We start from the raw sequence: 72,089 nt of genomic DNA, 5'->3' as shown, positions 1-72,089 counted from the left end.
TCAATGCAAGGTAACTGTTGCAAGAATAATACATTTGTTTTAGCAGGGGTAAGACACATTGGGCATTTTGAATGCAAAACTGTGAGGGCGGCTACTAACCACGTGTGTTCTGGATGCAAAGGCGAATGAGGAGAACTGAAAATCATCTACAGTCTCTGTGTCTTGGTGGAAGTTGCAAGTTGCAAACAGCATTTAGTGATTTTAGTGATCAATCAAATGAAATGACTAAAAGCTATGTTTGCAATAGGACAAATATTGCATTTGTTGGCAAATCAGTTGAATGCGCAAGGTGAATGAAAGCGGACCTGTCTTTGTCACTCAGTGACTGGTCCTGTCTGAGTCACAGGATGCTGGAACAGGATATTAGAAAAGCCAACTGTGGAAAAAACATACACTGGAAATAAAAGGCAGAGGTAGATTATGAGCTGAAATGACACATATTGTTTGACGCAGAGTAAGGGTGTTGCTGCAGTTTTCCAGCTTGTCCTGAAACAGTGCCTTCCATGAAAATACGCTGCTTTCAGATCAATGATGGTACGATGGTATGATAGTTAAATGACGGCGATTGGTGGCGATTGTCTTATTTCAAATCCAATGCACATGAGTGGCATGTTGTTTTGCCTCCAACTCTACGGATAGGAGCCAAATGTCTCTCCATCTGGGGCTCCCAAAGTTTTGTTTTTTTTAATGGAAGACTCCCTTTAAAAAGCAAGCTGTGGTCCCCCACTTAATTAGTTAATTTTGTCACATTTATGCAATCTCACTAGAAATTGCAGTACAGTAGCTACAATACAAAGAAAAATGTCCAAATCACATAATAACAATAGAATGTCACTATGTAAGACATGCAGCTATTTAGTAAGGCAATATAGAAAGCAACAGTGGCTGCAATATTATGCATCACGTGTAAAAGCTTACTTCATTTGGACCTCTGAAATATGTCAGAACCAAGACAGTGCCAAGCAATATCACTAATTGTGGTGCTCTCAGCCAAAAAACTGATAGGGGCAATTATGTCAATCTTTTCCCCAGTTTTATATCTGCCGGTCATCTTTTTTGATTACCAAAATAGAGTATCATTAGACATCGGGAAGCCTCATTGCATTCTGCTGGACTTTGTTATTTTGGTTTTAGACACATTTCAACTGCTGATGTTCTCAAGCGGGAAGAAATAGCATGCCTTGAAAAGCAGTCTAAATCCCTCACATACAATTTTATGGTGGCTCAGAATCCACCTGCGATGCAGGGGATGCCATTAAATTGATGTAGGAAAAGGACACTGCCACGGTGTTGCCGTCAAAATCAAACACCTGGCCACTCACGCCTGTTCTTACCGAAGTGACGGACAGTCGATGACAGTTGGAGCTTGTCGCGCACGGAGAGGCGCCCTCTTTTAAAGAGAGGGGGAGGGAAAGTTAGAGCCACAGAAGAGAACAAGAGAGAGAGTTGCTTGACTTCAATCGACATTTAAAGAACAAAGATAGAGAGATAGACATACAGAGGACGAGAGAGCGCGAGAGAGTGGGTCACGGCGAATGAGGAAAAAGGATGTAGCGGACGTAGACCTTGACCCATTTGCTGAGACTGGCTCGCGAGTTCACGGATCTTCTGCGCAGCTGTCGGTGAAGAATAATCAGCGCGGCACCAGAAGGAACAATTAAGATCAATGTCCTTAATAACCGTTCCCCGCCTTCCCAGCTCCGGCGCTTCGGATGAGATTATGAGTGGAGGGGTCAGAGGTCACATCAGATTGTGCTGCTGCTTGTTTTCCTCTGCCTGCCAGAGCCACTGTCTTGGGTGCGGGTTCAAAACAAGACAGGCTAAAAATTTTTTATTTTATTCACTGATCTTCCGGGGAACTATTATTATCTCCACCATTTTTGTTTTTAATGTAAGTGAGTCTCTTTGTGTAATGCTGATAATGTAATTTTATTACTAAAATTGTCAAAATGGTGTGGTATGTCTCTGCTTTGTCCGTGTGGCTACACCTCTGCTGTCGGCGGTTTTTTCTCATCTGCAAGTGAAGGCTGGAAAGTCTACAATCGAGCCTCCTGGCACTCCAGTAGTATCTGTTCTCTCTGAAGAGTGGAGAACAAGAGTCATGTGCAAGGAGAGCTGTGAACAAGGAGCTGCAATACTTGTTGTTGTATTTATCTCTGCTTTTTGGTGTTCTCTAAAAGAAAAAAAAAAACATACAGGTAAACTTTTCAACCAACCCACTCCCCTCCCCCCCTAGCCTAGTTAATATCCTCTCCAATGAAATCATGTGTTTTATGAATATGTTTTCATGTAACAATAAAAGCATCAATAAAAATGCAGTTTTGACCCATATTTCCTAAGCGGTGAATGGAGGCTGACTGAATGGATCTCTTCAAATAGGTCTGTGTAGCAATACCCATTAAGTGCTGGCCTGAGATCAGTTGAAGCAGTGCTCCTCATAATTTTTCAGGTAAGGAATGGGGGTGGGACAACTGATCTTCGACCGGACACTTCCACCCTTGAACTCTCTAATCTCAGTGAGATTTCAATTTTAGGATCCCTGAGAAACAAACAACGACAACCTTGACTTGACTGAATCTCCTGAGGAAAATATCAACATAAGGGCAGGGACTTTAATCATTTCTTCACAAAAAAAAGTGTTGTTGGGTTAGTCAGGCTAGCCAGTGCGGTCCGAGGGTTGCCATAACAACCGAGGGAAACTTAAAGAGAATTTTCGATGTGGCGTGAAGAGCAGTTTTCTGCGTGTTGAGCACCCTTCTCACAAACGCCTCCGCCGTCAGGACAGTGAAAGAAAAGGACTCGAGGTTTTGAATTTGAAAGTGGAAGTCAGGTCCACCTTCTTTTCAGTACAACAAAAAAGCTTATAGCCATGGAAGCCCAGACCACATGAAGATGGTAAACATATAGAAACACAGAAACCATTTAACTTGTTCCGTTACACTTCACTCCAAGTGGTTCTTAATAACCCATTTATTATCCATAAACAATGGCTGTAATACTTTATCACTGACATAAAGTTACGAAGGATGTAAGACATTGCAACATTAGATTCCATGTGTCCCATAGTGTTTCAGGGTATGATTGAATTGCTATATATAGGTGAAATAGGTGTAATAGGCTAATATGATTACGTTAGTTTTTATTTGGCAGGATTGTTTTTGTCTGATTAGGCAAATGTGATTCCAGTGCTAGTTTGTACTTGGTAGGATTGTTTGCTGAACAGGTTACTCTACAGGGTTGGAGTCCTGATCTATGTGGTCACTTCTGGCACTACGATCTTTACTTCACTCTAGTGTGTTTCTTTTGGACCTCTGCACCTTGAACTAATGCACTTGTTGTACGTCGCTCTGGATAAGAGCGTCTGCTAAATGCCTGTAATGTAATGTAATATAATACTGTATGGTTAATACGTGGTTAATACATAATACATTATCTAATGCTTTTTTTCTTTCTGTAATGCTTTTTTGCAAAAAAACATTTTCTGAAATTATTTATTCTTTGTTTTAGCAAGCCAGATGAATGGGAGGGAAAAACATGTTTACTGAAGGTCCTCTGAAGAGCTCACAGGATCTGTGGTGAATGATGCTTCACAAATTCAAAATGAAGCAAAGAACCAAAGAACTCCTGAAGGAAAGCACCGGAAGCAGCCGTGTCAATGTAAAAGACGGATGTCAAATTATAGGAAGTGCTGGGTTGTAGTTATTGCTGCTAAAGGTGGTGCAAGGGGCAATTACTTTTACACCTGGGTGAAATGGGTGTTTTTCATTAAATAAATGAAATAATAATTTAAAAACTGTATTTTGTGTTTAGTGTGCTCCGGTTCCCTTTGTCTAATACTACATTTTGTCTGAAGATCTGAAACCATGCACTGTGACAAATACGCAATAACAGAGGAAATCAGGAAGGGGGCCAATACTTTTCCACAGCGCTGTAATGTCTTGCATGTTTTCGATGGAATAAGCAGCCATTTGCTGACATAGATGAGATGGCGGCCGATGTAAGCGCAATTAGCCACAATCGGTGAGGATCCAAAAAATGGGAAGGAGAAAAAGAGCATCTCTTCGCCCGCCACAGCCCCGCCCCCTTTTTAACCCTCCTTGTGCGGCAGCCGTTCCCATTGGCTGTTCAGACTCCTGCCGCCGCTCGCCCCGGAATGTCTCATGTGGTCCGATTCTTTGCCAGCGCGCAACTGAGCACAAAAAAAAAAAAAAAAAAAAAAAAAAAATTCCCTGGTTTGGGAATTAGGAGAAAAGCACAACACCAGTTGGGTTAAGCGCGATGGGTCTCCGTCGCGGGGTTTAAGTGGGGGGTGCCGGCCAGGTCGGGTCCCGGGCGAGGCGGTGCGCGCAGCACAGTGCCATCCTGCGGGGCTCGGCTTGGCAAGGGCGCGGCTACGTCAGCTGCTGCTCCGAGCGCCACAGAGCCCCTGCGCTGACTGCAGAGGGAAGGAGAAAGTGCCATCCTCTCCTCCTGCGGTAACTGTGCATTCCTCTCCTCCTGCGGTAACTGTGCATTCCTCTCCTCCTGCTGTAACTGTGCCATCCTCTCCTCCTGCGGTAACTGTGCATTCCTCTCCTCCTGCTGTAACTGTGCATTCCTCTCCTCCTGCTGTAACTGTGCATTCCTCTCCTCCTGCTGTAACTGTGCATTCCTCTCCTCCTGCAGTAACTGTGCATTCCTCTCCTCCTGCTGTAACTGTGCATTCCTCTCCTCCTGCTGTAACTGTGCCATCCTCTCCTCCTGCAGTAACTGTGCCATCCTCTCCTCCTGCTGTAACTGTGCCATCCTCTCCTCCTGCGGTAACTGTGCATTCCTCTCCTCCTACTGAAACTGTGCATTCCTCTCCTCCTGCTGTAACTGTGCATTCCTCTCCTCCTGCTGTAACTGTGCATTCCTCTCCTCCTACTGTAACTGTGCATTCCTCTCCTCCTGCTGTAACTGTGCATTCCTCTCCTCCTGCAGTAACTGTGCATTCCTCTCCTCCTGCTGTAACTGTGCATTCCACTCCTCCTGCTGTAACTGTGCATTCCTCTCCTCCTGCTGTAACTGTGCCATCCTCTCCTCCTGCTGTAACTGTGCATTCCTCTCCTCCTACTGTAACTGTGCATTCCTCTCCTCCTACTGTAACTGTGCATTCCTCTCCTCCTGCTGTAACTGTGCATTCCTCTCCTCCTGCTGTAACTGTGCATTCCTCCAAAAAATTGTATTGTACTACAACTGCTACTACTACTAGCATTGATACTACCACTCCTACTACTACTACCACCACCATTGCCACTACTACCTACTACTACTACTACTACTGCCTACTACTGATTAGTACTACTGCTCTGACTGCTATTAATAAGAACGCACTGAAGTCTGAAATCCCAGCAGGGATACGTTATCTTAGCATTTCAGTTTAGAGCGATGCTTAATTAGATCCACGGTTGCTATCAGCCCTCCAGTCAGCAGAAACTAATTGGAGTTTGTCTTTAGCTCAATAGCAACATCACGGCTTAATGGTGTTTTCCGAAGCCAAACAACAAGCAGACTCAACCAGTGTCTCAACCTCATACCATCTGTGGTTAAATGTCCACTTCTGTAAATGAAGGATTAGTTTCCATGGCAACCCAGAGGGGGTTGTGAAGAGATGGTGTGTGTGTGTGTGTGTGTGTGTGTGTGTGTGTGTGTGTGTGTGCGTACATTTGTGTGAGTGTGGGTTGAATAGATAGGGTTTTCACCGACAGCAGTTTTGGATGATTGGCATCCCAATCTGTTGTGACTGATATGTTAAGAATGAGGAAGTTGCAAAAAGCCTTGGGCCCATCTGACGAACCGTTTCCCAGATCACAGGTCACCTTTGCCACCGCTCTCTGTGACTCCACCCAACTCCCACTTGATTGGCTGAACCTTGTGTCACCCCACCCTTGGCTATGGGCTTGGCTAGCGCTAGCTTAAATACTGGAACGTTGGACGACCCAGTACAGAAAAACCACAACCAGAAACCAGAACCCAAGGTTCTGCCTGAGTCTGGTGTTAAAAAGAAAAGGAAAAAACATTCTTATAGGTTCTGTCAGAGCCAGTTTTCAGCTGAACTACACGGGCTCCCACATAAAGTCTCTGAACATTCCCTATGAAATTAACAGATGGCAATAAGAACATGTGCACCTGCTCTTGTTGGATAAATCTTTATTTGCAAAACTTTATTTATTTTTGAGATTTATATTATTTCATGTTTATTCCTTCATGTATTGGCTGTTGTTTTTCCATTCATACTAATTGCAATGTCCTTTATCCTTACATTTGAATGATGGGATTGCACAGGCATTCCTTTTTAAGCAAACAACATATTTTTAAACCTTACCTAAGAATTTTTTGTTGTTGTTGTTGTTAATTACAGGATTATGCTTGAATGATATGGGTGAATTGTGATGGATTTCTTTTCTCTGTTAGTTTATCGAACAGGAGGTTAGGTTGTGATTGATACAATACTGCTATTCCTTGCATGTTTCCTGTTATATAATGTGATCTTTTTCTAGAAATACAGAATGGCTTTATTCCCCAAATGCAGGTTAATAACTGGCAGGTCCAGAACCGGCACTAAACAATATTAAAAAGGTAAAGAATTTGCTCTATGTGTTGGCTGATGGAATTTTCCCAGAACCCATTGTGCACGTCTGGCTTGTGAAACCACGGAGGTTAAATCCTTTGAGCGGACCAACTGCAGGCCTTATACTCAGACACGCTGAAGGTCTGACGAGGAGCAACGATGGGCTGCTACAACTATTACTACAACACTACGCGATCCTGCTATTATTACTACCGTTACTACTACTGGGACTACCATTACCATTACCTCTACTACCGCTGCTGATACTGCTACTGCTGCTGGTATTATTAACGACTTGCAGTGATAGTGATAACTGCAAAACTACTGGGTATAATACCTTTAATTGTTAAGAGAAAAATACCACAACCGCATTGATAAATGAAGCTCAGTTTAGGAACAGTGAGACACAGAGGAATAATTATACTGATAACAGCTTTTCATAAGGCAATTTAATTTGTGAACTAGGAAAGCACACAGCCAATGAGACCAGTGCGGGAGATTATTGGATCTACATCTTGCCCGGAGAGAAACGCAAGGTTTTGTAATGAAGAAAAACTACAGAAGCATGTTCTTATCTTTGACTGTAGAGGGCGGTAGAGTCTCATGATAAACTGTGTTGGAATCATAAATAAAATACAGTGGTACAACACAGAACACATTGGCTGTATATACAATCATATTGACATTTGCTTCTTTATGAAGCACGATACTTTCAAAGAAATCTTATTTGGTGAATTATTCATATTTTAGTGGGGGAAGGGCAGTAATATGATTGATTTCATCTGATATAGATGTAATATAGGGTTTTAAATTCTGAAATTAAAACCACGTTGAACAGGTTTAAGGACTTTTTGTGAGGTACATGTTCTTTCTTAAGTCTTCTAATACTTACATTAAACAGAAAGCAAAAAATGGAGAGAGAGAGAGAGAGAGAGAGAGAGAGAGAGAGATCTCAAGAAGCTTATAATCTGCTAAGCCAAAGCGGCAAATCTTTCAATCAGGTGTCCTGCAGGCCTCGCTGAATCCACACAATCTGTGACGCCGTCACAGCGGCCTGATGAAGAGCACGGGACCGCGCTACTCTGCCGGACAGAAGGTCCGCTCGCCAAATCCCCCCCCACCCCCCCCAACCCCCACGCCGGCTTACGGCTCCTCGTTCGCTACCCTCGCTAGGAAGCGCCGTGCGCGGGATTAGAAGCCAGGCCTTAATGAGACATGAAGCTAACCGCTTCCTGTAAACCGAGCCGATTGGGTCCGCCGTGCTGTGCTTTACTGTACGGGGCAGAGAGAGAGAGAGAGAGAGGGGGAACGGAGTTTTAGCAGAACGGTTCAGGATCCAAAGTTTGGCTCCTCCTGGCCCGCGGACCGACAGGTGTGCGGGTCAACGGGCAGCGCCCAGTCATTCAGAGGGACCCCGGTTTCACACCAGAGCCAAAATCCAATCCCAGCTCAGTACATTTTGTCTTTATCTTTAACCACAATTTTCTCTAAAGTCACAGCGTAAGCAGAACTCACTCATTTTTTTTCTTCCCAGCACTTCCACAAACCCACCGTCACACATTGATATGAATACAAAAAAATGAAAGTACAGCCAGGAAAGGAAGACTCGACAAATCCATCAGTCGGCGCGCATTGTGGTTAGATCGGGGCAAAGGAGCGCGGCGCGAATAAAGGCGCTTTGTCGCCTGCTGAAATTTTCGCCGGCGTTAAAAAACTGGCCTTGGACTGAACCGGGACGATTCAAGTTCTGTTTGGAAAGGTTCTCTGAATGGTGCGATTGTTCGAGCCGGCGTATGAAGCCGGAGCTCGCTAACCGCTTCGCTCCGCGCCGCGTGCGTGCGACCCCGCTTTCTGAAGCCCGCCCTCGCCCGGGGAGAGGGGGCGGAGCCCCCCCGGTACGCCGCACCGCACCCCGCCCGCCCGCCCGCCCGGCTATTGTTCTGTTTAATGAGACCCACTTTGACAGCACTCGTGAGTTTGCGGGGGGGTGGGTGGGGTGGGGTGGTGGGGCGTTGAGGCTCTTCCCTATTCTTCTCCACACAATAGGAGCCGTCTCAGCAGTTCCAAATATATTAACCCGGCGTTAAGCGCACCGGGGCCGCGCGGCGTATAACGAGCAGCGGAGAGCGCGGAGATGGCGGGCGGGTCCGGGTCGCCATGGCGATCCACCCATAACATCGCACCGCGGGCGGAGCTGACGTAGTGGATGGTAAGAATGGTCTCTGCCTCGCACTGTACGCGCATTCTCCAAACGAGGCCTGTTTCAGGCGTGATTATCATTACATTACATTACAGGCATTTAGCAGACGCTCCTATCCAGAGCGACTTACACATCATCACATAGCATTTACATTAGCGTCCGTTTATACAGCTGGATATATACTGAAGCAATGCAGGTTAAGTACCTTGCTCAAGGGTACAACGGCAGTGTCCTACCAGGGAATCGAACCTGTGACCTTTAGGTTACAAGACCGGTTCCGTACTCATTATACCACACTGTCGTTTCTTACTCGAAAAGTCCATTGAAGACACGTTCCCTCGGTGCCTCTCTAATGTACGCCCATACCTTGCGAGTCAGAGATAATGTGTTGGTGGAGGAGCTCAATTATACATGCCCCCCCTCCGCCCCAACCCCTTTGTGTTTTGGTTTACATCATATTGTGTCAGCAGTTATTGATGTGCAAAGTAAATGGCTATACTGTACAGAACATGCATTTTTTAACACCGGTCCATTTTTCTGTTTGAGATTTGACCCAGAAATATTTTTTTATGAAATTAACAGCTAAAATGTTTTATAAAAATGTATTCATCAACACATTTTTATGAGCTCTATGCATGTTAAAATTCTGGGACAGACAGAGCTTCATGTTTCCTTATGTTGAAAGCATATATGGACAGCGTGAAATCTTCACAACTGGCAGATAAACTGGCATGGGTAACTAATAAAAAATTAAATGGAACTGGAGCACCAGAAATGAGCCATTTGGAAGAAATAGTTTGTTCACACAGAATATCAGGATGATTTACATGAGTATTATTCACAGAAGGTGTATCAGCAATTGGCACACAGAAATGTATAAGAGCCATCACGAATTGTCCCCCCTATAGAGTAAGCAGATGTTTGCATCTTATTTAGTATTTTTGCCACGCTAATATGGAATGTCCAATTATCTGCAACTGCAGCCGCATTCATGCGTGAACCCCACTGGCGATTTGGGAGAGTGTAGATTACCACAGTTCTCCTCTGAAGCATGTGGTGTCACCAGCCTGCTCACAGAGTGGAGTCGGAGGAAGACCTTTCTTTGAATGCAGTCCATGGGCAGCCAACAACAGGGAAACATAGACCCATAATTGACTGAACCACATCCCGCATCCTGGGCGAAGCAGTCGCCAATCGCCAATTGCCCCATGAAGCTAACAGAAACAGTCAGCACTGGCACGGTCTGGATTCAATCGGACACCATGGGGCTCGTCCTCGCATGCTCGCTGTACGAAATGTGGTAATGCATGAAGACTGCAAAACTACGCTGCTCCTCTTGTAAAAGAGAAAGATGACTCATTTGATCAGAATAGCCAATGGCAGAGCAGCAGTTTCTCCAGAGAGGTAACATAGGGGATGAGTAACAGCATTTTAGCATTTTAAGTCGCAAAACTTCCAACGTGCTGTTCAAGGGAAGCTTCCTGCAGAAATGCTGTAAATTAAATAGGGTAGTAATAGGTGCAGAAATAATTATTTCTTTTGGCCGGTATAATTTGTGTTCTGGAGTTAAATGACCCCCTTATCTTGCCCATTACCCCTTATCTTGCCACCCTCAATGCCACTAACATGATTAAAGATCCATGAAATGAATGAGTCCTTTATGATGATGTATTATTATTATTATTATTATTATTATTATTTTTTTTTTTGCTGTTGTTACCTGGTTCCTCTCTGCATTACAATACGCCATAGTGTCCCATACAGTCTGTCACTGGTGGTTTTCTCAAAGACATAGTGAGAGGGTGCAGGCGGAGCAGATGGGTAGGCCTGGTGTGACTAATTATTGTGTGTTTGCCTTTAATTATTATCATTTATAACCACAGGGAAAAAAAATAAATAGAGAAAAGTATAAACACTGGGGCCTAGACTCAACAGCAGCCTGCTCCATCCTTTAACTTGCAGTCATTTAAGCAAGGGTCACATTTTGTGTGATCTTTACACAACGCATCAATTTTACCAGAGCAAATGTTGCTTTGTGATGCTTTAAATAAATAAAAATAAATAAATCCCATTTTCTCTTTTAGGCCTTTTTTTTGTCTGCACCCAGAGTTCCATGTCCAATGTATCTATTACACAAATTTGTCTATGCCTGAGTGTGTGTGTGTGTGTGTGTGTGCGTGTATGTGTGCATAAGAAAGCTAGCAAAAGGTCTAGAGTGGATTCCAGGTGTGCCATTTGCATTTGGAGTCTGTTGCTGTTGTCAGTCAGCATGAGGACCAAATAATTGTCAATGCCAGTAATGCAGGCCAATATGAGGCTGAAAATTCAGAATAAGTCGATCCGAGATATAGAAAAAACATTGGGTATGTCAAAATCAATGGTAGTGAATGACCAAAAAATACTTTCAAATGTGAAGGAAAACACATTTCTGAACTGTCAAATAGATCAAGAACGCTCTCCAGGATGTAGGCATAGATGTGTCAAAGACTACCTAAAAACAAAACTACATCAGCAGAACCTCAGAGGATTCAGCACATGAGGCAAACCACCAGTAAGTCTTAAACCAGGTTAGAGTTTGCTAAAAAAAAGTACATTAAAAACATAGATAGAACATAGAGCTCTGGACAGCGTGGGCATGTATGGCTGCCATGGGAACTTCACACTTGTCTTTATTGATGATGTGACTGCTAGCGACAGCAGGAGGATGAGTTCTGAAGTGTACAGAAACATTAGCTCAGATCCAACCACATAATTCATTGGACTGTGCCTTACCTTGCAGCAGGACAATGACACCAAGCTTACTGCTAAAGCAACAAAGGAGTTTTTCAGGACCAAAAAGTGACATGTTCTTGACTGGATAAGTGAATCACCTGACCTGAATCTAACTGAGCATGCATTTCATTGCTGAAGACAAGACTGAAGGCGAAACACCACAGAAACAAACTGGAACTGAAGATAGCTGCAGTACAGGCCTGGCAGAGCATTCGCAAGGAAGATACCCAACATGTAGCAATGGGACGCAAACTTCAGGCGGTCATTAAATGCAAATGATTTCCAACCAATGTGTCCAATTACTTTTGGTAAGTAAAATTGGGAACTATGTATAAAAAGGGTTGTGATTCCTGCATGGAACACCTGATATGGATTTAAATACCCACAAATGAAAACCTCATATTCATATTAACCTCATATTTATTCTTTCATTTCAAATCCAATATGTTGGAGTTCTGTCCGAATACTTACTGTTTGCACTGTGTGTATATATATATATACATATATATATATGTGTGTGTGTGCGCGCGCGTGTGTGTGTGTGTGTGTATACACGTATATACACACTGAATTTTTTTCTCCGTGTAGCCTTTCTTTTTCCTCTCACGAACGGAGGGGATGAAAACATGACCTGTTCCTGATGTCAGATGACAGAAGCGAAGAGGCAGCACTGACAGGGGCTCACGGCAGTGTGAAATTCACTCTATTCAAAGCTCCTTCCTCTGTCCAGCGCACACATTTGCAGCTCCATTCTGTCTGTTAACAATTTTCCCCCATCTCTCCCTCTCTCTCTCTCTCTCTGTCTCTCTCTTAATGTCTGATACATGTATTTTTCCACAGTGAGATTCGAAAGACCTGTTTGTAAAAATTAACAACTGTTCAACTTGTAAGTCTGTTATACAGAAACGCCACATCACTGTAATACGCTGTTTCTTTAATTGGAACATGCGGACCTTTCCAGCTCCAACACCGGTTAACACCAGCCTGTCCACATCTTTACACAATGTTCTGAAGCACTAACTCTAGGGCTACTGTACCTATGTAACACCTCCTTAAGTATGTGCAAAGCATACCATTATCACTGGAAAAGGATCAGAACCATAGGCTTCCTTTTGCTCACACGCACCTGCCATATGAGTCGACTCAAGCACGCCGGTGTTCTCTTATATGAATCTGAATTTGGCTTGTGTTTGTCTATCCAACTTAATATTAAATAAATAACACCCACGCACACACGCACACACACACGCACACGCACGTAATCTTATAATCTCCTGCTCTTCTGATACTTTCACACTCACACTCAATACCGCTGATTGTCGCGGCTGAACGCGGTGAGTAATTTTTAATAACGCCGCGTTTCCCCAGCTGACTCGCGCGGTGACATGAATGCGCTAACGACGGAGCGCGGAGTTGTCATCCCATGAAAACCAATATCCACATGTTCACATTTAAAGCCATCATAAATCTCCAGACGGACAGATAAACACGTCCGGCTAAATGTTTATATATATATATTTTTTTGTAACAGCGTAAAATTTTTATTTATTTATTTATTTATTTATTTATTTATCTTTTACATTTTTTGTTTTTGTCCCCCACCCTTCTTTATTTATTTATTTTTCTTTTTTTGAGGACTGAGCCTCTCTTTAATAAATACGAGATGCTGTCTGTGATGGGCGCCCGGTGGAGATGGAGCCGTCTTCAGCGGTGAACCCACGGCTCCGCAGTCTGGGACATGACACATGTCAGGCTATGATAAATGGTGCAGAGGCTCAGTAATTTCACCAGCAATGCCCTTGAGATGCCCAAGGCCCTGATAGCAAATGTTATTGTTGAATTAAACTATAAAAAGAAATCTCTTTTTTTTTTCTCTCCCTTGACATGATAGGAAACACACAGGAAAAAAAAAAAAAGATAAAAAAGTTTGTGTGTGCGGGAGCACACGTGTGCATGCGTGCGTGTGTGTGTGTGTGTGTGTGCGCGTGTATTTTTGTATGCATTATGAGCGTTTGGGTGTGTATGTGCATGTTCATTATTGCACCTGTTTATATGCATGCCAGCACAGGTTCGTACTTCTGCTTGTGCAAATGCATTTTTCTATAAGCAGGTGCTTTCCTATAAAAGCCTACATTATAAACCTTTATGTATTTACTTATGTAATAAAATCTTCTAACTGCATTTTCCGTAAGGTATTCGTGTGCTCTCGGTTCCCGGGAAGCCATTTTGTGTCAGCGATGTGGCCACCAGGCCAGACTGCGCTCTCTCGACAGGATCTCGGCCCCCACCACCGCAGTTCGTGAGGTGGGCCCTTGTGCACACGAGAGACGCGAAACTGCGATTTGTCGAAACGTTGGTCGGGAAGGGAGCCGCAGAGAGGCCGGGACATTTTCCACTGGCTGAAGATCACGCCGTGCTCCTGACCCCGTCACCTCAGATGCCTCTGCAGTGGGGGGGGGGGGGGCGGGCACGTTGTTCTCTCTCGGCAGTCTCGCCATGGTAACTGCTGTGCTATTGGAGGGACAACCCAGCCTGATTGTGGTGGGGAAAATGCAGAACAAGGCTGTAGGGTGAGGCGAGTGATAGCGGGGATATGCTAAGGTAGGGATGCTCAAAATCTGGCCCTCAAGGCCAGTAGTACCGCTGGTTTTCTTTTCTACCTGATAGCTCATTGCAATTCATGCCACTGATTGGCCAGAGATTTAGCTCACCTGGTGACCCTGGTTTAAATTAGTCCTGATTAGAGGGGAGGAATAAAAACTAGCAGTACTGCTGACCTCGAGGGCCAGGTTTCAGTATCCTTGCACAAAAGCCTGAATGCCTGTTTGCCTGAATGTAGTAGTGTAATGTGTCTGACTCGAATCTGTAAAATGGACGCATTGTATTTACTCCTTTTTTTATTAAGAGCTTATGACACTGTGTTCCACTGCATTCCGTTGTATTCATCGCAAGTAGACATGAGACTGAGATAAAGGCTCAGTGCGGGGAGGGGGTCATTGCAGAGACTGAAAGTGTCTGATCTCGCTGTGCTTGTGACGCCATTCCACGAGAAGCTCTTGCATGTGACGTGGGGATCAAGGGAAGCTTGCGAGTTCACTCGTGCGCGTCCGTCTCCGGCCCTCATCTCACCAGCACCATCCCTCCATCTCCATCCCTCCGTTTCTCCACCCCCTCGCCCTCCTTCAGCAGATTCCCCTGCTTCCGCCTGTGAAGACTTGCAAACCGACCCGTCACCTCCTCATTCTCCACCGCCCAGCTCTTCGACGACTGGACGGCGTCTCTTAACCGAAGGGGAAGAAGGCGGAGGTTCGTCCCGGACCGAGTGGGATGGGGGATGGGGCCTGTCTGCGTGACACCCATCACGCCCCTCCTGTCAGTCACACAGACCCACCGGGGGTGGGGGGGGGGGGGGGTAGATCCCATCCACCACTGCACAGGGGGAGGGGGGTGGCGCGGTAGGGGCGAACGGCTTTATCGTGCCACTGCTTGACCCTTCGTCAGACAGAAGCGTCCCATCCCCAACGGCTCGAGGCCTTTTTCGACAGTGAAGGTTTCTCCCGAGTCAGCGAGTCAGGAGACAGGCACTGTCCACCCACCCAAATTCACCACATGCTCATTTATCCAGGATAGCCAGTTATGTGCCGTACAGTTACACAGTTTAAGCCAGGGCTCGACAATACTGACTCAAACAGTATTCAAAACCGAACGTGCTGGCGATCAGTGCCATTCTCTAAATGCTGTGCCTCTCGTAACTGAGCAGAGCCACAAACCTACAGTACACACGGACATGGAATACATCAGCAGTTTGGGGATTCCGGGCAGGGAGGTTGCCGGTTTGAATCCTGAATATCGCTCGGTTGCTGTAAAAGGTACTTTATTCAGACTTTTAGGTTGCGCTGAATATGAGCATCTGTTGAGCAGGAAGATAATGAGGACTGTAAAGCCACTGACAGATATTCCAGAGTTAGGTTAGTCTGGTGTGACTGGGGCTATTGACTCACGTCTGTCTCAGAGCCTGCTGCACTGCCTGCCTAGGAAATACTCTCCTTCTCAAAACCAAATTCTGATCTGGCAAATACTGGCAAAGATAGCAGAACAAAGAATAGGGTGGTGATGGTGGTGGTTCGGAGGAGGGGTCATTAAATTTCCTTAATGTTAATTTGTTAATTGTGATTTAATAAATACAGATAAAAATAAATGATAATGATAATAACAATAAAAATTAAAATGTCAAATGGCTTGCTTTAGGTGCAGTGCAATGCTATCTCTCTCGGAGCGGAGAGTCTGGGAACTTGCTGCAGTCATCATCATGAATATTTGATCAAGGACCATTATTTCTTAAATAAATGCCATCATGTATTCGACGGCAATTGAATTCAACCTGCTGCTGAAATATGCAGTATAATTCTGGGAGGTTATTATTTAAATTAATCCTCTATCCTCCAATAAAACTAGAAACAAGACATAGGAGGTCAGCAGAGTTCTTTCAGGATATGATTAAAAGCGTTACATATATGTATACCCCCAAACAACACATTCAATCACACGCATTATTGGGCAACAGGAATAAATAAAATCTTTTCTCAAACTAGGAAAATAAAATATGTCTGTGTTTGCAGGTCAACATTATCTTGCCGAATGGTGTGGTGTGTGGTGGTAATGAGCTTCACTTCGCTGCCTACGACCGCCTGACACATGCCTGCAGCTGTACAGCATCACGTGCCCAATACACACCCTGACACACGAGGGTCATCGAGCGGCTCACCGGAAAAATCTATCACTGACGGAACTCTGACGCGCTCATGCTACACTTCGGCTCATCTCTACGCAGCTGGGTTGCTTTAAGCAACTCATGCATTTTTGGACATAGAGATTACTTGCTGTTCGATGTGTATTTTTTCAATGTGCTGGTGCACAGCATAGAGGTGGACAGTTGTGATGCCATCACTCATCGCCTCAATCAGTGTTTTGCTGGAATTCATCCCCATGTCCCCATGTCAGAGTGACAACTTTCCAAACTTTTTTTAAAAAATCAGGGAATGCTAATAAAGAAGGGATAGAATTGGGGGGTTGTTTGGTTAGGTAGGTGTGGGTGGGTGGGTGTGGTAGTGTAGCGACTGCTCAGAGTCAGTGATTGCCCAGCCGGCAGTGATTGCCCCCCCCCCCACTGTGATGGAGTGGGGGTTTTGGGAGACCAACCGCAACTGAACAGGGGGTTTTTTAAGCTATTCACCAGAGGTAAAATAGCCACAAAGTCACAAGAGACAAGGACAGTGGAAAAATAAGGGAAAGGAAAACAATACTCCTTAGGGAGAGTATCCCAAAGAAAAGCTCTACACAACCCACGTACTGGGTAAAATAAAACTAAAGCTTAAGGAGTATGAACTCTGAAAATAAAAACAAAACTGCCGGAGCAGAAAACGGGGCAACTCAAAGAAAACAGACCTCAAACCGAAGCTGAAAAAGTAACACCCTAAAGAAAGAATTCTGAGTTTAGATTGTGGCACTAACTTGTTGCCAACAACCTAATAAGCTAAAGACTGTTGTGCTAATTTTATAGCCACAACAATCCAATATCGCTACCTTTACCTTTACCTTTACCTTTACCTTTACCTTTACCTTTACCTTTACCTTTACCTTTACCTTTACCTTTACCTTTACCTTTACCTTTACCTTTACCTTTACCTTTACCTTTACCTTTACCTTTACCTTTACCTTTACCTTTACCTTTACCTTTACCTTTACCTCGCTTGACAGAATACCGGCTCTCGTGCAACATAAGTGACACTGAAGCAAAGCTTCACAGCTTGCTCTGGGTTTAAATAGAACGCCAACAGGTGCAAATTGTAAAAAGAAATTTGCACGTGTATAATTCAATCAACTCAAAGGCCGTAATCACTGAAGAAAAGGCGCATGAAAAAACCAATGGCCGTAATAACTGAAGAAAAGGCGCAGGAAGGAAAGGAAATGGTGGTATCAGCCAAAACCATGACACCCCCACCCCCCCCCCCCCCAGCCCACCATACCCAGGGCTCAATCTTAGAGAACACTCTTGTGTTGTTCTGTTCAGCCCTGGTGGACTGAGGCTTTGGTTTGTGTTCTGGAAAGAAATCAAAGAGAGAGAAAAAAAGCTGCAATTTTCTGCCTGAATATCCCTCTGACTAAATCCATTGATCATCCTCTGGGGTTCCTGAAGAGAGAAAAACAAGCAGGAGAAGTAGGAAGGAAGAGGGGAAGGGGAAGAGAAATGGATAAAGTGAAAAACAGAGAGGAGAGAGGAAGTAAGGAAGAGGGAAGAGGGTGGTAGAAAGAGAACGTGAGTGAGAGAAAGGTGTGTATACGTGCGTGTGTGTGTGTGTCCGTGTATGTGTTTATGCCTGCGTGCGTGCGTGTGAGTGTGTGTGTCCGTGTATGTGTGTATGCCTGCGTGCGTGCGTGCGTTTTATCCTCTAATAACTCCTACCTCCACTCCTGCTCCTGCTCCGTTGTTGTGCTGTTGTTGGTCAGGCCCCGGCCCTATTCCTGGGAGAGCAGGCGAGATTGAAGTTATTTTATGCTTGGGCTCCCCTGGCCCCAATTTGAGAACTCTGCGTGTCACTTTGCACACGCCGCTGCCGTGTGGCGGGAAGCGGCGGAAAATTTGTTTCCTCTCCGAAGGCGCCTGGCGGAGGCTCTTTCCCTTCTTTTCCCTTCTGATACTCTGGGCCAGGAGCACGGAAAGCGTGGCTCACATCTGAGGCTAGCCCGAGCAGCCATTAGCGTAGCGCTGTACTGCCGTACTCTGCACAGGCTAGCCCGAGCAGCCATTACCGTAGCACTGTACTGCAGTGCACTGCACAGGCTAGCCCGAGCAGCCATTAGCGTAGCGCTGTACTGCAGTGCACTGCACAGGCTAGCCCGGGCAGCCATTAGCGCAGTGCTATACTGCTGTACACTGCACAGGCTAGCCCAAGCAGCCATTAGCACAGCGCTGTACTGCAGTGCACTGCACAGGCTAGCCCAAGCAGCCATTAGCACAGCGCTGTACTGCAGTGCACTGCACAGGCTAGCCCGGGCAGCCATTAGCACAGCGCTGTACTGCAGTGCACTGCACAGGCTAGCCCAAGCAGCCATTAGCGCAGTGCTATACTGCTGTACACTGCACAGGCTAGCCTGCGCCTGGCGGTATTCTCATTTCAGCAGTAGGCTTTTTATTTTTCATTCCAGTGTCGAGAGGTGGGATGTCTTCACCTGAGTGCTGCCACACCTGGTGATTTATAGCCTCTTCTGGCAAGGCACTTTGGTACAGAATGCAAAACAAAATGGATTCTATTATTATTATTATTATTATTATTATTATTATTATTATTATTATTATTATTATTATGATCATTAATCTGTGGTAATACACTGTGAACACTATGTATAGATCCTTATGTATAGAAAAAAAGAAAAAAGTATTAATTTGAAAAAACCAAGACAAAGATAACGCATACATAAATTAATACATATTTTTGGATGTAATACAAACACATATCAATGTTTTGATCAAGTGATCAAGAAATCTGGTGCCGATTATCTGTCTTCTGAATTAAAAAAATCCTCCTTGAGACATCCCTCCCTGTACTGAAACTACCTCCCCCCAACCCCCCAATCCATAACCCCTGTAACCCCTCTGTCTGCACCCCCAACTCTGGAATGGGACACACCTCTGTCCCTCTTCCCGTCCATCTCCTCCCAACCACCCCCCCCCCCAAACCGCAGCTATCATAAATAATTGAGATTGCAAGATTAGTTATTCTTTTCCATTGAGCTATGAAAATGCTACCCAGCATCAAAACACAGCAGCTCTTGAGCATTTTCAAGGTTATTCATCTCTCTATCTCCCTCTCCCTCTCTCTCTCTATCTCTTTGTGTGTGTCTCTCTCTCACTATCCCTCTCTTTCTCTTGCTCTCTCTCTCTATCTCTCTCCCCCCTCTCTCTCTCTCTGTCTCTCTCTCTCTCTCTCTCTCTCTCTCTCTCTCTCTCTCTCTCTCTCTCTCTCTCTCTATCCCCACCCTCCTCTCTCCCTCTCCCTCTTTCTCTGCCTCTCTCTCAGGCTGTAGGGGCCGGTGGGGGGCGGGCAGGTTGGCGCTGGCACCTCTCACGCAGCTCTGCTCACCTGTGGGCGCGCGCCGTCTCCCGCAGACTCAATAATCTGCGGCTGATTTGCAGGCGATGACAGACGAGCCCGGCTCAATTTGCAGATGTGTTTTTTTCCCCCCCTACCTGCCCGCTCTCCGTGGCTCAGGTAGGGCCCATCGCTCGGCCCACGGGTCTGCGCAGGCTCCTGGCTAACCTCCAAACGCGACCCCGCCGCCGCCTCGACCGCGACGTGACCCGACGGGGAGGCACGCCGCCAGGAATGCAAGGTCCGTTGCTTAAGTTGGGAAGTTCATTTTCTGAGTATTACTTCAATTTAAGCTACAATGGTTAAAACGGTTAGCAGTACAAAACGTTTTTTTCTGGCAGGAGTTCATAGACTTCATAGACCGGTAAAAACTCTTTTTCGTTAGCAAGGCTTCTCACTTTTGGTGCCGTACTGACATATGGCATACAAAGCCCACTATATTCAGATACGGCACCCGTAAGGCGTGTTTTCGTTTTTGCAGGCAGACGTTCCTTTGATTGAACTGATTAGCCAAAGCACATTACGGTAAATGGAAAAAGCTGGCTGCATACAAAACATTCAGTATGAATGATTGAATGACTCACCATTGATTACATCTTGTAAGAATATCAGAAGTCATGTGATACCTTTTTCCTCAAAAAAGCCATTTTTTTGTTGCTGTTTTTCACACAAATAAAAAACAATCATTTGTGACAGTTCTTTCACAGCAACGGTCCACAAATAAGTTTTGTAACTGAGTCCAAGTGGTGGATCCTAAGCTTAAAAAAGAGTCTTTAACTTGTTTGACTAACATGGGAGTTCAGTTTAATACTATCAGCGTGCTCATTACAAACACACAACAGGTCAGAAGTGCTTATAATACAAACAGATAATTTGCATGTTGTCCAAAATGCATGGCAAGCAAACTCCACTGAAAACCTCAGTGCACTTCGATGCTTACACCTCGCTGTCTGCAGAATAAATGGATCTTTCCACACCCGGGTTGTAGAAAAATTCATCAAGTGTATCTAATTTGAGCAAATCCATGCACGCTTGAGCAACCTGTGGATCTGAGCAAACGCTGCACAATTTGCAGAGACCGCTATCACAAGATACAATTAAGAGCCAACTGCTGAAGGTTTTTTTTCCATTTACTTATTTTCTGGATTGTTAATCAAGCATGTTTATTGAGCAAATAAATGAAAGCAGGCTTACAGAATCGAAGAGTTCAAAGATAAGAAAGAAGCCTTTCCTATTTCAAAAGCACCACACAGGTGAGATGTCTATCCATCATCTCAAAATGAATTGGATAGCATAGGCTGTTGGGCCTAGACTATGCTTATACTGTGAGAGCATTTACCAACAGAAACACATGATAGACTTTTAAGTGACACCACCCTTGTCATGTAATTTCCCATGTAAATACTGTATAGCTGCTGTGTAAATGCATAACACCACCGTAGCTGCATTAAGAGGTGAGGGACGTGCCTCACAATAGCAAGGCACCCTTCAGTCACGCAATTAACCACCGTAATTCCACCAATTACCTGACTGAAGCAATCGCCGTAAAACGTAAAAAAAAACCTCACAATCTTTGTCCAACGATATAATATTTTTAAAAAACAAAAAAATAAAAAATAAATAGCTGGGAGCCATAGGGAAATCACATTCCACACACTCGGCATATCTTAATGTTTCTCAGCCCGCAACATGGAAAAGGGCTGTGGTCCTTACCCGCCTCCCCTCTTTCACCCGCCACCGACGGAGATGCGTCTGCTCGTAAAAGGAGCCGGAGAGCGCCGGTGCCGCGGTAATAACTTTATCTTTCAGCCGCATGATTGCCGGAGCCTGAGAACTGACACTTGTGATGCGCTCTGCCAAGAACATTAAGTACCCCAAAAGTGATAAAGCTTCAATTTGCTAGACCATTAGACTAATTACTGCAATAATTAAGTAACTACTTGATTAGAACTAATGGGTACCTAATTATCCGGGAAAAAAGGATCAGGTGGTAATTAATAGAGCCGAGCGGATGTCTTGTGACTCGCACACCCCGGTGCCAGCCAACGGGGACCCCAACCAGCGAAAACAAACAATGGCTTTTGAGTGTTTATCTAGACCCCCACAGCTCGGGGAAAGTGCCGCTTTTGCACGCTCCGAGCGGGTGGAAAAGGGGCCAGTGGCAAATTGAGAAAAATGGTAATCCGCCAGTCACCCGATTCTGTTTCCTCCCCCTGCGGTGCTTTCCAGGTATCGCCGGTTCTTGTTTTGCGTCACGCTTCAAAATCGACATGCGTGGACCGCAGCAGTCCACACCGGGATGTTTCTCACCACGGAGGTGACCCGCGTTGCATTCCTTCCTGATTCCATCGTGGAGTTCCTGGACCCTGGTTGGATGGTTCAGCCTAATGGGGTTCTAAGTGATCAAAGTGGGTTGACAGAATATAATGGTGGACTAACGTCTGACTGCCGTCGTTTTCTGTATCTCTGAGGGCCTAATTTAAGCAAATGTTGTTGCTTTTTTGGTTCCTTACACAACATTTTTCGTTAATTGCCATGAGCCTCAATCTCTACATACTGTACAAGAAGCTTCAAACTCAAATAATGCCTTAATTAAATTTCATTATTATTTTACCTTGAGTTACCAGCAATGTACATGTCATTTAATCACTGCTGAATCATTTTCTCTATTTTTTTTTATTTCTAAGCAATATGACATTTTTTGTGACATTTTCTTTCTCTAATGTATTTCCTCTGAAAACTTGTGTGCGTTTGCACACATTAACCAGCATCAGCAAAAAAGAAAACAAATAAATAAATAAATAATTTGACTTTTAATTACATCGCACAACTGCGCTGTTTAGGTCACATCAAAGCGGGGGGGGGGAAAACACATTCCGACAGAGGTATTGAGACAAATCTAAAATTTATAGAGTATGAGCATTTGCATGAACATTATTATCTAAACATATACGGCTTAAAGAAAGGCCATTGGGAAGGTAATTAAATTTTAACCATGTTTAATACAAAAAATGAAAGAAAAAAAAAACTTTGTATTCATAGCCTGGTCTGTCAATGCATCAATTTGTTTCTTATTTAATATAGAATCATTACAAGATGGGCAGACATCAAGACTGGCCCCGTGTATATAATATGCATGAGTGTGAAAGCAAGGCAATGCGGAACCCGCTAGGCCTGTGATGTATAGGCCATTTATTAATGTTTGAATAATACGCGCCTGGAGGGGCCAGCCATAAATTAGAAGCTATAAATTGAAATATAAATTTTTATGAGGGAGTCCTCGTGTGTTTCTGCTCTGTAATGGAGGGGCCGCTGTGATTTTGAGCGAGCGCGCAATTGTTCAAAATTCCTGAATTTGTTTAAGTGGATTCGGATGGCAGATTGTAGGGGGCGGGGGTGGGGGGGTTGAAAGAGTCAATTTCCAGAAGGGCAGAGGGAGCCGCGGTGCGCTGACGGTCCTTAATGTATGGGGTGCGGCTTTCGACGCGCGGTCCGAACGACGGCGTTTGCGCAGCGCAAACAGTGATTTACGGCCGTGGCCTTCAGCAGCCTTTCTCTGTGTGTTTATGGGATCCCCATACAGCACCGTCGGTATTTAATGGATTCATTCGCTTTTTAAAAAAAATGCATTTTGATTGAGGTAGTGCACACGACCAAGGCCATGGGCACAAAGTCTCAGTAAAGGTGCTAATAAGGCCTACAGAAACAGGGCACAGACAGGTGGCATTATTATTATTATTATTATGACTATTATTATTATTTTATATTATCATTATCTACAGGAGAAATTTCACTGCCATAGACTGGCCTGTGAGCGGTGATTTTGAGTCCTTGCTGTCGTTGGTGCATGGTTGAAGTTCACTTTATGCTTGGGCCTCAGTGCCTGCATCCAAAATGGCCGCCCCGCGCTGGTCTGTAATCAAAGGCGAGCAGGTATTACCTGATAATCTGCCCCACTGTGATCCTCCTCTCAGGACGGGGCCCTAATCAGGGGGCGCGGGATTAGCGGGCGCCTCCCTCACCCTCCGAACGTTAAAAGACAGCCGCGGTTTTTCGGTCAACGGGGGACGCGCGGCGCGCGGCGCAGCGTGACACGGGCGACCTCTCCGAGCGGAGTCACCGGGGCCCGGCGGTTCTGAAAGGCCCGGGGAGAGACGGAGATCACGGTTCAGAGGAGCGGAGGGCCGGGTTCGGGGACGGCGGGGCCCACTGCGGGCTTGACGGGGAGGTTTTAACAAGATAAAAATGAAGGGCAAGGTTACGCAGTCTCCCGCTCCCAGGCCCGGCTCTGGAGAACAGACACCTTTGATGTCAAGCTGGGATAAAAATAGGGACTGCCTTGTGGGGGTTTTCTTTCCCCCAACGATGAAAAAGATTCAAAGCCGGGTCTCGTACACCTGGCAGCGGCGATGTCAATTAGCCGAGCGTGTTTACCTGCCCTCCCGCGGAAGACCGCTAATGAACAATCAAGGTGCCTTTCTGAGACGAGGAACCTGTAGCGCTGGAGCCCTGACCTGCTCCTGCCCCCGTTGCCACCGGCTCAGGCAGGGCTGATTACCCGAGTCAGGCGGCGCGGAGCCGAGTCTGTGAACACCGGCGCTCACACAGAATTACAGTCAGAGCGGAGCAACCAAAGGGCGACGGAATTAACTGAGCGCGGAAAGTTCCGGAACACGGCTATGTTGCGGGTGTGTGTGCGCGTGTGTGTGAGGGTGTATGCGGTGCTTGTTTGTATGTGCGTGTACATACAATAAATGTGCGTTCTGTGTCCAGGCCTGCAGTGGGGTTTCCAGCCACCTGTTAATGTGAATTTTGAGTTTTTTTGCGTAAGTAAATCTGAGTGGAAACACCTGAAATATCAAAAAAAAAAAAAACTTTTTACATGTGGCCGAGATGGAGAAGTTAACGTACCGAGAAAAAGATGTGATAAAGGGTGATGGAAACAGATTTTTTGAATAAATAATGAAGTGACAGGGACCTGCAGAAAGCCCAACAATGGTGGTGTGAGTTTGGCTTTCACTCTTTTGACTACATAATCTCTTCAGAATATTTGCATAGCAGTAGTTGATGAAAACACACGCATTTTCTTTCGCAGATGTTTTGGAACATTTGCTTAACATTAGCAAAGCATTTGGATGGCAACCTTTTTTTGTGTTTGTGCATTTGTGTGAGTGTTGCCTGTATGAACAATATGGAAATGTGGATGTGGTTCTCTCTCTCTTGCTGTGTGTGTGTGTGTGTGTGTTTCTCCATCCTTAGACCCTTAATTAGTTTTATTCATTTCCAAGGAAGGGAGACGATGTCTGTGCTGTGCTAAGCAGAGGATTTAGTGACAAGACGAGACTCACGACTCATTAGAAGACTGGAAGGAACTCTATATTTGTGTTAAAATGTATAGCTTACCAATCGCATAAATAAGGTATACCTATCAAGCTATAAATAATGGCATTCCCAAATTTCAAACAGTCTTCCTGCCGAGATTCGAAATGATTTCCCGATTTGTTTGTGTTTGGCCTTTATTCTTCGCCTTACTGGTCTGAGGCAGCCTCTTTCACTGTGACGGTTTGCTTTATGCCACAGCAAGAATTTACACACTGGCACAGTTCTGATAGCATTACAGACAATTTCTGTATCTATACCGCTGTTCACCTGCATGTTTTTTTCATTTGTATGCGCCGGGTTTCTCTGGTTAAGCGCTTCTCACGAATTAATGTTTGGAATGCAAATGCCGTGTACTCGCTGTGTGCAGGAACTTAGCAATACTTCCGGAACTGAGGAAGAGGGTTAAGGGATAAATCAAGAATTCCACGTAGAATATCTCTTAATCTGTCGCGTTTCTCGGGGATGTGGACTTGGCACAGATACAGCTTTCGCACCCAGACAGGGTCTTAAGCAGCGCTCACAGGGACATGAGCCCGTGATTCGCCGCTAATCCCCATTAAGACAATCAGAGGCAGCCGTAGCTTCCACACAGCCCGGGACACACCCTGGCTTAGCACGGCAAACCCAGCCCGCCACGCGCTGGGAATTTCAAAATCCCGCCGCCGAGTCTTCGGACCGCTTCAGGACCGGTAATTATGTCGGCGACGGTCTTGGCGGCGTCATGGGTCACTGGGGGGTGGGGGGGTAGGTGGGGGACGGGGGGGGGGGGGGGGGGGTTTGATCTGAGAAACTCTGAGAAATCAAAAGAAAGAAATCAAAGCGATGCAAGTGAGTCATGAGGACATAGGGGCTTCCCGAACTGTAGCCTCACTTGTCAGTCTTGTAACCTTATACTCTTGAGCCTGACTAACTTACCCTTACACTCTTAACCTTGTAACCTTGCACTCCTATAAGCCTGACCAGGTTACCCTTACACTCATAACCTTGTAACCATGCACTCCTATGAGCCTGACCAGGTTACCCTTACACTCATAACCTCATAACCATGCACTCCTATAAGCCTGACCTGGTTACTCTTACACTCATAACCTTGTAACCATGCACTCCTATGAGCCTGACCAGGTTACTCTTACACTCATAACCTCATAACCATGCACTCCTATAAGCCTGACCTGGTTACTCTTACACTCATAACCTTGTAACCATGCACTCCTATGAGCCTGACCAGGTTACCCTCACACTCATAACCTTGTAACCATGCACTCCTATGAGCCTGACCAGGTTACCCTTACACTCATAACCTCATAACCATGCACTCCTATAAGCCTGACCTGGTTACTCTTACACTCATAACCTTGTAACCATGCACTCCTATGAGCCTGACCAGGTTACCCTTACACTCATAACCTCATAACCATGCACTCCTATAAGCCTGACCTGGTTACTCTTACACTCATAACCTTGTAACCATGCACTCCTATGAGCCTGACCAGGTTACCCTTACACTCATAACCTCATAACCATGCACTCCTATAAGCCTGACCTGGTTACTCTTACACTCATAACCTTGTAACCATGCACTCCTATGAGCTTGACCAGGTTACCCTCACACTCTTAACCTCATAACCATGCACTCCTATGAGCCTGACCAGGTTACTCTTACACTCTTAACCTTGTAACCATGCACTCCTATGAGCATGACCAGGTTACCCTTACACTCATAACCTCATAACCATGCACTCCTATGAGCCTGACCAGGTTACTCTTACACTCTTAACCTCATAACCGTGCACTCCTATGAGCCTGACCTGGTTACTCTTACACTCATAACCTCATAACCATGCACTCCTATGAGCCTGACCTGGTTACCCTTACACTCATAACCATGCACTCCTATGAGCCTGACCAGGTTACCCTTACACTCATAACCTCATAACCATGCACTCCTATGAGCCTGACCTGGTTACCCTTACACTCATAACCATGCACTCCTATGAGCCTGACCAGGTTACTCTTACACTCTTAACCTCATAACCATGCACTCCTATGAGCCTGACCTGGTTACTCTTACACTCATAACCTCATAACCATGCACTCCTATGAGCCTAACCAGGTTACCCTTACACTCATAACCTCATAACCATGCACTCCTATGAGCCTGACCAGGTTAACTCACTGTTGCGGAAAAGGTATGCAGATTTGCTTTGCTAATATATAACAATCTTCAGTTATTCATTCAATTCATGACCTTGTGCAGTTGAGCCTGCAATTTGACGTGACAATTCAAATCACAGATGGCAAATTCAAAGCACAGATCATTCAAAAGCAAAAGCAAGTAAATTTCACCTAACCTGACGTTTTTTTTTTTTTTTTTTGCAAAGCACTGTACTGAAAGAGTCAAGGATTCATGACAATTAAGCCACCAGTATTGCCATAGCATTTCAGGAAACAGGCATGTTAGAATGGAGCCGTCTATTCCCTATGAAAAGATACAGAAAGATGGAAAAAAAAAAGTCAAGTATCTCTGCCTGCGGGAGTTTGGAGAAGTTTTTGGTTCCGCTTGACGTTTTCAGAAGATGGAAACTCTCTGGTGCTGCCCTCATGCTGAGATTCCCCAGGTGAAAAAAAGCACCTGTGTGGAAAAGGTCGTCTTCGTCTTCCAGCGGCGTTTAACTGGAACAGCCCGTCACGAGGCGCTCCATCCACCTCCGAAGTTTAGATATTGTCCTATTTAGAAAACAAAACTCCATTTGTGGGACTCATTATACGGTACAGAATAATAGGCTGTGCCTCGGTCTGGCCCGTTGGCTTCCCTGGGGAAGGGCTTTTGTGTCGCGCCGCGCAGCTCGGTGGATCTGAAGCGCGAGCGCTGATCCAGACCTGGGCCAAATACGCATCCGAAACGCTTAACTCTTCACATGCCGGTAAAATTCGAACAGGCTGCTGACAGATCCCTGAGAATTCTTCGACGAGCCAAACCAAAATGCGAAGTCGTATGAAGAGATTGTTTTATTCTGAATACTGAAGAAAATAAATGCCCCTTTTGGAATGACTACAGATCTGCAGTTATCATACTGATACCAAAAAGGTCAAAATATCATTGAAGTGTATCCATTTTATTGTATCTTAAGTCTGTTTTTATAAGTTATATTCCTGCATTATAGTAATATATGAATAACAAAGAAGGCCACAGCCAATTACACTAATTTCAGCCAATTCAACTGAAGCTGCCAGTTTGAGTCCAGTACGGGATGACACTGCACTCTGGAGCATGCTGTAGGAAAGGATACTATGTAAACCAGGAATGATGGTCACCTGGCTCCTTCAAGGCTACTAAACAGTGTAATGTAATGTAATGCAGAATAATAAAATTGTTTTGTCAAAAGAATAATCAACCAAGGTCTAAAAGATTTCAATGGTCTGTCAGTAGCTGGAGTCGCCTTGTCCTTGTGAACTGTACTGTTTCTTTCTCAGCACGTACCCTTTTGTGCACGATTTTGAAAGGCCTCGTGCTTTTCCACCTCTCCTGAAGGATTTTGGGTGAAGGCGCTTTGAGTGAAACGCTCGCCTGGCGGAGGGGCCTGCTCGATGCAAATGAAACCAATTAGGGAAATGTCAAACATAATTAATAAAACAGGTTTAAGTTGCGAAAACACTGTCAGCGGAATGAATGAAGACGCCGCCACGCTTATCCGGCCGCTTCTCCTCGCTGTTCAATTAGGTCACGGATCGCTCTCTCTCTCCCGCTCCCTCTCTCTCTCTCTCTCTCTCCCGCTCCCTCTCTCTCTCTCTCCCGCTCGCTCTCTCTCTCTCTCCCTCTCCTCCCTTTCTCTCTCTCTCTCCCACTCCCTCTCTCTCTCTCCCACTCCCTCTCTCCCGCTCGCTCTCTCTCTCTCCCGCTCCCCCTCTCTCTCTCTCTCCCGCTCGCTTGCTCGCTCTCTCTCTCTCTCCCACTCGCTCGCTCTCTCTCTCCCGCTCCCCCTCTCTCTCTCTCTCTCCCGCTCGCTTGCTCGCTAGCTCTCTCTCTCTCTCCCGCTTGCTCGCTCGCTCTCTCTCTCTCTCTCTCTCTCTCGCTCTCTCTCTCTTTCCCGCTTGCTTGCTGTCTCCTCTCCTCTCTCGCCCCTTCCCTTCTCCCTCTCTCTTTCACTCCCTCTCTCGCCTTTTGTCTCCCTCCCTCTCACTTGCGCTTCCCGGCCGTATTAATTCCTGCTTTTCTTTCCCTCCTTACTTTTTTATTTTCACTCCTTCTCTCTCTCTCTCTCTCTCCATGTTAAATTCAGAGAGTAGGAGGGTGTAGCCTCCGGTTCGCGGTTTAAATTTGCCTGTGCGTCCGTTGAAAGGAACAAGAAAAATTAGCTGCCGGCCTCATCCTGTCCAAGACCAACAGGACATTAACATAAGCAATCTGTGGCCCGCCTCTCCGCGCCGCGGCCCCGGCCGATAAGGCTAGCGCCGCTGCCGCCGCTGACGCATTAGCATTCTCATAATATCAAAATATGGTAGCGCCCCTGTTATCCCCAGTCACATTCATTATTGATAAAGAACAAAAGGTTTTTATAAATTACAAAGGGAGACCACAACCTATAATTGTGGCAAGCAAATTAGTGTGGGCGGTGAAGTCTGTTACGTTTCTGAGGGGAACTAATGCTTCCAGAGACCTTTCTGCCATCCCGTGGGATCAGCACAAAAATAATAGATTTGGCCGATTTGGGCGGGAGGGAGCACTCGCATCACAGTACAGGCTGTACTTAGTAAGCGGCGTACAGTACTTAGTGAAGTAAGGGCCATATACACGTGAGTAAGGTCCGTACACAGTGTGGGCCGCATTCAGTAAACCGATACTTGTGTTATTGGCCAAGGTCCATTCATGTAGTAATTTCAGTAAGTACAGGAATGCCCAGCTGCGGAAATCAATTCATGCAAAATGGCGGCAATGAACGTGCGCATCAGTGCTCATACGAACAAACACACACACACACACACACACACACACACGCTGTTCTGCGTGCGAGTGCGCTCCTTGGGCCTCAGTATTCAGGCTCGTTCTCAGGTGAGCGCTCTCGTCAGGTGACCCAGATGCCTGCGGTGTGTAGAGGGGGGTGTAAACGGAGATAATTAGGGTAGGGCCTCCGGAGACAGCTCCCTCTCATCAGAGACTGACTGCCGGCGTCCGCGTTTTCGACGTCCGTCCAGGACGCCTCCAGGCCCCTCTGAAGCACTCTCTCCTGAATCTCCATTACACAGATACTGTTGCATCACGGGACGCCTCGTTTCTCGCGATAACCCCTCGCCGTTTGAAGGCTTTCATTGTCATGGCGATGAAAGGTGTGACAGATACACCTGGGGCACTCGCACACGAGATTCTTAAAGACGGTTCTTCGCCCGCGTCTCTTTTGGCTTGAATGAGAAGACGTCTCAGGCCTTGATGGAGCTTGAATGGGCAATGCGGTTCACTTCTGAGATGGCTGACCTGGGGATCACTGCCGACTTGAGTTTTAAATAGACGGCCTTCTACAGATGTCCGAGTGGAACCTTGGGCCCCCTCCACCTCGCGGCTGCGTGGTTTCCAAAGCAGAAAGTAAAAACAAAAAAGTTGAAAGGAGAACTGGACTCATCAGGATAAAAAAAAAAGATGTCTTTACAGGGAACAGAGACAGACCTTGAGTGAGTACTGAAGCACTTTCCCCTGAGAGCAATTGTCCCACAAGGTTCTCACTGGTTCCGTGTGGATATACGCCTATCAAGGTTAGCGTTGAAGATTAGAGCATTATGACACTGATTTTTTTGTTTCAGAAAGGTTCCTCTTTTGATTTTTGGATTTTCTGATGAAATTACCATTTTAGAGAGATATATATGTCTGTCTGACAGTCTTTTTTGTTTTCATCTTGGAGTGCACGTTGAGATGAGCTCTTCAAATTGTGCTATTCAATGTCAAGATGATTATTATTTTGATTATTATTCTTTTCATTCATAATATTTATTATTATTATTATTATTATTATTATTATTGTCAGAGTGTACCGTCCCTACAATTCAAAACTTTTCAATTATTCATTCTCAAGGACAAACTGGACCCAGAACTCAGATACATAAATCAGAGCATGGAACACGAGCCAAAAAGTGCATATCCAAAATTTACAACAGCCCACAGATGTTGATATTGTTACCGTTAGCATTGGGGTTGCGCCGCCCTAGTCCCTGTCCCTCCACTTGAAGTTGTTATGAAGGCGGTTTCCCACCGCCCTTCCCCTGGTTGCCATTCATTAACCTCCAGCTGTATCTTCTTCCTGTCCGTTGCTCTGTCATCCCCCCCCCCCACCCCCCTGCGGTCAGCGCTGCAGAACACGTCTCCTTGCGAATCCCCTGTTTTTTCCTGACGGCGGGTAATGTATTGGGAGTCTGACGGCCGGGCAGCAAAGATCACATCGTTTATTATTCCACCCATTTATCTAATTGCTCCGTCCTGATAAGAATTAATTAGCCAGCTTATTTTTCTTGGGTTGTGGACAGCTGTCCCATCTGGAGGGAAGACAGTCCTCTGTGTCTCTGATTAATTTGTTGGGGAGCCGGTTGCCAGATTGTCGGAGGAGCGGTTGCCAGTTTGCGCTCGTCTCCCCCGTGATGGCTCCTGTGTCTGTCTGGGTCAGAACCCTTCCCAAGCTGGTCTGTGCGGACACGTGGACTCATTTCGATGCCCAAGAGCCCAGGAAAAAAAGGCACACCATTTATTTGTGTTCTTTCAGTATTCTGCAAGTCCACGTACAGTGGACAAGTACACACATATCTGCGGCTATCAATCACCAAATGTGCTCAGGTAAGTCTGCTTCCTTAGACTGGAATATCGGACTACCACATGACTACTACTACTACTACAACTACAATAATAATAATAATAATAATAATACATTAAAATGAAGACAAATAGTAGTGAAGCAAGCAAAGAGTATTGTCTCTGCATGCATGCACAAATATTGAGTATAATTTGGTAGTATAGATAATTTAAGGTACACGTCAAGGACAGTCAGGTGGCTCCACACTGTACCTGTCAAATCCAGAAATTAATCATTTTAACAAATGATCATTCTGAATACATACAGATTATATATTCAAAATTCATTTTTATATATGTAAATTATTTATATAATAGGAAGTTATATTGAAAAAAAAAAAAAAACTGCGATGGCTGATGTCTGGTCATGGACTTTAATCTGCCACAGAAGAGTCTGAATGAATGACTGATCACAACCTCATATTAAGGCTCCTTACAGTACAGCTCATCCTGCTGTAAACCCAAGCAGCCCCATTCGCTGTCTCCCCTGCTGCAGAGACAGAGGGTTCGCTGCTTCTACACCCACTCGTCAAAGATGAGCCAGCTTTTCACTGAAGGAAATAGCCTCAAATCTGCATCCTTTTGTGGCTCTGTGCCAATACAGCCCCCCCCACAACCACCCATGGTGATACATGTATATCCATGTGACAAAAGAAAACGGCTGTGACCGGCACAAACGTGTTTCTGGCCTTGTGCTGAGACTACCCACAATCCACTGGGCACATTGTGTTTGCTCTGGAGAGAGCACACTGAGCCTGTCATTTTACTGAGCATGGGTTTCAGCTCCTGCACCCACACATACACAAACACAAACACACGCACACACACACACACACAGAAATACACACACACACAAACACACGCACACACACACACAATAGGGACAAAGTAAAGCCAAAATACAGCACGTCCGCCAATTTAAATTTGAAACTATACTCGCAAAGGTAAAACGTTTTCTATTTTCCTCTTCTTCTTTTCTGCTTTTCTTTTTTGCCCATTCGCGGCGGAGGCATTATCTGTTCGAATAAAATACATTCCTGACCGAGATTCACAAAGGCTTTACGATGAAAAGGAGGAATGTAATGACTCCAGGCAGAAAGGCATGGAAAGTATATTCAAAAGCGAATTGATCGCGGTTAGCGCTCGTGTCTCTACCTTAAACATTTATGGCACAAATTTGTCTTGCCCTGAAGGTAGCACTTTCCCAGAAAAAAAAGAGGATATCGTTTCTGTTAATGCATTGTTTTACCAAGCATTTTATCAGGAGCTGGCATCAAACAGGAGAGCGAGACGCTCCCCCCTCCCTTCCCCGTGGGAGAAGGGAACCCAAATGCACGTGCATTCCGTCGTTGGTATAACGCGGCCCGCGAAAAGAGCTGTGTCCCTGGAGCTTAATTCTGAGCGGCCAGCCCTTGAAGAATCACAACCGAATGTTGTGAATCCACCAATGGCCGAACGCACCTTAGTATTTAGCCAGATAAGAGGCCCCCCATAGAGGCTCTCGGGTGGAGCGTGGGCCGGCACCTTCCACAGACAGCGGCGGTCCCCGATCGGACCCGAGGGGGACGCCGCGCCTGGGAACACCTGCCGCGAAGCCGCGCGGGTCACCGGGGTGGAGGTGCCTCTCGCTCTGTGGTGAAGAGCTGGGAGGGGGGGGGGGGGGCTGATCCGTCAGCTCGTCCTTGGGCGGTCAGGACTCAAAGAACCCAGACGGAGAGCATTTATTTCCCCTTCCCGCCCAAATAACAAACAGAACGATACGGTTTCACGACGAATCTTGTTACAAAAAAATATCAACATTCTGACTCTACGGGGGGTTTTTCTGTTGCGCCTGCTTTGTGTGTGCATGTGCGTATGCGCGTGTGTGTGTGCGTATGCATGTGTGTGTGTGCGTATGCGTGTGTGTGTGCGTGTGTGCATGTGCGTATGCGTGTGTGCGTATGCGTGTGTGTGTCTGTGTGTGGGTATATGGGTGGGGGGGCTCTGTGTGTGTGTGCGCGTGTATGAATATATGCATAAGTGTGTGACCGTTTACACTCCTCTGTGTGTGCACATGTCTGTGCGTCGTGTTTGTGAGTGGGATGGGTGTGTATTCATGACCTGGTGACCTTGGCCTTGTGGGGGTTATCACTGAGTGCCTCTGAGTCCTGCAGGGATGTGTGTGTTGAGAGAAGGAGAGAGAGATTTAGGATGCAGGCCACTATCTGCCCATCCCAGGACTTCCCCTCCAGCCTGTCATGCTCTGGCCTGCTTACAAGCCACGCCTCCAACCAGCTGACCAGATAATTCAATTATCGGCCTCACTGTGGCCATCTCCCAAACCTCAGGGGTGGGGACAACCACAGGGCTCCCAATCTTCCCACTGTGGACAGCGACAAACATGCACTACCCTGCCCTTTGTATAAAAAAATCCATCATCCTTATACTGTAAAACAGTTAAATTCATTACATTACATTTATTTAGCAGACGCTTTTATCCAAAGCGACGTACAGAAGTGCATATCATGGTCATTGGAACAACTACAAAACACAGGTTCGATACGGTACAATACCCATTTTGTACAATTATTTATAGCCAAGAACACAGTTCAGTTCACACAGTCAACATTATTCTGACAATAAAATTCAGCTTGTTTGGCTAATTGATGGGTCATCCTGTTAAGGCTCTGTCCTAGTTTATGGGTGAATCCCAGGATTGAATCCCAAATGTAACAATGCCGGCTGTGGTAGGCAGTCCTATTGGGATGTGCATAATTGATGGTATGCCCAGGGTTAGGGAGATCAGTCTCACCACGCTAGTGACCGCCTGCTTGTCGTTCAGGTGTCCACAGTCTACTTTTTAAAGATACACACACAAAGTATCTTCTACTGACTCATGTCTGTATAAGCTTGACTCACAGGCTGGGGTGTGAAAAGAAGCAGCTGGCATCATCACATGCGTACAGAGCGCATGCTTGTCTACATTCTGATGAATATGGCTTTATATGATTGGTCTTTTTATATTGGATATTTCACTATATGAGTATAAAGCAAAAAAAAAAAAAGTAAATGATTATCTTTCATATGCAAATGAATGCAAATGTTAATGTAATTGTTAATAAAGTTTTTTTTAATGCAAACAGTTTTCCCATTTATTCAACTAATAGCCATTTGCTTGATTTAGCAATAAAATAATGAATTTCATTTGGTTAGGGTGATATTTTAAATATATTATATATTAATTCTACTTTAATTTAACTGTTCTACTAATGTTCGTTTTGCTAACTTTTCAGCTCCATATGTCTACTTAGCCTTTTGTAACAAAGAAAACAAAACAAAAAAAAAACAAAAAAACATCTGGGGTTATATTTTCACTCATTACAATAGTTCTGTTTTCTTTAATATATTCATATTGTTCCATTGCCCCATACTGCTTGGACCCCGTTAATTGCCGCTTGCGGCTATATTATATTATTGCTTTTGGATTTCATGCATTGAGCACCTTTGATTCTATGGAGACTGATATTATTATTTATCAGAATGGACCACTCTTGATAAAGATTATGATGAGTTCTTCAACAAAATCTTTTTTTCTGAGTAACTGAGTATTATAGAAAATATTTTTTCTATTTTTTGAACATACAATACAGCTCATTACCTGCATTTTTTTAAAAAAATCAGCCTTCTTTGCTCACCGTAACACGTGTGTGTGTGTATGTGTGTGTGTGTGTGTCTGTGTGTACATTCAAATCATACACATGACGTTCTTATTTACTCCTGCATCTATACAGAAATATAATGTCCTCTCGATCTTCTTTTACAGAAACTTTTCCAAAGAGATATTCAAGCGCTTTGGCCCACACAGGCCGGATTAATCAGATCTGCTTTCCAGGCAGCGGCTGAAATTGGATAGCACTCTTTGGATGACTGAGATTAGAACATGTTTTCTTTCTCGCGCCCGAACCGAAGAGCGCTCTCTGTCGAGGCTGCCGACCCCCGAGGTCACCCACCTGGCGCTGCTCCGAATCGTCCTGTCACCTGAAGTGTGAAATCCTCTCAGGGAAGAGGGGGTTTGTCTGCAGGTTTGGCATTGCAATATCTGCACCCCAGGGGCTCAGTACCAGACGTCTGCACTGATTCACAGTACCTCTAACCCATGCAGATAGACGCGGGGTAGGCTTTCAGAGAGGTGCAGACCAGCCCTGTTTTGATACATTTTTTTTTAATGGATGATTTGTATATCTAAAATGGCGCATATGCCTCTGGCATGCTAAGTGTGATTTCCCTGGCCGCTGGCTGTGCGCTCTTCATTTGGAGTCTCCTCATGCAGAGTGAGGTAAAGATCTGGCAGCGTTCGACCCCAAGCCCCGCAGTTCCATCTCTCCGTGGCTGAAGGCAGGGCTAATGAAAGGTAGATTAAAAAAAGAGGAGTAAGGACCGATGAGCGCACGCATTCCAGCCTGGCATGCGTGGTCATCGCGCTCCGTGACACAGGACGCAGACACTTCTAATATTCACCTGGTGCTCCCATAGCGCTTTAACAGGATGCAGGCCCTTTGTGAATCACACGCAGTTCAAGGGGGCGACCCTCTTTACTGTAAAAAGGCTTTCGGGATCAATGCGAATGAATCCATTGCCAGTTTGGAAGAGAGACGCTTTTGTTTCCGGGCCTGGGATCTGACTCCGGTGGCGTAAGGCTTGGCGTCGGGTCAGAACTTTGTGAAACCGCGGCCGTTTCCTTTTCTCCCGAAAGGTGGGCTCACATGACGCACGGGGTGGGCGAGAAAGGACGGATTAGCACAGACGGTCGTCAGGAACCCGCTGCCCTTCGCTGGAGGTCCATAGAGAACTCAATGAGGCCAGTGATGTCCAGACAAGAATGCTACGCAAAAGGCAGGAATGAGCGACAGAGCGAGAAAGACACAGAGAGAGTGAGAAAGCAAGAGAGAGAGAGTAAGAGAGAGAACGAGAGAGGTGTCTTTCAGAGACATCTAAATGCGGACTATTTTAATGGAACACACGGTTAAAGAATAGAAGGAAATTCTTTCCTGTGTGAGGAAGTCACTGACCTGGATTTAACCCCTGGGCCGTGCAGTCTGAATGCCGGCCTGTTCCCTTTGATTTGACTTTAAGCCTTCGCTGCTAGCAACACCTCGTAGCTATGTCGCTATTCACTCTGCTGCTTCCAGTTCTATTTAAAAAATCCATAGAATTTGTATCCAAACACCTAACCTCCCCTTTAAAATTCAACACACATGGGAACTGGTCTAATCCTTGTGTTTGTGTGTTGTTCTTTTTGTTATTTACTCCACCAAGAATACAGCTTTGAAAGTGGCAAAATAAAAAGATATGTAAATGAGTAAGTGCCTTACAATCATGAAAAAGATCTTTTGCTGAGGCTTTGTTGGAGACTCGATTCTGATTGGTCAAAAAGCCATTGTTTCACACATGAACAGATCCACTCCTCCTACTTTTAAGTGGAGGCTTAGTTTCCCCCGTCATGGTTAAAGAAACAAAACAAAACTAAAATGAAATGAAATGAAACTCAAAGAAACACCCTCTCGGTATGAGCTCCCAGTCTCTGCCCCAAACTGTGGAGAGCAGCACACCTTTAAGCACCTGGGCTGATTAGCTAACGCAGCACAGGTGTGTGTGCTCTCTCCACCAGCCGGCGCAGCTGAGACCAATCCGGTTCACTGCCGGACCGAATGCCACAGCCTCATTTAAATATTAATACTTTTAACTGTGCTGTGAGTAACTGGTAACAATAGGATGAGACATTCAAAACCGGTTCAAGTGAGCCTCCAAGTTGTAATTACCAGGAGGAAACTCTTTTTACATTTTCTACCCTGATTTACCCAATTTGGTGAACTTCGACCTTTGGGTGATGTTCTTCTGGGGAAAATGGATGGAAACAGCAGTGGTTAATGTGATTAATGGTAAAAAATAAATGCTAGCTTCTTCTTTGTTACCAACGTCTGTTTTGTAATATTTGTGTAGCCTAATCTTTAATAATTTAGGAAAATCGATGGAATCGATGATAATTTTGGAAAATCTTATAATATCAACCGAAAAATGAGTTTGGTAGGCTAACGTTGTGACTAATAATGCTGAAGGTAATTCCATGTTAGCTAACTAATGTTATCTTATTGATTAGTAAACTTTTTTTCAGTGTCATATAAGGCCATGAATTTGTGTTGGAACACATGCACGTCCCAAGCGTTCTCTGGCACACTATATCAGTCAATGAGTGGGAATGAGATTATATTTATTCAGAATGAACAGACTGTACGTAAAAATAACCCCAAGAAAATCTTCTTGTGGAGCTCCATTTTGTTTGTTTTGTTCCGAGTTCAAATGGTTCAAATGCACCCAAATGTTTCTAAGATGACATCTCGAAAGTACTAGTTTCCAATGACCGTGCAAACGTAGCATTATTGAGTGGATGTGTTGTTGTTGTTGTTGTTGTTGTTGTATCTGAACTCAATCTGTTTACACAAGTTCAGAATGTATTGAAGTTAATGTTCTTAAGGGCTGAGAGTCTGTGGTCAGAATCTGAGAGATTACTGTACTCTCACTTTAATTTAAAAGGACATTACCTTTCAGCATTTAGCAGACGCGGGGAAACCTACACCACGTATACTTCAACATGCATTCCATTTATACAGGTGGATATTTTACAAGTGAGGTTATATATCTTGCTTAAGGGTACAACAGCATTACCCCATCTAGGAATAACCCCATAACCTGAGTTACAGGTTGTCAAACCATTATGCTGTACTCCAGTCATTGAATGATAAAATTGGAAAACGCGAAGTATTTATTAACCTTCATCTTGGGATTGCGGAACACAGTACCTTTGAATCCTAACCTTTAGTTCATAAGATACAAACTCAGATAGGAAACAATTTGAAGGTTGTATATGAATAATCTACCATGTCTTCGGTCTGAATAATATGTTGATATGAAATTCAGTGAATGCTTTTGCACGATTGATATTACACTCATGTACGCCCAGAATCCAGTATAATAATGTGCTTAATAGTTACTTTAATTGACTTTCTCCATGCCCTTGCAGTAAAAAGGTTTGTGTACCTCTTGTATCATGCATCATGGCTCTGCAAGTAGCTAGGACGTGCTGGCCAGACTGCGCTCTGGACCAGGGGACCTTCATCAAAGATAAATCATTCAGTGACACAGCCTGTCATTGCATTTTTTATTTCCTGGCCTGTCCAAAGTAGGACCTCTGAGTTTGTCCAATACCTCCCATGAATATTATCTTACATTTCAGCAAAAAAAAAATGGATCCCATCTGTTCTTCATAGTTTATGTAGCCAGTAGCATATTGTCACAATACAAATTTGGCAGGCATTAATGAAAACGTTTCTTGTTTTTTTTTCCCCCTATAGTTTCTGGCAAATTCTACCGCTCACACGCAGTCGCAGAAACATGGACACGCACACGCAGTGCGGGAGCCATATGCTAACAGCTGTGCGGTACCCTGCGCTGTGTAAGTTTTGATTCCGCAGTCAGATAATCTGGGTCGGGGTGCTCGGAAAGGCTTGAATAGCGAATAGTTTTTGGACTGCTTAGACTTTCGCTGCTGATACTCTCCTCAGGCATAGGGCCCAGTGCTCAAAGGGGGTCTGGGGGGGGGGGAAGAAAGCGTTTTGGAGACTAAAACTACAGGGTGTTGCTCTGCATGTATGTCGCATTCTCTCTATGTCTGTCTGTTCGGTGAAAGGCCAATCCAGGCGAGATTTGCTTTGTCAGTTAGGCCACCGGATGGGGAAGACCTGTCCTGTCTGTAACCAGGAGGCTGCAGGTTTCATTCCCATGTGCCATGTTGCAGTCAGTCAACTCAAATACTGCACTCAACCTGAACCAATATTAAACATAACTGTTTACCTGTGCTGGAAACTCAAAGATCGTAGATTCAGTTCCCATCTGGAGCACTTCTGTTGTACCCTTGAGATAGAAATTTAACAGAAATTACATTAGTAACTATCCAGCTGTATAAATATATGGTACGTAAAAATATAATCTAAATTGCTCTGGATAATGGTGTTGCTAAATGCCCAGTTGAAATGTAATGAAACACTTCAGAAAATAGTCAGGCTTTATACATGGATGGCATGTTTGGATGCTCTGGATAAGGAATAATGCAGGGAAGATGGTGTTAGTGGGAAAAAAAAACTCTGCTGCACAACACGCAAATGTACTTCCTTTCAAACATACTACACACGCATACATGCACACATGCACATGCGCACACACGCACGCACACACCCACACACAGGCACACACAAACACGCACCACTCTGACTCATCCTGCACTCAAATCTCAAACAGAAATAAGTACAGTCAAGAATGAATTATATATCTGTTAGCATCCATTTGAATTATATTAAATTAATATTGTGTATCCACATTGCGATTTATGGATACGTTTCACTAGTGGTGGTGGTGATGGTGATGGTGATGGTGTGTGTGTGTGTGTGTGTGTGTGCGTGCATGTGTGTGCATGTGTGTGTGGGTGTGAGTGTGCGTGTGTTCTGTGGGGCGGATGTCAGAGGGTTAGGGGGGCCAGAGGGGGCCCACAACAAGGAGGTTAAATTTAGTCCCTTTTGGACAGCGATTAATGAATTTGCCATCGATTAAAAGACGAGACCTTGACATTGTGATGTCTGGTAAGATAAAGTGAAAGAGAGGGTCTGTGCATTGGGCTCTGAAACACTGGAATCCCTGAGAGCACTTTGAGGCGGTAGCACCTATCCCCCCCCCCCCCCCCACAGCCGTACGCTTTCGGCTCACAGCACTTCATTATACTGGAGGGGATCGCCCTTGTGCTCGCCATCGGCAAACCCGGGAACAATGTCTCTCAGCGCTCTCATTGGCATGCTAAAGAGCCTTGATATTTTGTCTGACATATTAAAGAAGGAATTAAGCAGAACTATTGAGAGCTTATGGCCCTAGCATTTTAGCTTTTTTCCCCTCTCTCTCTCTCTCGCTCTCTCTCTCTCTCTCTGCCATTCTCTCTTCCTCACTCTCTCTTTCTCTCTCTCTCTTTCCCTCGGTGGCACTCATTTGAAATCCAGCCAAGTGGTTTTCAATGGATAGTGGTAGCATGGCGGAGGGTGGGGGGGGGGGGGGTGTGGAGAAGAGGAGAGAGAGGTTATTGACAACGCTGTGGACAGCCGTCTGAGGGACAGGCGGAAACAATGTACTGACTGTTATCCGAGAGCCGGCTTCACTGCATCGCGCAGGGAAATGTGTGTGTGTGTGTGTGTGTGCGCGCGCGTGTGTGTGTGTTTACTCCCCTCAAGAAAGCTGCTACAATGAAACCAACTCTCCAAAGCAGCAATTTGTAAGTCAAGAGCCTGGAGAAGTGGTTTTCCAGAGAATGGAGCAGGGGGAGGCCATAGACTCCAGCGTTCTGGAACGTTCTGGAGGCTCAGTGCGGCTCCAGGCCTCGGCGTTCTCCATCGCTCCTCTGCCCCTGCCTCCCCCATCGAGACACAGAGGACGACACGGCTCGGGCTCTTTTTAACAGAACCCACTGCTCACTGCCTCCTCAGTCCTGGGTGGCCTCGCTTTTCATGTGTGGTGCTGCTACAACCTGCTGCTGATACCATCACTGTTGCTAACGTTACTCCTCAGCTACTCTTTCAGCTAACATTTCTACACCAACTACCTCAGCTGCATCTACTACTGTTACTTGCCACTGTTACTGCACTGATGATATTGAATATTTCTATTATTTCCAATCACAGTTTGTAGCAAATTCTGCACCACTACTGTAATAGTACTACTGTATCCGCTATTAATGCAACATAATTCCTATTGAATACTGTTGCCTTCCTAACAATTCCTAATATTGCTATTTTTACACACACACACACACACAAGCACACAGAGATGTATGCACACATACGCATGTGCCTACACACACATATACACACACACACACACACACACGCACATACACACGTACGCACACACGCACCTCATCAGGCAGAATTTTTCAAAAACAGCCAGAAGCTCGGTGGCAAAAGGGTGGGTGACGGGTGGGGGTGGGGGGGTGGGGGGGGGCATCATCGCATGGAAACCCACTGACACGGAGACGCAGTCCCTGCTCCGCGTTCCACCCCTGCTTCTGGAAAGACATCAGAGGACGCAGTCATGTATGGAGGCGGGGTTAAGAAGCAATGTAACAGCCTATTAACTTTAATATAGATATGTGGAGTAAGCATATGCGCGGTCCCATTAACATAAATCTTGGTTACACAAGAGCGGCCCGCCGCCCCGGTCCCCTAATGGCAGACGCTTAAAACGAACGCGTCCGTCGGCTCCGGCACTCAATTAACTCCTTAGCCATTTACCCACGGCGACCCGCGCGATCGCCACGGTAACTACCGCGCAGGCTCAGAGGGGCTTTACGGCCGTGTGACTGAAATGCCAGATGAGAGAATCTCTCCGAGTAATTCCTGTACGGATAGCAGGTATACATTAGCCTCCTGAGCAGGAGTACTGCTGCTAATATCATTAGCAGTACAGGTAGAAGTAATGGCAGAAGTAACAGTAACACGCAGCAAAATGCCCCGTGCTAATTCAGTGCCAACAGAGTACATATGAGTCCAATAGGGACTGTATGTACTCTGTAAGAATTTAATACTGAACATTTTACTGTGTTGTAATCACAGTAGCAAAAGTAGTAGCATCTTCACTGGCATTTACCAGAGGCTATTATCCAGTCCAACTTATAATACAAATAAAGTGTAGAAGCAGCATAAATAGTAGTTGGAGTAGCAGTATTAGTACTGTTCTAGTAACAGTTATAACAGGAGTAGTAGGTTAGTGGAAGGGGAGACAGTTTTATTGCTATAGCAATAGTGACAGTTATAGTGATAGACGGACATTAGGGTAGCTGTTTTAATGCTGTAGAATAGTAAGAAACAGTGGCAGTATATGAGTAGTAGGGGTAGCAGCATCAGTACTGTAACAGAAAGAGAAAATAGTGATAGTTTGAATAGGACTTTTTGAAAGCAGTGGGAGCAGTAGCTGTAGAAACGCTATCTCTAGTTGACAGTGAAGATGGGAAATAGGTAGTTTTGGCTCTCGGAAACTGAGCTGCTTTAAAGGCGGAAGGTGTCACAGCGTCAGTGAGAGAAGAGAATTGCTTTGGTAACAGGAGTTTGTGAAGAGGAAAGCAGAACGCTCTCCATTTTCGTTTGAATCGTTATCAAAGGCACCTGGAAGGAGAAGAGAACGAGAGCTTTCCCTGACTCAACTCTCCACACCCCCCCCCCCCGCCCCCCACACCCCCGCCAGAATAAAGGCACTCTGCTGTTTGATGTTTTTACTGAGAGAGGCTTTCAAAAGAACAGATGTGCCTATGAACTTTCCAGAAAACAAAGAAATGGGAAAAAAAAATAATGGGTAAAAAGGATTGGAGGAAAAAGAAAATGGAAAATCTAGTGCTTTTCGTGGAGAGAGTCCTGTTGGTCAACCGTCTATGTGGGCAGTTGCTGCTGTTATTATGATTACATGCATGATCATTATGCATTGCTTATTAGGTTAAGGAGATAATCGCAAAATATACCCCTCCTACTGCTGTCTGGTTTATGAAGTAAATTTTCTGTTTGTCTGAACACGTCTGTTGCTTGAGTGTGTGGGCGAGCGTCCCGTCGTCGCTGTGGGTCTCACGGCGATTCGTGTGTTCCGCGCCACATCCCGTACCACATTTCGTCACTGTCGCACAGATAGTCGGTGCGTCTTAGGAGGTGGCGTGCTACATTGTTCAAGTGTATTGTACTTCAAGTGGCACGCCCACAAGCTCACCAATCAGCTGTGGCTCTATTTCTGAAGTACTGGGACGAGCAGGTAAATCACGTCGAAGCTAGTCCGTGAGGGTAGGTGAGGGGGGTGGTGGGGGCATATTTGCAAAAGTGAAACCTGGTGGAATCGGGAAGCCGCGACTGCTTCCGTGGGAGCTAATTGGATGCCCGTTTAGCAACACCCTGGGAGGACACTTGGAGCTGCAATCATGCATAAAATTGCTTTTGTTTCTCTGTCAACCTCCCCCCCTTTCTCCTCCCTCTTACTTCCTAGCTCGTTCCCTCTCTCTTTCCCTCTGTCTTTCACACACACTCACTCACTCTCTCACGCTCTCTCCCTCGTAGTGCATTTCCCACCTCCTCCTCTGCTTTGGGGGGTGATGAAATAGCCCTATTAGCACACCTCTGCGCCGGCCTCGTAAAAAAAGAAGAAAAAAAAAAAAAAAGAAGAAGAAGAAATGATCCGGCATTAAATTTCAATAACCCGTTTCCCGGAGCCCCCCAGAGCACAAGCAATCAAGGGTTAAATTGGATCTGTAACGTACGCTCGGTGACCCACAAATCGCTATCCCATCAACCAGACTCATTACGGGCGAGCGCACGGGGCGGGGCCAGCGGCGTCGGTGCGCCACGCTCTGTCTCGCGAGCGCGCGGGAGGGTGGGGGGCACGGGGGGGGGGGGGGGGTGGCGGGGGGGGTTTGGGGGGAGGGGGGTGGCTTGTGCGCGAATTACCGCCACCGCACAGCCCAGGCATTTAAATTTTGATTTTTCCGTAATGGGTTCTGACATGTTTCATCTCCTCCGGGAGGGAAGCAGGCGAGACCTCCGAAAGTAAATGTTGCTAAAAAGTCATCAAGGCAGAATATTAAAATGCCATCAAATAAGAATTTCGCTAATGCGATCGGGCTGGGGCTTCAGGTACCGCGGATCGGGGTCAAGGGGGCCTGGTTCTGGGAGAAACACTATTTGTTCCCCTCCACTAACCCCCCCCCCCTCCCCCACTTCCCCCTCCCCACACCCCCGCCTCCCCCTTTCCCCTTCTTAAATAAATTATTTAAGGACTTATTTCTTCCTCTCCCAGCCCACCTTCACGGGCTCCTCGGAGTTCAGTCACACAATCTGAAATGAAAAAAGAAGGGTGGGAGGTGGGATGGGGTGAAGGAGTGAAAAGTGAGCTGATGTACCCTGGTGGTCGGAGGGGGGGGCTGGGAATGGGGGGGGGGGGCAGGGGGGTTAGGGGTGGTGCTGGCTGATTCCTTTCCCAGTGAAGTGAATGCACTTTGGAATAGAATGCGAAAAGTCAATATAGGGCCACCCAACCGTATGATTTGCCTATATGTACAGTAGGGGCACGTAGCCTGGACATGACTCCCACAGCATCCTCATCCTCAGCTTCGACCCTTTTTCACTGATACAAAGACATTATTCTTTTCACAGGATTCGGCATTTCCTGAACTCACCAAACAAATTGTGCGGGAAAAAATGGAGCACTTGTATTTAATTGTCAGTCAGGAGTAAGGATGTGGACTTCTCTAAAAACCACAAACCTCCCCTGAGGATAATTTTTGCTGTTATATTTCCATTTCTCTTGTGCACACCTCAGGAAAATGAATCAAGCAAAATGAATAGTCTCCTTTTTTATTTTTATTATCCTTATTGTTCATATTATCTGTAGAAGTATTAGTGGTAATTGCAGTATAGTAAACGGAGTAGGCATGTTCAGATGTTATCATATCATATTTTCCTGCTTTATCAATCTGTCCTGGCCCTTTGGGGTCAGGTGCAGAATGTAGATTAGCATCAAAGCTGTCTACAGCAGGGGTTCTCAATCATATCCAGAAAGGGCCATTGTGGGCGCAGGCTTTTATTCAAACCAAGCAGGAACACACCTGGTTCTGCTAATCAATCACTAGAGTCTTTGCTAAGGACCTTGATTAGTCAAATCGGGTGTGCTACTGCTTGTTTGAAGCAAACGCTTGCACCTACACTGGCCCTTTCCGAGTAAGATTGAGGACCTATTGTCTACACTGTAAACAGGCTATTTATTTATTTATTTATTTATTTATTTATCCATCTATTCATCCATCCAATGTGTTCATGTCCCACTAAAAATCCAGATTGACATCTTCTCACCCAGCTCTGTTCCAAATCGCTCGGTCGCGAATCCTCCGACTGTAACCCTGGCTGTAACCCTGGCCGCCGTGCGTCCTGAGCCAGCGTCACACCTGCCGCCCCTCCTGTTAAAAGGACCCCTCTTCGCGGAGGCGCTGGTTCCCCTCTCCTCGTTGTGTTCCTGTTGCTGATGCAGGTCTCTCTCCGTTCCGCGGTTGTCCTTTATTGGTCATTACCGCCCTGACAGCCCACCAGCTGTCCCTAATTGCTTGCTAATGGGCTGCAGAGGTGTCGCGTGCTCCGTTAGGTCCTCTCTCTGGCACTTCAAACCAGAGGAGACTCCTCTAAAAAGTGTGCGTCGCACTCCCGCTCAATCTTTTCCCTGGCACTACATTTGTCCTGTCTGGCCACTGAGTATAAATCACCCTTAAAATGCAAGTTTTCGCAAAATTCCACAGGTGCCTTATTTCTTTTCTTTTTTTTTGTAGCGCAAACGTATGATGCCGTACACATTTTGCACATGATGCCAGCAGCAGGCGTTCCTTGCCGCCCTCCGCCAACACCCCCACCTCCATCCCCACCCCCAAACCCCGCAAAACAAAAGAGACAGTCAAACAATGACAACACCGGGGAGGCGGGCGATACGACCGTCGTCGACATAACGGTTCTGATGGCAAGATGTACGAGCGCGCTTAATATTCGGGCCCCCCTCCGGCGGACGAGGGGGGCCCCCGCGTTGCTTGAGCTTCGTGCGCGGGATCAGCGGCGCTGGCTCCCGCCCTCCCCCGCCCTCCCCCGCCAGCCCCTCTAATAGATGTGAGAAGGTCAGCCGGCATTAACGAGGGACGTACGTTAGCATTTGCGCCCGCCGCCTCCCGCCGCAGAGCGTGCATGCTAAAGGAGGCCGGGACAAGCGGGCCCTTTCAGCGGTGATGAATGGCTTTTTTCAAGCGATCTGCTCCCTAGTTATGAGAAGAGTGACCTGGTCACCGGACGACTTTATGAAGCCATAAAAAATGTATGTCAGTCTCCAGTCTCCCAAGCCAAAGAGAGATGGAGAAGTGGGGGGAGGGGAGGTTAGGGGAGGGGGGGAAGGGGGGGGGGGTATGGTAAAAAGGCCATTTTCCACTGCTCTAAATAGCTCCCTGACTGCGGTTCTCCACTTATCTGAAAATCCTTGTCAACAAGATGTCCGCTCTCTCTAATTCGGCTTCTTTCTTTTTTTCTCTCGGTTTTTTAGGTTCTGCTGTAAATTCTTCGGCTCGGTGACCCGTGGTCTTGAACACAGGAGACTTACAGGCGGGATCCGTTTTTGTGATCTATATAAATAATCAATTTCGGAGATCTATAAAAAAAGAATGCATTTCCTTGATTCCCGACACCATCGTCTTTTAACAATGTGGTGTGGCTCAGAGTGGGCTCAGACTAAAATGGCATGATACTGCATTGTAGATCTGCATACTGTATAATCCTGTCCCATCTAAGCAAGACTGCTATGTTAGTGCCAGTGGCAATTATCAGGATATTATGGTGTTTACATGGACAAGTGTACTGTATGTAATTAAAATAAATTCCTTTTTTAAAGTATGGTGTCATTTGTAAGAGTCTTATATGATGTCTACATGTATTTTCGTATTTCTCACTTGGATAATGATATCTAGCGTAGTGTATATTCGTATGATTCTTTTATAAACGGCAAAGGTGAAAGGTGATACTATCTCGAAGGTGAAGTCTCGAAGGTGCATTGGTCATTTATAAACCACAAAAACACGTTTGTAAGACATGCACTCACCATTTATCAATGCTATCTGAATGACACTTGAATCTAACATTTTTTATTTACTTCCTGACATTCAATATCCTCTCACTGTGTTAGAGATTGATATCTTATCAGGGACTGTGCGTTATGAAGCTTATGTGAACCTCGGAATACACTGGCGACGCTGAAATACATAGTTACGAGTCCTGTCATGTTTTCAGTCTGAAAAACAAACAGATCTCTCCAGTTTGGCTTTTTAGGTCCTTTGTTGCAATGAGTCATCTTCCACAGGAAAAAAAAAAATGGTTTGGCAAAGCACCAATGTGCCACATGCGGCAGCCCTGCAGGCAAGAAGAGCCCAGCATTCATACGGCAGGATACGGCACATTGTCTGACATTTTTTTACTTCCGATCGGGGTATCAAAAACCACAAGAACAGGGGAATTCAGTCATCTACCAGTTTCCCTCCCTTTCCCCCTCCCTCCCATGTAATATGGCTACATCCCATTAATCACACATGTCTTCTTTTTAATAAATATGCAAATTTAAGTTAGCCAATTGGTATTACTAATAATGCGATATTAATAAAACATGAGCTTTCTCTTCGTGCGTCTGTCAGCGTTTTAGGAAACAAACGCTTGAAATGAAAAAAAAAGGGGGGATAAAAAAAGGTTGCGGATTCTCAAAGGGAAGTCTCAACCGTAAACAGGAAATGCGCAGGAAGTGAGCAGTGCGGGGTGGGATATTACAGCAGCACGGGAGTGGGAGGCGCCGAGCACTTCATAGCGTTTGAGTGTTCCCGCTGTACCGCCACGTACTTTAATCTGACCTCCGATTACAGGCACCGCGCGCGGGCCCCCAAATTGAAAAGAGCAATCATTTATTTATGAGAGTAATTAGGTCACGATGTCTGACAGGCGCAATCCATGCCATTTCGGCGACCTCCTGGGTCAGGAAGGAGATTGTGATGATGTTTAATTCAAACATCCTGCATTTCGCGGTACTATTTCAGGTTTGTTATAGCATTTTAGCCACCCCCTTCCCCATTGACCTGCGCAGCTTTAGAAACCCTGCTTGTTACTCTAGCTTGGTAAATGTCATACTTTTCCACGCTGTTCTTAGGGGTCAGCCAATGATGCGAGCCGACCTACACAACCGGCTCCTCTTCGACGCCCTTGAATTTCTCTCAGAAGCACTACAAACTAATGCCTTAATATCTAGGCCCACTTTATAAAACAGTCCATCCAACAGCCTGGTGAAAACAAAACACTGGAAGAGATGTGCAGGCAAATGTTTTTATTTTCGCCCCTCACTGTTTTTTCCCCTCTGCATTTTTGTTATTTTCTTTTTGTGGCGGTGCTGTCCGGGGCTATTGGTTGTACCAAAGACCAATGTGGCTATTTGTTTTATTTTTTGCGTGAGCCAGGTCAGCTAAAACATGCCAGGATACAGATAGGCTGCCGGCAAGGCGATACCTGTTGAGAGTCGTAAAGAGAATCCAAGGGTTGTTCCGTGCCGTTAATGTCAGGGATTCAGCGGCCGAGGAAAAGGAAGTGCAAATAAAGGAGCGAGATTATTTCTGTATCAGAGGAGTTAAGAGCAGGAGGGACGGGGAGGAGCTAAATTGCCCTCCACTGTCTCGCGCCGCGCAATCAATCATGGGCTCCTCCTGAGACGCCGCCATCGCAAAACAGCGGTAATCTGTGGTCATTGTCGCCGGAGTAGATTGTTTGCCAAACTATTACCATAACTGTCAGCCCAAATCAGAAAAATAATCTCATCTCTCCGGACAGATGCCTTCCCCTGCATTATTGATACGGTCATCTCGGAGAGAGCGAGAATTATAAACCGCGGTTCTATTTACAAAGGGAGATTGGCTAAGTCCTTGAGAGTGAGCGAAGGGGACAGAGCTTCTCAGAAGGTGAGATATAGCTGGTTCAGAAGGGACAGGGGGGGAAAAAAAAAACAAATTTTCCTGGCTGTGGGGTCACCTGACCCCCCGGGGGCCCAGTTCCACGCTGAAAATGAATCACCCAGAACACACCAGGACTGAATTCTCACAGTGCTTTCACTCGCACCCGGGCTCTGACACCTGGAACTCAATATTAGATTCCTCATGCTTTGTTGTTGCAAAACAGGGTGGCCGTGGTTGACCTTGAAGGGAATGCAATCCATGTATTCACTCTTAAAGGCGGCGGCGCATTAGCATACAGACGTCCGGCTCCTGCTCGGTATTTAAGAATGAATTCTAAACGGGTCTCTCCAGGGAACGCCGAAGCACATTCAAAATAACCAGAGGCGGCCAGTGTCAAAGGACAGGAAACGCGCTGTAAAGACAAACAATTACCTGCGCCGTGCACAGCCCCCCTCATAAAGGTGCAAGACGCCAAACAGGGGGAAAGAAATACATGTTTTGTGTTGCAGGGCACCATGCTGGCTACGTGACTGTGAATTAAAAACTTTCAGTGAACTGTTACCTGGGAATCAAGCGCTCGTCTGTCTGAAGAAGGTACGCTGTACGCCCAAAAAAATTCCCCTGCACTTGTCTCGTACAGTAACCAAAGGTGTTCTCTGTGTCCTAAATACCTACATGAGCGGTTGACCAGTTGCCAGGACTGGCTTTTCCAAAAACATGTGTCCTTTGCTGGCACAGGGGAAAATTTGGCAAAGAAATATCAGCTTACAAGATCTAGCATATGGAGGGATAAACAGCTCCCCCGTCAACGGCACTGAGCTCAGGCCTACTTCCTCCTGCATGATTAAAAAAAAAAGAAAAAATAAGTGATGGATGTTCAGAAATGATCTCTGGGAAAAAGCATCAACCTCAGCCAATTGGACCCAAGCCTGGGTCAGTGTGTCCCTGGTCTCTGATGGAGGGACGCCTGTTAGACTTCAGGCAGCCGGTGTGCCTCTAGAACTCCAGTTCTACATTTCTTGGAAAGGGATTTTGTATTAGCCAGACCTTTCACCCAAAATGGCTGGCAAAAAAAAAAAAAAAAAATTCTCCACACAATGCTGTTCTGCATCTCTTGTCAGTGAAGCAGGTTCTTTAGTCGCACACTAACACAATTGTTACTTCTCAAAGCTGTCAGGACAACAGTATCATTGGCATAATCTGACACTTCTTCAGAAAAGCGGGCATTGTTCATAGCATAGAGCAAGTATTTTGACAAGCTTCACATAGAGGAGTCAAAAAAACGACACAACACTGGCATTGCTTTTGTCGAAAGTGTCGCAAGGATAGCACAGTTTGATTCACTTGCAGTCGCATATGTCCAGAATGTATAAAAAAGTAAACAAATCAGGCACTCTTCACGGTAAGAAGAAATTTTATGACACTTTATGCATTGAATTTGTGCAAACTATCTATTTTCAAGCCCCACCCCGCTATTTCAACAAATACAGTTAAAACTAAAATTTAAAAGTAATATTTAAAGTGATGCCACAAGTTACCATATCTCTTAGCAGCACCTCCTCTTCAAAACATCTTACCACACCCCTGGGAGAAGCTACGATAAAAGGTCTATTTAACTGGAAAACAGATCCTCACTTTAACTAAGCTGTATTGCTGTAATTTAACTGGAGTTGACTTGTAATTCTTTATTAATAAAACATTTATTAAGAATCTGTGCTGAGAGGTATGGCAATAGCTTGACAAATTATGCAAAGAAAATGTAAAACCAATGAGTGACATTGCTGTAAATCCATTATATATATTTACTACAATAAACTTTCATTTAGACATTTAATTTCTTTTGCTAAATATACCAGTCATTATGATTTTCATTATAGCATCATTATATTTCCATATACATAATGTCTGTTGCTTTCCTTTTATAAATGGAAAAGAAAAATTGTAATGATAACCCCCTTGAGATCTACTTTACCGTGCTACACATTAGTGATAGTCCTCATATGTGTGTTTTAACATAAAATTTGTTTTACCTCTTTGCTGGTTTTTACAACGATGTTCAATTTCAAGAAAAGGACTTGCGGCGGAGTCAGAACGAAAGGATCATGGGCGGCAAAATAGGAGAAAGAAGAAATCCCATCAAATCAAATTGCCAAATGCATTCGCCTAATGAAATGTGGCAGGTTAATTTGCAGTGATTATAACACATTTAGAATTAAGAGGAAGTCTTAGGCCCGTGCCATGACTGGCCGGCATCGGAGGTAATTGACAACCGAGCAAAAAAAAAAAGAAAAAAAAAAAAGAAATTGTAGCGTGGGGGGAAAGAGTGCTGTTTAGTCACAGGGCTTAAAAACCATTACGCGGATCAAATTCAATTTGTCAAATATTATACATAATTTATAGATTCCGTGAGTCATTAAAAATGATGGTTTGCATGTATCCACGCGCTCTTTTTTTTCTGTCATCCAACGGTGCAATCATCCACCTGTCACAGACTAATGGACAGCACTTATCCATGCCATCATATTCATATGCAGCCCATATTCCTGTTAGACTCATAAGGGCTCCTTCTCAACGCTCCCTCTGAGGAGTCTCCCCCCCCCCCCCCCCCCACCGCTGAGGGGTGTGTGAGGATCATCCGGACCGCGGGGAGTGTTGCGCACACTGACAAAGGTCACATCCTGTTCCCATCACTGAGAGACACATTTTTTATCAAATGTAACATTTCTTTACCCATGACTTTGTAATCCTCTGGAACATTCTTTCAGCATCGAACAAATTATGAAACACTTTTTTGGTGGTTTGTAAAGAAAGGACTCTCCAGTTTAATACCAAACTTAGATCATTACTATCTTCAAATTTTTGTACTGCAGGGGAATTAATTAATATGCTGTGCCACAACTGATCCATTTGTTGAGAAAAGAATGTCTGCAATGACTGTAGCTCAGCCTGGGGCAGCTACTCAGGAAAGTGGCAGGCTTTGGAGCTAGACCAGGCCTGTGCTTGATAAATTTGTCCTTATTATCCCTATTGATGTTTAAATTTCTTCTGGGTTGTTACTACACGGGCAGCAGCCAGTGACAGAGGTACCATGACCTTCTTCGATCCATAATCTACACCTGTTAGTGGACTCCTTCATCGTTTGTGAGTACACACCGGCTTAAAGGTTAACACAAGAGAACCAGGCTGGGCAGTGCTGCCGCGGCAACGGATCAATGTCAAGTAAATAACCTTCTCTACCTTATTTCCCCGAGCAGTATCGATCCACTGCTTTTTTTCCCGTCTCTTTCCCCCACACCATTCAGTTCTGTGTCACATCTCTTCATTTCCTTCCCAATAAAGGGCATCTAACTGTGACATAGTGAAAGTGCAAAGCGACAGATTATGACAGCTCCATTTTGTATCATTCTCAGCTGCGTGATGCATTTTGGAGTTTATGAAAGAAGGAATTAATAGGCTAAGGCAGTCCAGGAAGCTAAAGGCTATGTCTGCTCCACAATATAATGTGAAAGGAAAGAGAAATTGTTTTTTTTTTTTTTTTTTAAGAAATAAAATAAATTCATGGCATGTTGTTAGAGGATTTACAGATTACGGATTTACTTTTTTCTCCCTTCTGTTAGTAAAAATAGGCATATGAATAATGAATACGTATCAAACGTCAAAGTGGATAAAATGCATCATAATTGTTGCTGCCTGCTTGTCTGTTGATTGATTGGCTCACATTAGATTACATGTAAATCACATTTCTTTTTCATCGTTGCTGTCACGGTTGTTCAAATGCATTTTACACTGAAAGTATTACCATGGCTGCTAACAGGACACGATTAGAAAAGGACTTTTGATTGACTGCATCTTATTTCACTTATGTTTTTTTTTTTTTTTAGAGCGCACACATTTTTGAATGCAATTATTTATTTATCTTCCAGAAGTGATGTGATAGTTAATTATGTCACATCCAATGGCTCCTTTTCCAATTACATAAACATAAATAGAGTGAAATTGTAAGCATGTAAAATTCACAACATCAGTACAAGTGAAAAATTACAGAATTACAGGCTTTGCTTTTTTTTGTTAGCTTCAAGTAAAAGCAGTACATTATTGGTCAAACATTGATACTGTTGCCAAAAAATTAGGCCTCAATCAAACCATCCAAAGCAGATTAAAAAAAAAAAATCAGGCACAAATTCAAGCAAATGTCATTTTTGATTTGTTATGACTTGTTATGCAGAAAGTTTGGAGGTAGCAGGAATTAACAGAAAACTGTGCATGAAAAAAAAAACACATTTAATTTGTGAAAAAGCTTCACTGAAGGACAAACCAAGGACACAATGCTATTAAATCCAGGCCAGGTTTGTGTGCCTGTGGTATACTGTACCTAGTGACAATGTAAACTTTGAAGGCGAGAGAGAGAGAGAGAAAGAGAGAGCGCTGGCCTCTGAGCTTTCAAACGGGTTCCAGCTTCAGATTTCACCGCTTTGCTTGACTAATCTTGTGACAGGTAACTGGTATGGCTGAAATTACTTGGCAATGTTCTCTTCTCTTTCTTTTGAGAAGTACAGAGAGGCTGAAAGAGAAAGAGAGCGAAAGAGATGGAGAGAGATGTATACTCTGAAAGTGTGATTTCACTCCGGGCAAGGTCAATCGCAACTTCGAATTTGCAAAACTCACTACATCAGTCTCGTTGGAGTTTTTCAGCACCGTGCCGGCAATTTGTACGGTCCCCGTTGAATTGCAGAATGGAACATTTCAGAGAAGCAAAGCAAATCCATTTCAGGTGACACCAAGTGGGTGGAGGTCCTGGGGAAGGCAGAAAGCCTGCGATGGACGAATAAACATCTGAATGTCGACTGATCGTTAAAAATGTAATTGCTCCTTCGCTTACGCTATACAATCTTCTTTGACACAAAACTGAATATACACTGCAAGTGTAGGCTGCATCTATAAGCCCTTATCCAGTTATTTGAACAGTTAAAAAATGTATTATCCAGGGGAAAACACATTACATACTGTAAATAGATTTCGGTCTAAATATTTCAAACTGCCAGTCACCATATGAGTTAAACCAGGTACTGATGATTTAAGCTGCTTGCTTGTGCTTTTTTGGAGGGCAATGTAATCTAATGGTTTGGGAACTGGCAGTTTCCCAGTTTCCTAAGATTCGCAGCTGGAGTGCTGCAATTGCATCCTTTAGCTGTGTACCAGTAGCTTGTGAAATGCCCAGCTGTATCAACGGGTTGTATGTAAAAAATAATTTAAAATATATGTAAATCACCTGGACAACATCTACTAAATGGCAAAGCGTTATGTAGCCATAAAGGCAGTTCCATCAAAACAGAAGCTCCAAACAAGAGATTCAGAAAGTGAGAGCGAAAGACCAAAAGACTTTCCAATTACCCTGTTTTTTTTTTGTTTTGTCCCAATTGAGCCCAGTGATCTGCCATTGTTTTTCCCTGGCAGGCTTGGGCGATAACTCTGCTTTGTTCCCTGTGACGATTCTGTGCCTGCATTGCCCACTGATGCAGCTCAAGATGAATGTGACCCCCTTCCCAGACTCAACGTGAGCTGAAAGTGTGCATACGTCTGTAAGGCCAAAACGCTGCCATTGGCCAGCTGGGAAGTGAAGCAAAATGTGACACCATGACTTACTATGTTTCCAGAAGCTACTGTATGCTTATGAGCCAGTTTCTTTTATAGTTTTTGTTTACAAAAAAACCTGTGTAGTAATGTTGTTATTGGAAGCCCAATTCCAATTTCCTTGAACACAGGTTGCATGAACATAGGAATTTCCAACTGAAAGTAAGACTGAACACAGGTACAATCTCTGGAGGCATTAAATCACTGCACAAGCTGCTGTGGAGCCACTGAAAGTGTATTTCACACCTTTAACCACAAAACCCCTGAAAACTCTGACACCCACTATCGTGAAGCCAGCAGGTCATCTGAAACCTTTATAAAGTATGTAAAGTATCCCTCATCACGCACAGACATGAACTGTCCCTTTAACTGTGACTATCAGCTGCGCAACACTGTTTCTGGTCAGATGAGCGCACATAGCCATTAAGATTCCCTGGGACTGCTCGGATGGATGAGAGGAGTTCTGCTCTCACAGGTGAAACATCTGGGCTGGGAATTCTTTGTTTCAGGAGAACAGAGACAGGGAGAGATATATTTCTGAATACTTACTTGGGTAGTGTAGAAATCATGTGTGCAAAAAGAGAAAGAAGAAGCAGACAGGTGGACAGATCATTCATGGAGAGCAATCTACAATGATGCATCTGACGGAACGATAGAACTAGGGGGTGGAGCTTCAGGACTGACACTTCCTGCAGTCGGTCATTTTGTTTTACTACTACTACTAATAATAATAATTTGAATCCATCTCCACTTTCCCCCCCTACAAATTTAGAATAATCGATTGCACCCCTCTAGAAGTACTACTGTGTCACCAGCACTCATGGAAGCACTGCTACAGCTGCATTTTAGCCTGCATAATGGTCACTGCAAAATGCAGAGGGATTGTCTTAGTTTCTTCTCAGAATTACCATCCGGTTGAGTTTGCTAACCTTATTAAATGAGCACCATTCTTCTTTTTCTCTAAAGTTCATTAGTACCCATTTGCTGTGCAGCAGAGTTCATAGCCTCATATGAGACATGCAGGTAGTAGAGTCCAGTGATATTTAGATATGTTGATATTTTTCAATATGAAGCTCATATCGATGTTCACAATATGACAATTTCACTTATATTGGAATACTGAATATACTGAATGCATAAATATTGTTTCACAACAGTCCTTCAATTAAAAATGATTGGAAATGAATAACGTTAAAGCTACGATAACATCTTGTTCCCACCTTAACACAGACCGGGCTTCCTTGGCACACATCAGTAACATTATTTACACACAGCTAGCTGTTAAGGTTTTGGCTTGGAATAGGACGCAAGTGCAGAGTAAGAACACAGGAGCCAAAAGGATATTTCAAATGAAGACTTTACTTAACAGGCCACCATTGTAAATAAGAATGTTTTTAATGACTTGCCTGGTGAAATAAATAAAAATAAACACAACATGAGAACAAACAAAAGGCTAAGAGGGGCAATTCCAAAAGAAAACTAAATCCAGAAAACACGTAATGGAACTCAAAACACTCGAAACACGCAGGGAACTCGGAAAACACCAGAAAATCTGAAACATGGGTCACAGACACTGGGAACAGAAACAGTAGGTTTGCAGTACTGAGTGACAGAGAAGCAAGACTTAAATACACAGGGTAACAAGACACACTTGGAGACAATCACAGACAACGAGCAGGCGGGTGCGGAATGAAACAAGACAACAAGCAGACGCGTGTGGAATGTGATAACAATTAACCCATTACCACAACAATTAACAATAACCAGACACGAAGCGCAGGCAGACCAACTAAGGGGCGCGAGACAGGACAAAAACTACGGGGAGGCGGGACCAGAGGAGGCACAGGCGGGAACAGAGGAGGCACAACCGTGACAGCTAGCTATCTAACTGACCAATTAACTACCACTTGCTTGCTAGCCAACAACCAGACTTTTGATAGTTTAAAGCAGTGGTGTCAAACTCGTTGCCATGGAGGGCCGTGTGTATGCAGGTTTTCATTCCAGCCTCAGATCTTGATTATATAATTAGTTAAATTATTTGCTGAATTAGGGATGCAGGTTTGTGCACAATGGTGACCCGACGTCTATGGTGACCCACATTGTCTAAATAAAAATTTTCTTATATTCTGTGCTTCAATGCAGTTAAACGCATATGACTGAATGAGTAATTGGACTCAATTAAGGCAGCATTAATTGGTTGGAATGAAAACCTGCATACACACGGCCCTCCATGGCAACGAGTTTGACACCACTGGTTTAAAGAATTTAAATGTTACTCACATTACCACGCCCATATGTCCGTAAGTGTATGGTTAACACAGCCAAAGTATTCTGTCGGCTACCAGGAGTATTTTAACCAATGATATTTAGAGGGTATGTCTCATCAAAATTCAAAAGGTATTCCGTTGATGTTCAGAGGGTGTGTCAGACTTAAGTTGCGCACAGAGTCAAGTGTTTAAAATGGACTTCGGTCTGCACCTAATTCTCCAAGGCAAGATTCTCCCTGTTTTATCAAAATGTTATGCCACAATACTGTTTTAAAAAAATAGTAAAAGAATAACAAAGTGAATTGTCACCAATCTATGTAGTGTTTAATTTCCAGTATACATATGATCACATGCCATGGTTTGCCATAAAATATTGAATATATTCAATTATTTAGATATCTTCCATCAATATGTTGATATTTTTAAAAATATATAATGCTGGACCCTAGTTCAAGCAAAAAAAAACAAAAAAAAACTGCAGGACAACCTTGAAAACTGGCCAATGAATTCAGACTATCACAGCTGAAGGTTTGTCCTGCCTGCTGCACGGCCCCTGGCGACCCCCCCGCGTGCGCGCTGGTCTTCGCCCCAGACATGGTTAGATCACGGCCTTGTATTGATTTTGGGATTTTCCACAGAGAGAGTGGCGTAGGTGCTGAGCGGGAGGTGAACGGGCGCGTGTTCCTCTGCCCTTGTGTTACAGAATCGGCTAATGTTACACCTCTGTTGGAACAACCCCAGGCCTAAGGGGGAGGGGGGTGGGGAGGTGGGGGCGGGTCAGAGAGTAAACTAGAACAGGGTCAACAGACCTGGCCCTGGAAGGGAACACTGAGGAGGGAAAGTCTGCTCTTGCACTTTTTTCTTTCTTTTTTTTTTTTTTACAGATTATATGTCAGTGTTGTTCTGCTTTTACTGGGGACCATTGTGTATCTACATGATTTCTTGCTTGTATTTTTGTGGCAGTACTGTTTTCCCAAACCCCACTTGATTAGTTTGAGTACCAGTTCCAGACACAAAAATAAGAAAAAGGGAGAATACATTTTTATTCAGAAAAACAGAAGTTAAGTTTAAATTATGAAATTATCATTGACAAAAATCTCTTCAATTTAGAAGGAGGAAAAAACATTTCTTTGCAGTTTTCCTTTATAAATCACAATTTCTTTTGTTTTCTATGCAACAAGAAAACAACAGGAGTTATGTAGACAAGGGTGGCTGAGGCAGTTCAGGAAGAATATTCAACAGATGTGCTCAATTTCTAATTAACAGCCAGTCTCTGACAGCTGATCCACATGGCAAGCTCAACAATCTACTGCGAGTCAAATGAATCTCAAACTGAGTGAATTCTAAATCGAGAAGAAATATCAAACTGAGCAAAAATGAAATGACTTGCACTGAAGGAAATTAACTGGCAAGGGCCATAATAATAATAATAATAGTAATAATAGTAATCATACTTGTACAGTATATAGAGGAGGGAGTCTGAGATGTCGTCAGTCCCACTTCTGGACGAACCTAATACAAACTGTCAATCAACAGTGGATGTTAGCTCCACCCATTTTAGGTTTCATGACTCTTCACTGTCCATCATTACATTTTTCGATTTTTACATATAATGTTCTCATTCTACCTACTGTACTCATAACTTAATAATTAATACAATGGACTAAAACCCTGTTTTATTAAACCATAATGTGTTAGCATTTAAATGTATATATGTAAATATAAATATACTTATTTGGGTCATTGTAGTCTGTTTACAGGCTTACATGTAATTAAAAATATTTCAAGAAGTTACACTGGCAAAGGACATTTGATAGATCCTGATGGCAGGTAGTAATCTGATTTGAAAGGTTGCACAGTTATATCAACACGTGTGTGTCCGTGTGCGTGTGTGTGTGGGTGCGTGCGTGCACGTGTGTGTGTGCATGTGCGTTTCAGAGAGACCGTAGATTTTTGACTAAAGCTTGCCGCGACGTTGTCTCACATGTACAGTTTCCGCTGACATTAACAAGTTTGGCAGGAACGGGGGGAGAAAAAATAAGAGAAAAAAAAAACCAAAAACGATATTTCTCAGATGTGGAGTCTTGTCTGCAGTTGCAGACTTGCGGTGCAGTTCCGTCCTGCAGCTGTCACGTCTCAGGTTCTCTTTGTTCGCCGGGCGCCCACGCGTCATCCGTCCCCCGGTGACTGATAATGAGAGCATGTGACATTTTACCCGAGAAATGCCGGCCGGAAGGTTGAGTTACCCTCCCGGCGTATCGGCGGCGGCGGCGGCGGCGGCGGCGGCGGCGTTATGAACACTTGCGTGTAAAGAAGGCGTGTTGTGACTGATGGGCGGCCGCGGAGCGCAGGCGCGCGGCGCGGCGAGATGCTATCGCCCGGCAGATTAAAGAGGGCGGATAAAATCAGCGCGGGCGACGAGGCGAACCGCAGCGAACCGCGGGCGGGGAGGAGGAGCCCCGCGCGCGTTAGCGCCGACGCCGCGTCTTCCCTCCAGCGCGGTCGGCGCTCCGGTTTCTCGGAGGCGGCCGATCGTAATTTGGCGGAGGCTCGGCAGACGTGCCCCGCCGAGGCTGCCGTTTCCTTATGGCGCGAGGGGAACGGGGGCGGGGGGAATGTGGGGGGGGGGAGATGTGTTAACTCAGGGGTCACAGGGCCGCTGAAGAGAAATGCACAGGGGGTCTCTCGGTGGCTATTCCCGACCGGAACGTGCTTCCGGCAGGTCCTGTGACTCAGGCCACCTGCCGGTGTCACGTTTCGCCAGGGGGCAGAGAGGGGGTGGTCCTGAGGGGACGGGGGGGACGGGGGGACAGGTTCAGCGGGGCACGGACGCGGGGGTTATTTTCAGTAATGCGAATTGATCCCTGTGACTCCCACCACTGATTTTTTTTTTTTTTCTCCCAGCGAAGACCTCTGCTCGTCATTCTCCTTTTTTTAATGGGCACAAAAATGGCTGACAGTGACAAGGTGTCCCTCTGTGTTTAATGGAGGGAGTCAGCCGGCTCTGGGATTCATTTTCAAGAAGTCACAAGGTTATTTCACGCAAAAGTTAGCGCTAAACAAAGAAAATAAAACGACTGTGATTTAGTACAATATATTGTGTCGTTAAAAGACACAATAGTTGGATCACATACTACAATTTTTAAAATCAGTTTTTTTTTTTAATACCAACGTGCATCTGTGTTCATTATCTATATTCTGCGCTTCAGTAGATTTGGATTTTAATATTTTTAAATAGCTTTATTTTTCTGGCTGTGCTTACACAATTTCACTCTCTGACCAATGGACTGATGGAGCAGCTCCCCCCAAAGTAACATCAATACCTTCATATTCCCACTAGATGGTGATGCAACACGGATAAGGTTCCTTGAACCTCGATGGTGCCTGATCTTGTTTTGCTGGGAAATTCTCTACAGGGAGGTTAAAAACAGCGCAGGTGAGATGAGAGAAATAAAATGTGATTTGACAGCTGTGTCCCTGTGAACTGTCCTGGAGAGGCACAGGGTAAGGAATGCTGCTCTGCTCTCTGCTTAAATGGTGACCCCGAGTAAAATAACTGGTAGCCCGTGTTTACAGAAATTCTGACACGCGTCTCTTTCAATACTGAAGGTTACCATGCCATTGGTTTTGTAACAATCTGATCCCTGCACGGGTAATACTAGACCAAACATACGCAACGGTTTCTATAACATGTAAAGGAATTGATTAATAAATAATGCATTTGTCTGTGCATTGTTTGCTTTGTAGCAGAGCAATGTCGTTGTCTGTCTGACGGTTACAGACGACCCACTTGCAATCAAACGTGCGTACGTTTTTACATACATGGAACTGGAGCAACAGCAGCCATTGTTAACAGCCAAAGGACTGGACAAAGGACAGGTCCTGCACAGGCACAGGGTAGCTTTTCATTGCTGAAAAAAGCAGGCATTTGGTCTAGGTGTAGTAACTTCAAATTGTCAAATCTTTAGTTGAAGCGTGGCTTCTTTCTTTAATTTTGCTCTCCTGAATGAACCTTCGCTGTGGGTCCAAGGTCAGCAACCCCCTCTGCTTCTCCTAGGAGCACCTGTTAAAGTTGGGCGTTATTTTCAGTGGCGTTTAGTGACCCACCGTGACCCCTTGAGGTCACACATGATAGTTTTTCTTTATTTTTTACCTTAGGTCAGATGGCATGTTGTCACCCTGATCATCAAAGTCACCATGTCAAAATGTAGAGAGGCCCCAGACATGGCACTGTCAGCACACATAGCTTTCAGTCTCTGACATGTTTGAACTAATGAAGAGTTTGCCATCCTTAGAAAAATGCAATGATTGGTTAACAAGAGCTAGCACACGCTAGCCCTCCTCATTTTGGATTTCATGAAGTTTCACTCACTTCTGGTGATGTGGGTGTAATAACTGAGCCTGGTAATAAACTAAATGAACTGTCGAAGAATTCTCAGAGCATTAGTACAGTCCCTTAGACAGGTGACAGCGATTCTCTCCCACAATCTATGCTGCTCGTACAAGCAAAGCGTCCTTATCTTTTCCTGCCTGGCCCTGCTACCCATAAACATTAACATTCATTACTGCAATTGAATAGTCTGTGGAAGAACTGAAAACAATGCAAACGGCTTGTAAATGCAATGCAAACGGCTGTCCTTATGGGGCCACTACTGTTGAACCTGCTCCATATTTTTTTCTCTATTTCATTGCCCTCCCGCTAATCCAGAATATGCTCTTTAGCATAATGAATAAAGAGCCTTTAAAAGTCAAGTCTGTGTCAGCATTACTCATCTTTCTCTCTTTTCCTTCCTCGCCCCTCTCCCTCCCTCCCTCCTTCCCTGCCTCCCTCGGCTGTGTTCATTTCCTCTTCCTGTGTCTCAGGCAGGGGAAATTGAGTCTGGCCTCGGGACAGATAATGAGGCGTGCACGTGTAAGGGGGGAGGACGGAGTCGTGATGAACAAAGGGCCATGCTCCGGGACATCAGGACGTGACACCACCGCGAGCGAGCCGCTGGGCAGGAAGCAGGGGCAGCGCTCAACTTCCTGTGGAGACAGGAAAGGAGACAGGACCCGGCGTACTGCTGGAGTCTGCGTGTGTCATCCACCACACACTGCTGACAGCCTGAAAATTACAGTGAACAGTCTAGAAATACTAGGCACAGCTGCGGTAATAACTTATTACTTATTACTTGAAGCTTTTTCGTATTAATCATATTTCTTTGTCTTTTGTTAATATTACTACTACTACTCCCACTACAACTGCTACTACTAATAATAATTATCATCATCATCATAATCCTCATTAGCTTAATAATCAATTTTATCACCATAATCATCATCATTACCATCATGATGAAGTTGCTATTGACAGTAAATGATTCATAATTAGTATTACTGCAATAAGAATAATAGTGTTTGTTCTGAGTACTGATACTGAGTACCAGGTCATATTCACAAACTTTGCTGGAATTATGGATCCAATTATAATACATTATACATGTATTCAATTATATATTACGACTAAATCCCTTTGAAAGCACTGACTGAGCTGACTTGCAATAAAGCATCTGTGGGTATTGATGCCAACCACTCCCTGTCCCACATTGATGACATCACAGCCTGAGAATGCGAATGACCATGAAAGGGTAGAAAATCTAGTCATTTAACACACTGAAGCTTTGACACAAGTAAGGGTGAGTGCTGTGTTGGGTGAAGGTGCTGGCTGACAAAGAGGAAGAAGGACATGCTGGGGTAAAGATTTTAATCTCGACTCCTGTCCAAGCCAACCTTGGCAGTACCGTGACCCAAATGGTTGAAATTGGTGCTACTGGATGGCAACGGGGCTGCCTGGGATTTAAGTGGCCAGAGAGTGTGGGGAATCGCATGGGCCTGGGACAGCTGTCAGAACCGCAGGAATAGGGGCGTGGGGGTGGAGCAAGAGCCCCTCATGGAGGAGGCCAGGTCACTGAGTTCAGCTGACTTCACATTTTTAACTGGAGCGTCCAGTCAGCTGGCCGGAGGACCGGGATCAAGTTGACTTCTAGATACCGGCAGGCTGTCCTGCTGTAGATGCTGATATTATGCGTGTGTCACACGCAACAGACCTTTCTCTTTCTCTGCTTCCGCAGTGTTATTCTATACTAGAGAACACAATAATATATTTTAATTGAATAAATTTGTATGAGCACCTATTTAAAAAAATGTCTTGTGCTTTCTCTTTGGCAATATGTTTTCTGACGTCTGCACATGTTCAGCTGAAGCTGTATCCTGGGCTAGCCCCGGCCTGTTCGGGGCCGAACCAGTAGCGCACATTAGAACCTGGCGGGATTTGGCACCAAGTTCATTCACGGCCACCAAAACAAAAAAAGGGGGAAAAATGGGAAGCTTGGGCTCGACTTTAATGAGCGATAAATCATTCCCCCGCTCCTGAAGAGAGCCGTAAAAGTAAATCAGGCGACATTTCCTAACCGAGTCCGTTTGCATCCTCCACTTCCGTAATTCTTAGCTCTTTTTTTCCTTCGGGTTTGCCGGTAAATTGCATCTCAGAGAAGGAGAGGAAAACTGATTCATGGGCCCGGAGCGCGGCACCTCGTCCCACCTCACATTTAAATCTGACCTCGCCTCTTCGGGTCTGAACACCAGCCAGAAACGTTCTTCGGTTGTCCGCGAAGACTGCTGTCTCAGCTAGGCTTCCGGTATAAAAAAAAAAAAAATGTTAATTACATGGTGTACCCTGACCGATGGCTCTGCTATTCGATTACGTCATGGTGTTCGGCCCCTGCTGCTCACGTGAGGGCCAGAGAGAAAGGGAAGCAACGGCTCGGGTTGGGCAGCGTTTTTGCGGCCGTCCTCTCCTGGATGTTAATGAGGGTGTGTGTGTGGGGGGTGGGGGGGGCTGCCGTGGAAACGAGCGGCCGGGTTAAGAGAAAATGCGGACGGGTCTTTAAACTGCCTCCCGCAGCCATAAGGGGGCCTGATTTACGGGAGCCTCTAATGGTGTCTGCGCTCTCGCCCGCCCGCCTCGCTCACCCCTCTCTCACATCTGGAGCTCCGCTGGCCACCGGCTTCTCTCATCAAGGCTGTTAATCCTGGGAAATGTAGTCAGGATACGGCTGCAGAGAGACAGCATTCGGCCCCCACCCCTTCAAACACACAGAAAAAAAAAAAAACCCTATGTGCAATTATGAACTCCAGCATAATCCTGGATGGAGAACCCATACAAAGATAACCCCCACCCCCTCCTCTCCACTCCCAAACATACCACCGCTTCAATAAGGCTGCATGCTCCCGAGCAGACGCAGCAGTTCGGGGGGGTTATTGGTGTGAAATCAGGGTGTGTGCTCACTGAAACCTCTAAGTGCAACACTCCTGAATGGCTGAAGGTGTGCAGTTGACCCTACAGCTGCAACAGAGAGAGCGAGAGAGAGAGAGAGAGAGAGAGAGATATATATATAGAGAGAAAGAGAGAGAAAAAGAGCTGTGTGTTTCTTTGATTGTCGTGTGTGGGTGGGCTAGAGGAATGGCAGCCAGCCCGGTGACCCGCTCTGGCGGTGCCGGCGGTGATGGCCGAGGGCACGCGGCGGTTTGAACGGTTCAGATTTCTCCCCAGCGGCTCCTTGGAGACCCCGCGCTTCGCTGGAGCGCCGCACCGCTCGCGCTCAAAGATAAACGCGAGGAGCCCGTCTCCCGGGCCGCTACGCAACGCACGCCTGCGGGGGTGGAGCCTGCCGGCGGAGCGGCGCGCGGGGACCGCAGAGGGAGCTCCTCTCGGCGACAGGGACCGGGAGACAGGCGCGGCTCGGCCGGTCCCCGGGGGTACGCCGCGGGCTGCGTCGCGAGCGCGCCGTTTTAATCGACTGTAATTGTCTGTTCTTTACCTGCGAGATTGATGATAATAATTTACCCGCTGTCGTACAGTGACAACCCCCTCAAACCCCCCCCACCACCACCACCCACAGCGCAGCACGCCTCCCGTTAACAGGGAGATGGGCGTAGTGTTGGGGTGGTGACAGCTCCGCACGTTTAAGTGTTTGGTATATTCCTGACGAGGTGCTGTCACCTGTGCATACGCGGGCAGGTACACAGAGGTTTAACCCAACCTGGCACTGAGGATTAAATTACCAAGGTCTGGATCCTTCAAGACATCCTAGACGAAGAGGGGAGATTCAGTAGTACTGTGACGGTTCTCTAAGATTCAGTCGATGTTTGTCCTAAAATAATCTGGTGTAAAATAAATGCTAGCATTGCTGGGTTTTAAATTCATTTTAATGGCCACCATTAAATGGCTCACCAAACCATGTCTGGGAAGAAAACAGCAATGATTATGAATTAGCATTTCACCGTGAGCCAAGATTACTGAAATGTATTCAAATACAATTCTCTTTCTTTAACTTTGAGTTTCAGACAAATTCATAACAACTAATAAGGCTAAGTAAAGTATTTGTTTGGCATTATTTCACTTAATTGCAATTAAACTGACATAAAAAGGTCCTTCTGCATAAAATATCATTTGTGCTACAATTTGTACAACCCAGCTCTTTTAAAAGTATTCAGGCTACTAAATATTTACTTAGTTTACATATTTAACTCCCTGTCTTAGAGGGATATTTACTCTTAGTAGTCTATTATTGTAATAGGCTATTACACGGATTATGTTTTGAGCTGAAACACAAGATACCATCCTGAGACACTTTATTTCTAAAGAGTTAGATATACATTTCAAACTTATACAGAATAAAACAAAATATGCAATTTTTTACATCATGTAAAAATAATATACATAATAGTATTTATAGGTACATTTTAGTTATTTTGGCAATCATTGAAAGAACATGTTCAGCAATGAAATTGGCAGGTGCATCAAGTAAATTTGAATGAACTAGCGATTCTACATAACTTCAAATGTCTCAAATGCATTGGTAACTGCATTGATAACAGATTGGACATATTTTTGGGGAAATTGTTAGACCCCCTCTTCTCCAATACCCCTGGTCTCTTATCCAGACAGGGGTTCAGCACTGCTCCCATCTGCGGCACCCCTGCTTCCCGAATGCCAGACTAAACGCCCCTTTCCTGTCCTTTCCTGTGCTTTCCAAAAAGTCACAGGTTAGGAGGAGAGGCTGATTTACTGAACATCTCTCCAGCACTGATTTTCCTGTTAATGAAATTGCCCTTCCTCTAAGTGGGGCTAAAATGCATGTGATTAACATACCAATTACATCTGTTGTGAGATATAATATATGATAATAAAATAAAAATAATAAAATAGTATACTAATATAGAAAAATTAACTTGTATAAAAGAAATACAATTTTTTTTTATTTTAAAAAAGCTCTTCCTCAAACATGCTGCAGTTAGACTGAATAGCCCCTCCAGAGGAGAAGCTGTGGGAGTCGCCGTGCAGACGTTCATTACAAAGGGAAATGAGAGGCTGTCCGGTGGAGGCAGTCAGTGGCACTCATGCGCGTTGAGATCAAAGCCCGCTGCCTTCTTCCCCCCGTCAGCATTCCGCCATCCTGTCCGGCCCGGCGAGGGACGGACGCTGGCAGAGCACATCAAAACACCTCCAGAAGAACACGGGGCGCTTTGATGGGCCCCTCTCCCCAAACGGGGCCGCTTCCTCGGGTCCCCTGCCCAAACAGGCGCTCTTCCTGGGGCCCCGGTCGGCTGGGAGGAAGTCCCGGGGCCAGGGAACAGCCGCTGGGATCAGCGCCTCGCTGTGTCTTTGAAGTGAGTGTTGCTGTCTCAACAGCATATGTGTGAGTGTGTGTGTGTGTTCGTTTGAGTGCATGTGTGTGTGTGTGTGAGTGTGTGTGTGTGTGTGCGTTTGAGTGCATGTGTGTGTGTGTGTATGTGTTTGTGTGTGTGTTGTGTGTATGCGTGTGTGTGTGTGTGTGTGTGTGTGTGCGTGTGTGTGTTTAACAGAGCAGTTGTTGTGCTGATGCAGTTTTGAGCCTTTAGCTGAATTAACGTGTCATTAATTTAGCAGCCGCGCGTCCGCACCTGAACAAAAACAGGCCTTCCCAGGAGGCCCGGAAGCGGCCGCGTGTTGGGAGGAGGTCCGTTCCGACGGCGGTTCTGCCGTTAAGGGCTTACGGTTAATCCGCGGTTATTGCCGGCGGAGGGGCATCCTTTATTTGCCGAACGATCGCGCCGCGCCTCTCAGATATTAGTTCCTGTCCTCTGTTCTGCTTCGGTCTCCACTGTGAGGCTGACAGACTGTTGTGATCTCCCTGACAAGATCCACTCTCCCGGGGGCTTTGAACCCTGCAGCACAGCTCTCTCTCTCTCCCTCTCTCCCCGTCTCGCTCTTTCCATCTCTCTTCTTCTTTATCTCTCTCGATTTTTTAACTTTGTGCATTTTCACTGCTTTATTGGCGTGACAACCATACATTCACATTCCCAGAGCGCACAGGTAAAGCACTTAGCAGAAAAAGCGCTAAGACAATATCAAATCATGAAAATGGGAAAGATATTATGACTATAATGACTACAAATTCACAATTGTGTCACAGTTTTCTCCCTTCATCCCCCTTTCTCTCCCCGTTTCCCCTCTCTCTCTTCCTTTTCGTCGTTTTCTCTCTCGCTCTGTCTCTCTCTCACTGGCATATCTCTTTCCCTTGTTCTCTCTCCGTCTCTATGCAGGTACAAAGAAAGCGAAGGGCCCTTTAAAGGTAGAGATTGAGACCTCAAAGTGCATCTGAAGCCTCAACACAATGAGCTGTCTGACTGAGCCTCTCATATGGTGCTATGGGTTTGTGTTGTGTTTATAGCTACTGGCTTTACCTCAGCTACTGCTAGCTTCCATAAAAGGATGATGATAATAATAATAATAATAATAATAATAATAATAATAGTAATAATAATAATTATAATAATAATAATAATGGCAGTAGATTTGCAGTACAGTATGGCATAGCAAAATAAATTCAGCAGCATAAATGCAGTCATAAATCACTGGATTGGGTGTCAGATTCAGAGATGGTTTATTTGTTTGTTCTCAGACCCTGTACATTGATGGAGGACAGTGTTTGGGGAGGGGTGCTTGGCAGTTTCAATTACCAGTGAAATGTGCAAGTAGGCCAGGTTATTAGCACACACAAAACAGGTGGCTGTGTCCTGCTTCATCATTGCACTTGAACACACACTTCGCAGAGTATCAATACCCATCATAAGCCATAAAGTATTCTATGTGATCCTTATACAGTCTGTACACTTGAATTTGGCATCAGGAGCTTAATGTAGTATTCTCCTCTTACTCCTGCTGTCACAGTACATTCTAGGATATAAAAAATATCCATTCCCATGAAAACTGATCGCTGTTTGAGTTTGGGGGGGGGGGGGGGGCGGGGGGTTGGGGGGTCAGCTAGCAGTTTCTCCACCACTGTTCAGGAATTCTCTTTACATTTGAATTTAGGGCACTGTGAGCAGTAGCGGTAGCATGAATATTAGTCAGTAATTTTATTTTGATATCATTAGTGAGGACCCCAGTTAGAAAAAAATTAATAATGCAAACATTTAAGTCAAGAGGTACAGTTTGCTTTGTGTTCGTGCCCCTTTCTGACCTCCGTAAACATATTTCCAGACCCTCAGAAGGACACGAGCAAGCAATCTTCACATGTTTAAACCGAGTGACCTCAACAGACACTTGACACGTCCTTGCAAGTAGTTTTCTATTTGTGTGTGTGTGTGTGCGAAATCCCCCACGCAGCTGAAGGATAATGGTGTGTGGGATCAGGTAAAGGAATCACCTAAAATACTGTTTCCCCCGCTGTGGGATTGTATTTGAGTGGGTCTGCTGATTCACACGTGGTCTTTGAAGTTTAAATGCTGTTTTTATGCTAACAGTGAGCTGCATGTGGATTGCTAACATGAAAGGAACGTTTATTTGTAGAGTTCAACTCTGTATACATAGAGGAAGGGCGATAATCCCCGATCCACTATATACATTATTATTATTATTATTATTATTATTATTATTATTATTATTATTATTATTATTATTATTATTATTAATAATAAGTGATATGCAGAGTGACTTAAAGGCTAATACGGTATTGCCTCGTAGATAAATATCACAGGAGCAATGTACTGTATGTACAGCATTCCGGTCATGAACTCAGAGATAACAATGTCTTATTTCCACAGGAGCTAAATGTCCTGAATAGCTCTGAAATGGTGCCATATGCTGGTCCATGATAGCATCACTAACCTCAGTCACTCCACTGTACTTACAGGAGCAAAGAATGTTCAGAGGGCTGGGGGAACAGGTTCAGGGGTACAGGGTACGCCCTGGGGGTAACTTCCGTCTCAACGGTAGAGCTGGCACAGGTGAGGTCACAGCAGGTTACCCGGACAACCAGACAAGGGGTCCTTTTCTGTCAGCTGTTTGTTCGGTTGCAGTGCGACCAGCTTTCTGAATGAAAACTAGGTTTCATCTGCACTTTCAAATTGGTAGGTTAACTTAACCATGTTTGGTGAATGGATTAGATATTTTCACAAAAAAGTGTTATCTTAATGTATCCTAGGGATTGTGTGGATGAACCACGAATGTATGGAGCCCCGGCAATGCAGAATGTGCGCGATTCATAATCAGTTTGTCCAAATAAACGCTAACCTTGAGTTTGCCCAGGTTCAATTTGTTCTCGACGCAACACCGAGTGCCTTCGACGTGAATTATGGGATGTGAGGCTTTTTGTTCTGCCAGGTTCTGGCCTTCAAAAAACTGTCACAATGAAAGGCCCTTTCTCAACATCTCCCCCCACAATGCACCGGGGCCGGGCCACAATGGCAGGAGGCGGCTGGATTGAAATACAACCTCCCGGCCCATTCCACCCCTTATTACTAACCTTATTACAAGGCTTCCTGAAAGAGGACATGTGTGAGCTCCTGTTCTCATTATTCCTTTGATGTATTGCGGCCATAGCCGGGGTTAGGAGTATATAACATCCCATTAGAGACAGAAAAATCAGGCCCTGATTGACAGGGCCGCCTTGACTTATTTCGCCACGCGGAAACGCGGGCGGCGGTCGCCGCGGCGCCCGCACATAAACCCACGCAGTGAATGTAAATACGCCATTAAATCAGAGCCTCTCGGCGGCGGGCGACACTGCGCGGTATACGCCCGCAATTACGGGAGCGGGGGGGTGGGGTGGGGTGGGGGGGAGAGTGAGGTTATAATGCGCTCCTAGTTTCATCTCCCCCCACCCAGCACTAACCCACCTCTCAACCCCATGCCCTATGACTGTTCTCTCCTATTGTTTTCCCAGAATCCTTCGCTGCTGTTGTGGATCCCCCCTCCTCCCCTCTCCACCCACATGTTTTTCTGTCATCAGTCTCCTGTCATGACAGCTCACACCCAGTGGACAACAGGACGGTAGGTTCGTCACCAGGCCTTTTTAAAACGAAAGAAAGAAAGAAAGAATGAAAGAATGAAAGAAAAAATGAAGGAAAGAAATATATATGAATACATATGTATGTATTATGTGTATATATATATATATATATATATATATAAATAGCTCATTTTTATTGTGACTGTTATTGGCCTGTCTGGGGAGGGGAGGGGGAGTTGGTGTGGGCACATGGAGACAGGAGGAGCTGTAAAAAGAAAGAAAAAAAAAAGGATTCAGGACTGGCGACCTTGTCCACTCATGGTCACGGGTCACTTGGCAAGCGCGACTCAGAATTCATCTCTCTAAGGAGGGGAGAAAGAGAGGGGGAGTGAGAGGGAAATGGGAGGGGGAGGGGTGGGGGGTCATGAATAAAAATGGGGGCTGCCGCACAGTTGGCACCGGCTGACGTCTCTTTTAATAAGACCAGAGAGCGTGGGGGGGGGGGGGGGGGGGCGAGAGGGGATTGTCGTAAACGGCGAGCGCAGAAACGCCGCCGACCGCTCCCCTCCGCCTACCTCACAGCTGAAGTCCCGCCTCCGCAAAGTTACGTTTAAAATCTATTTTAATCGCTCTATGATTAAACATGCGGGTTCAAAAAAATAATTTCAGAGAGAGATGCAATACATTTTTCTACAGCATTTTTAAAAATGTGTACAATTTGAATGAAGGTTATAAAAAAAGTGTTTAACCAACTGCATTAGGCAATTATACACGTCCACATGGCAATGGCGGTTTTTAGCATTTCAGACACATAAACGCAGCCGTTGTGTTTTCTTCCCAGGAAGACCAGAGTGTGAGCCATTAGGCCTTTGACAGCAAGACTGTGCGAAACATACATAATCATTACACCGCTGTTTCTATTTTATCTCCATAATGGAGCCCTTTCCCTCACTCTCTCTCTCTCTCTCTCTCTCTCTCTCTGCCGTGTGTACTAACAATATCTGGCTAAATACTACAGCGCAGGATCCATTATTCAGGCCCTCCCTGGCCGGTGTAGATGCGTTCAGTCGTTCGGTCACAATCGGGCGAGAGCAACAGAACCGCAACGAGGCGGGGAAGAGCAGTGCTGAGGGTTCGACTGTGCGTCACCAGCACGCACTGAGCACAGGCCATGTGTGTTTGTGCTGTCTGTGCGCTGCAGTCAGACCCCCCCCCCCCCCCCAACCCCCTTCACGTGGGCAAGCAGGCAGTCTCGCGGCCAGGCGCATGGTAGAGCCAGGTCCCAGAATCCCGCGGGCTCCAGGTATGCGGCGGGCATCGGCGGGAAGGAGAGGCATGCCGCCGGCTC

The 72,089-nt window shown here is 45.2% G+C and overlaps 2 long non-coding RNA genes across 2 annotated transcripts; one reads left to right on the top strand and one right to left on the bottom strand.

The window, feature by feature from the left end:
* Positions 1-53,485: 53,485 nt before the first annotated feature.
* LOC118214694 lies at positions 53,486-56,395 on the bottom strand. Its single transcript, XR_004762672.1, has 3 exons — positions 56,379-56,395; positions 54,193-54,339; positions 53,486-54,088 (listed from the first exon to the last, which is right to left on the bottom strand). It is a non-coding gene; the product is annotated as an uncharacterized LOC118214694 (long non-coding RNA).
* A 4,383-nt stretch (positions 56,396-60,778) lies between these two features.
* LOC118215733 lies at positions 60,779-62,993 on the top strand. The gene is made up of 2 exons (XR_004762880.1): positions 60,779-60,861; positions 62,289-62,993. It is a non-coding gene; the product is annotated as an uncharacterized LOC118215733 (long non-coding RNA).
* Positions 62,994-72,089: the final 9,096 nt, after the last annotated feature.

The sequence above is a fragment of the Anguilla anguilla genome, chromosome 16 (assembly GCF_013347855.1).
Source record: "Anguilla anguilla isolate fAngAng1 chromosome 16, fAngAng1.pri, whole genome shotgun sequence".
Lineage (NCBI taxonomy): Eukaryota > Metazoa > Chordata > Actinopteri > Anguilliformes > Anguillidae > Anguilla > Anguilla anguilla.
The sequence above is the reverse complement of the archived record's forward strand: the minus strand, read 5'-3'. Positions and strand labels throughout refer to the sequence as shown.